Genomic DNA, 72,089 nt, shown 5'->3' on the forward strand with positions numbered 1-72,089 from the left:
ACGGAAGTACAATATTTTGGTCTCTGTCTGAGTAATTCTAAAGGAAACATTCCTATGATCCTCTCCAAAGGAAACACTCCTATGCTTATCTCGAAAGTATCCTTGGATCCCGTTCTAACCCATGTTTCCTATGGTTATCTCCAAAGGAATCAAAGGAAACATATGTATATCAGTTTCCTGTGTTTAGATCTCTTTCTTAGTCACATTTCACTGAACCGGACTTACACGGAGAGACCAAGCACCAGCACCGGCCGTGCCCGGAGACCCACACTTAAGCCCCCCCCCCCGTCCTGAGTGTTATCACCCATGGGCCTGGGTTAAAGAGCCTCGAGCTCTTGGTTCTCCATTCCACACTTAGTCAGATTTCGCTGACCCGGGCCACCAAGGAGATACCAAGCACCAGCACCGGCCGTGCCCGAGGACCCACACTTAAGCCCCCGTCCTGAGTGTTATCACCCATGGGCCTGGGTTAAAGAGCCTCGCGCTCTTGGTTATCCATTACACACTTAGTCAGATTTCGCTGACCCGGGCCTCCAAGGAGAGACCAAGCACCAGCACCGGCCGTGCCCGAGGACCCACACTTAAGCCCCCGTCCTGAGTGCTGAAAATGCCTAGAAATGTCTCACTCTTTGTGTTAGGGAAAGATACAATACTTGGGACACTTCTAGGCACTTTACATTATAGCAAAAATGTCTAGAAATGTCCCACAAGTTTTCATGGGGAAAAATACAAAACATGGGAGAAAAAACCTCCAGATATGGCTGAGCCCGGGGACCCACTCTAAAGCCCACACCATGAGTGCTGAAAATGCCTAGAAATGTTCCACTCTTTGTATCAGGTAAAAATATAATACATGGGACATTTGTAGGCACTTTACATTGCAGCAAAATGCCTAGAAATGTCCCATACTAGAGTTTACGGAAGTACAATATTTGGGTCTCTGTCTGAGTAATTCTAAAGGAAACATTCCTATGATCCTCTCCAAAGGAAACACTCCTATGCTTATCTCGAAAGTATCCTTGGATCCCGTTCTAACCCATGTTTCCTATGTTTATCTCCAAAGGAATCAAAGGAAACATATGTATATCAGTTTCCTGTGTTTAGATCTCTTTCTTAGTCACATTTCACTGAACCGGGCCACCAAGGAGAGACCAAGCACCAGCACCGGCCGTGCCCGGAGACCCACACTTAAGCCCCCGTCCTGAGTGTTATCACCCATGGGCCTGGGTTAAAGAGCCTCGCGCTCTTGGTTCTCCATTCCACAAATAGTCAGATTTCGCTGACCCGGGCCTCCAAGGAGAGACCAAGCACCAGCACCGGCCGTGCCCGAGGACCCACACTTAAGCCCCCGTCCTGAGTGCTGAAAATGCCTAGAAATGTCTCACTCTTTGTGTTAGGGAAAGATATAATACTTGGGACACTTCTAGGCACTTTACATTATAGCAAAAATGCCTAGAAATGTCCCACAAGTTTTCAAGGGAAAAAATACAAAACATGGGAGAAAAAACCTCCAGATATGGCTGAGCCCGGGGACCCACTCTAAAGCCCACACCATGAGTGCTGAAAATGCCTAGAGATGTTCCACTCTTTGTGTTAGGTAAAAATACAATACATGGGACATTTGTAGGCACTTTACATTGCAGCAAAATGCCTAGAAATGTCCCATACTAGAGTTTACGGAAGTACAATATTTTGGTCTCTGTCTGAGTAATTCTAAAGGAAACATTCCTATGATCCTCTCCAAAGGAAACACTCCTATGCTTATCTCGAAAGTATCCTTGGATCCCGTTCTAACCCATGTTTCCTATGGTTATCTCCAAAGGAATCAAAGGAAACATATGTATATCAGTTTCCTGTGTTTAGATCTCTTTCTTAGTCACATTTCACTGAACCGGACTTACACGGAGAGACCAAGCACCAGCACCGGCCGTGCCCGGAGACCCACACTTAAGCCCCCCCCCCGTCCTGAGTGTTATCACCCATGGGCCTGGGTTAAAGAGCCTCGAGCTCTTGGTTCTCCATTCCACACTTAGTCAGATTTCGCTGACCCGGGCCACCAAGGAGATACCAAGCACCAGCACCGGCCGTGCCCGGAGACCCACACTTAAGCCCCCGTCCTGAGTTTTATCACCCATGGGCCTGGGTTAAAGAGCCTCGCGCTCTTGGTTCTCCATTCCACACTTGGTCAGATTTCGCTGACCCTGGCCTCCAAGGAGAGACCAAGCACCAGCACCGGCCGTGCCCGAGGACCCACACTTAAGCCCCCGTCCTGAGTGCTGAAAATGCCTAGAAATGTCTCACTCTTTGTGTTAGGGAAAGATACAATACTTGGGACACTTCTAGGCACTTTACATTATAGCAAAAATGCCTAGAAATGTCCCACAAGTTTTCATGGGGAAAAATACAAAATATGGGAGAAAAAACCTCCAGATATTGCTGAGCCCGGGGACCCACTCTAAAGCCCACGCCCTGAGTGCTGAAAATGCCTAGAAATGTTCCACTCTTTGTGTTAGGTAAAAATACAATACATGGGACATTTGTAGGCACTTTACATTACAGCAAAATGCCTAGAAATGTCCCATACTAGGGTTTACGGAAGTACAATATTTGGGTCTCTGTCTGAGTAATTCTAAAGGAAACATTCCTATGATCCTCTCCAAAGGAAACACTCCTATGCTTATCTCGAAAGTATCCTTGGATCCCGTTCTAACCCATGTTTCCTGTGGGTGTCTCCAAAGGAATCAAAGGAAACATATGTATATCAGTTTCCTGTGTTTAGATCTCTTTCTTAGTCACATTTCACTGAACCGGGCCTACACGGAGAGACCAAGCACCAGCACCGGCCGTGCCCGGTGACCCACACTTAAGCCCCCCCCGTCCTGAGTATTATCACCCATGGGCCTGGGTTAAAGAGCCTCGAGCTCTTGGTTCTCCATTCCACAGTTAGTCAGATTTCGCTGACCCGGGCCACCAAGGACAGACCAAGCACCAGCACCGGCCGTGCCCGGAGACCCACACTTAAGCCCCCGTCCTGAGTGTTATCACCCATGGGCCTGGGTTAAAGAGCCTCGCGCTCTTGGTTATCCATTACACACTTAGTCAGATTTCGCTGACCCGGGCCTCCAAGGAGTGACCAAGCACCAGCACCGGCCGTGCCCGAGGACCCACACTTAAGCCCCCGTCCTGAGTGCTGAAAATGCCTAGAAATGTCTCACTCTTTGTGTTAGGGAAAGATACAATACTTGGGACACTTCTAGGCACTTTACATTATAGCAAAAATGCCTAGAAATGTCCCACAAGTTTTCATGAGGAAAAATACAAAACATGGGAGAAAAAACCTCCAGGTATGGCTGAGCCCGGGGACCCACTCTAAAGCCCACACCCTGAGTGCTGAAAATGCCTAGAAATGTTCCACTCTTTGTGTTAGGTAAAAATACAATACATGGGACATTTGTAGGCACTTTACATTACAGCAAAATGCCTAGAAATGTCCCATACTAGGGTTTACGGAAGTACAATATTTGGGTCTCTGTCTGAGTAATTCTAAAGGAAACATTCCTTTGATCCTCTCCAAAGGAAACACTCCTATGCTTATCTCGAAAGTATCCTTGGATCCCGTTCTAACCCATGTTTCCTATGGTTATCTCCAAAGGAATCAAAGGAAACATATGTATATCAGTTTCCTGTGTTTAGATCTCTTTCTTAGTCACATTTCACTGAACCGGGCCACCAAGGAGAGACCAAGCACCAGCACCGGCCGTGCCCGGAGACCCACACTTAAGCCCCCGTCCTGAGTGTTATCACCCATGGGCCTGGGTTAAAGAGCCTCGCGCTCTTGGTTATCCATTACACACTTAGTCAGATTTCGCTGACCCGGGCCACCAAGGAGAGACCAAGCACCAGCACCGGCCGTGCCCGGAGACCCACACTTAAGCCCCCGTCCTGAGTGTAATCACCCATGGGCCTGGGTTAAAGAGCCTCGCGCTCTTGGTTCTCCATTCCACACTTAGTCAGATTTCGCTGTCCCGGGCCTCCAAGGAGAGACCAAGCACCAGCACCGGCCGTGCCCGAGGAACAACACTTAAGCCCCCGTCCTGAGTGCTGAAAATGCCTCACTCTTTGTGTTAGGGAAAGATACAATACTTGGGACACTTCTAGGCACTTTACATTATAGCAAAAATGCCTAGAAATGTCCCACAAGTTTTCATGGGGAAAAATACAAAACATGGGAGAAAAAACCTCCAGATATGGCTGAGCCCGGGGACCCACTCTAAAGCCCACACCATGAGTGCTGAAAATGCCTAGAGATGTTCCACTCTTTGTGTTAGGTAAAAATACAATACATGGGACATTTGTAGGCACTTTACATTGCAGCAAAATGCCTAGAAATGTCCCATACTAGAGTTTACGGAAGTACAATATTTTGGTCTCTGTCTGAGTAATTCTAAAGGAAACATTCCTATGATCCTCTCCAAAGGAAACACTCCTATGCTTATCTCGAAAGTATCCTTGGATCCCGTTCTAACCCATGTTTCCTATGGTTATCTCCAAAGGAATCAAAGGAAACATATGTATATCAGTTTCCTGTGTTTAGATCTCTTTCTTAGTCACATTTCACTGAACCGGACTTACACGGAGAGACCAAGCACCAGCACCGGCCGTGCCCGGAGACCCACACTTAAGCCCCCCCCCCCGTCCTGAGTGTTATCACCCATGGGCCTGGGTTAAAGAGCCTCGAGCTCTTGGTTCTCCATTCCACACTTAGTCAGATTTCGCTGACCCGGGCCACCAAGGAGATACCAAGCACCAGCACCGGCCGTGCCCGAGGACCCACACTTAAGCCCCCGTCCTGAGTGTTATCACCCATGGGCCTGGGTTAAAGAGCCTCGCGCTCTTGGTTATCCATTACACACTTAGTCAGATTTCGCTGACCCGGGCCTCCAAGGAGAGACCAAGCACCAGCACCGGCCGTGCCCGAGGACCCACACTTAAGCCCCCGTCCTGAGTGCTGAAAATGCCTAGAAATGTCTCACTCTTTGTGTTAGGGAAAGATACAATACTTGGGACACTTCTAGGCACTTTACATTATAGCAAAAATGTCTAGAAATGTCCCACAAGTTTTCATGGGGAAAAATACAAAACATGGGAGAAAAAACCTCCAGATATGGCTGAGCCCGGGGACCCACTCTAAAGCCCACACCATGAGTGCTGAAAATGCCTAGAAATGTTCCACTCTTTGTATCAGGTAAAAATATAATACATGGGACATTTGTAGGCACTTTACATTGCAGCAAAATGCCTAGAAATGTCCCATACTAGAGTTTACGGAAGTACAATATTTGGGTCTCTGTCTGAGTAATTCTAAAGGAAACATTCCTATGATCCTCTCCAAAGGAAACACTCCTATGCTTATCTCGAAAGTATCCTTGGATCCCGTTCTAACCCATGTTTCCTATGTTTATCTCCAAAGGAATCAAAGGAAACATATGTATATCAGTTTCCTGTGTTTAGATCTCTTTCTTAGTCACATTTCACTGAACCGGGCCACCAAGGAGAGACCAAGCACCAGCACCGGCCGTGCCCGGAGACCCACACTTAAGCCCCCGTCCTGAGTGTTATCACCCATGGGCCTGGGTTAAAGAGCCTCGCGCTCTTGGTTCTCCATTCCACAAATAGTCAGATTTCGCTGACCCGGGCCTCCAAGGAGAGACCAAGCACCAGCACCGGCCGTGCCCGAGGACCCACACTTAAGCCCCCGTCCTGAGTGCTGAAAATGCCTAGAAATGTCTCACTCTTTGTGTTAGGGAAAGATATAATACTTGGGACACTTCTAGGCACTTTACATTATAGCAAAAATGCCTAGAAATGTCCCACAAGTTTTCAAGGGAAAAAATACAAAACATGGGAGAAAAAACCTCCAGATATGGCTGAGCCCGGGGACGCACTCTTAAGCCCACACCCTGAGTGCTGAAAATGCCTAGAAATGTTCCACTCTTTGTGTTAGGTAAAAATACAATACATGGGACATTTGTAGGAACTTTACATTACAGCAAAATTCCTAGAAATGTCCCATACTAGTGTTTACGGAAGTACAATATTTGGGTCTCTGTCTGAGTAATTCTAAAGGAAACATTCCTTTGATCCTCTCCAAAGGAAACACTCCTATGCTTATCTCGAAAGTATCCTTGGATCCCTTTCTAACCCATGTTTCCTATGGTTATGTCCAAAGTAATCAAAGGAAACATATGTATATCAGTTTCCTGTGTTTAGATCTCTTTCTAAGTCACATTTCACTGAACCGGGCCTACACGGAGAGACCAAGCACCAGCACCGGCCGTGCCCGGAGACCCACACTTAAGCCCCCCCGTCCTGAGTGTTATCACCCATGGGCCTGGGTTAAAGAGCATCGAGCTCTTGGTTCTCCATTCCACAAACAGTCAGATTTCGCTGACCCGGGCCACCAAGGAGAGACCAAGCACCAGCACCGGCCGTGCCCGGAGACCCACACTTAAGCCCCCGTCCTGAGTGTTATCACCCATGGGCATGGGTTAAAGAGCCTCGCGCTCTTGGTTATCCATTACACACTTAGTCAGATTTCGCTGACCCGGGCCTCCAAGGAGAGACCAAGCACCAGCACCGGCCGTGCCCGAGGACCCACACTTAAGCCCCCGTCCTGAGTGCTGAAAATGCCTAGAAATGTCTCACTCTTTGTGTTAGGGAAAGATACAATACTTGGGACACTTCTAGGCACTTTACATTATAGCAAAAATGCCTAGAAATGTCCCATACTAGGGTTTAAGGAAGTACAATATTTGTGTCTCTGTCTGAGTAATTCTAAAGGAAACATTCCTATGATCCTCTCCAAAGGAAACACTCCTATGCTTATCTCGAAAGTATCCTTGGATCCCGTTCTAACCCATGTTTCCTATGGTTATCTCCAAAGGAATCAAAGGAAACATATGTATATCAGTTTCCTGTGTTTAGATCTCTTTCTTAGTCACATTTCACTGAACCGGGCCACCAAGGAGAGACCAAGCACCAGCACCGGCCGTGCCCGGAGACCCACACTTAAGCCCCCGTCCTGAGTGTTATCACCCATGGGCCTGGGTTAAAGAGCCTCGCGCTCTTGGTTATCCATTACACACTTAGTCAGATTTCGCTGACCCGGGCCTCCAAGGAGAGACCAAGCACCAGCACCGGCCGTGCCCGAGGACCCACACTTAAGCCCCCGTCCTGAGTGCTGAAAATGCCTAGAAATGTCTCACTCTTTGTGTTAGGGAAAGATACAATACTTGGGACACTTCTAGGCACTTTACATTATAGCAAAAATGTCTAGAAATGTCCCATACTAGGGTTTAAGGAAGTACAATATTTGTGTCTCTGTCTGAGTAATTCTAAAGGAAACATTCCTATGATCCTCTCCAAAGGAAACACTCCTATGCTTATCTCGAAAGTATCCTTGGATCCCGTTCTAACCCATGTTTCCTATGGTTATCTCCAAAGGAATCAAAGGAAACATATGTATATCAGTTTCCTGTGTTTAGATCTCTTTCTTAGTCACATTTCACTGAACCGGGCCACCAAGGAGAGACCAAGCACCAGCACCGGCCGTGCCCGGAGACCCACACTTAAGCCCCCGTCCTGATTGTTATCACCCATGGGCCTGGGTTAAAGAGCCTCGCGCTCTTGGTTATCCATTACACACTTAGTCAGATTTCGCTGACCCGGGCCTCCAAGGAGAGACCAAGCACCAGCACCGGCCGTGCCCGGAGACCCACACTTAAGCCCCCGTCCTGAGTGTTATCACCCATGGGCATGGGTTAAAGAGCCTCGCGCTCTTGGTTATCCATTACACACTTAGTCAGATTTCGCTGACCCGGGCCTCCAAGGAGAGACCAAGCACCAGCACCGGCCGTGCCCGAGGACCCACACTTAAGCCCCCGTCCTGAGTGCTGAAAATGCCTAGAAATGTCTCACTCTTTGTGTTAGGGAAAGATACAATACTTGGGACACTTCTAGGCACTTTACATTATAGCAAAAATGCCTAGAAGTGTCCCACAAGTTTTCATGAGGAAAAATACAAAACATGGGAGAAAAAACCTCCAGATATGGCTGAGCCCGGGGACCCACTCTAAAGCCCACACCCTGAGTGCTGAAAATGCCTAGAAATGTTCCACTCTTTGTGTTAGGTAAAAATACAATACATGGGACATTTGTAGGCACTTTACATTACAGCAAAATGCCTAGAAATGTCCCATACTAGGGTTTACGGAAGTACAATATTTGGGTCTCTGTCTGAGTAATTCTAAAGGAAACATTCCTTTGATCCTCTCCAAAGGAAACACTCCTATGCTTATCTCGAAAGTATCCTTGGATCCCGTTCTAACCCATGTTTCCTATGGTTATCTCCAAAGGAATCAAAGGAAACATATGTATATCAGTTTCCTGTGTTTAGATCTCTTTCTTAGTCACATTTCACTGAACCGGGCCACCAAGGAGAGACCAAGCACCAGCACCGGCCGTGCCCGGACACCCACACTTAAGCCCCCGTCCTGAGTGTTATCACCCATGGGCCTGGGTTAAAGAGCCTCGCGCTCTTGGTTATCCATTACACACTTAGTCAGATTTCGCTGACCCGGGCCTCCAAGGAGAGACCAAGCACCAGCACCGGCCGTGCCCGAGGACCCACACTTAAGCCCCCGTCCTGAGTGCTGAAAATGCCTAGAAATGTCTCACTCTTTGTGTTAGGGAAAGATACAATACTTGGGACACTTCTAGGCACTTTACATTATAGCAAAAATGTCTAGAAATGTCCCACAAGTTTTCATGGGGAAAAATACAAAACATGGGAGAAAAAACCTCCAGATATGGCTGAGCCCGGGGACCCACTCTAAAGCCCACACCATGAGTGCTGAAAATGCCTAGAAATGTTCCACTCTTTGTATCAGGTAAAAATACAATACATGGGACATTTGTAGGCACTTTACATTGCAGCAAAATGCCTAGAAATGTCCCATACTAGAGTTTACGGAAGTACAATATTTGGGTCTCTGTCTGAGTAATTCTAAAGGAAACATTCCTATGATCCTCTCCAAAGGAAACACTCTTATGCTTATCTCGAAAGTATCCTTGGATCCCGTTCTAACCCATGTTTCCTATGGTTATCTCCAAAGGAATCAAAGGAAACATATGTATATCAGTTTCCTGTGTTTAGATCTCTTTCTTAGTCACATTTCACTGAACCGGGCCACCAAGGAGAGACCAAGCACCAGCACCGGCCGTGCCCGGAGACCCACACTTAAGCCCCCGTCCTGAGTGTTATCACCCATGGGCCTGGGTTAAAGAGCCTCGCGCTCTTGGTTCTCCATTCCACAAATAGTCAGATTTCGCTGACCCGGGCCACCAAGGAGAGACCAAGCACCAGCACCGGCCGTGCCCGGAGACCCACACTTAAGCCCCCGTCCTGAGTGTTATCACCCATGGGCATGGGTTAAAGAGCCTCGCGCTCTTGGTTATCCATTACACACTTAGTCAGATTTCGCTGACCCGGGCCTCCAAGGAGAGACCAAGCACCAGCACCGGCCGTGCCCGAGGACCCACACTTAAGCCCCCGTCCTGAGTGCTGAAAATGCCTAGAAATGTCTCACTCTTTGTGTTAGGGAAAGATACAATACTTGGGACACTTCTAGGCACTTTACATTATAGCAAAAATGCCTAGAAATGTCCCATACTAGGGTTTAAGGAAGTACAATATTTGTGTCTCTGTCTGAGTAATTCTAAAGGAAACATTCCTATGATCCTCTCCAAAGGAAACACTCCTATGCTTATCTCGAAAGTATCCTTGGATCCCGTTCTAACCCATGTTTCCTATGGTTATCTCCAAAGGAATCAAAGGAAACATATGTATATCAGTTTCCTGTGTTTAGATCTCTTTCTTAGTCACATTTCACTGAACCGGGCCACCAAGGAGAGACCAAGCACCAGCACCGGCCGTGCCCGGAGACCCACACTTAAGCCCCCGTCCTGAGTGTTATCACCCATGGGCCTGGGTTAAAGAGCCTCGCGCTCTTGGTTATCCATTACACACTTAGTCAGATTTCGCTGACCCGGGCCTCCAAGGAGAGACCAAGCACCAGCACCGGCCGTGCCCGAGGACCCACACTTAAGCCCCCGCCCTGAGTGCTGAAAATGCCTAGAAATGTCTCACTCTTTGTGTTAGGGAAAGATACAATACTTGGGACACTTCTAGGCACTTTACATTATAGCAAAAATGCCTAGAAATGTCCCACAAGTTTTCATGAGGAAAAATACAAAACATGGGAGAAAAAACCTCCAGATATGGCTGAGCCCGGGGACCCACTCTAAAGCCCACACCCTGAGTGCTGAAAATGCCTAGAAATGTTCCACTCTTTGTGTTAGGTAAAAATACAATACATGGGACATTTGTAGGCACTTTACATTACAGCAAAATGCCTAGAAATGTCCCATACTAGGGTTTATGGAAGTACAATATTTGGGTCTCTGTCTGAGTAATTCTAAAGGAAACATTCCTTTGATCCTCTCCAAAGGAAACACTCCTATGCTTATCTCGAAAGTATCCTTGGATCCCGTTCTAACCCATGTTGCCTATGGTTATCTCCAAAGGAATCAAAGGAAACATATGTATATCAGTTTCCTGTGTTCAGATCTCTTTCTTAGTCACATTTCACTGAACCGGGCCACCAAGGAGAGACCAAGCACCAGCACCGGCCGTGCCCGGAGACCCACACTTAAGCCCCCGTCCTGAGTGTTATCACCCATGGGCCTGGGTTAAAGAGCCTCGCGCTCTTGGTTCTCCATTCCACAAATAGTCAGATTTCGCTGACCCGGGCCTCCAAGGAGAGACCAAGCACCAGCACCGGCCGTGCCCGGAGACCCACACTTAAGCCCCCGTCCTGAGTGTTATCACCCATGGGCATGGGTTAAAGAGCCTCGCGCTCTTGGTTATCTATTACACACTTAGTCAGATTTCGCTGACCCGGGCCTCCAAGGAGAGACCAAGCACCAGCACCGGCCGTGCCCGAGGACCCACACTTAAGCCCCCGTCCTGAGTGCTGAAAATGCCTAGAAATGTCTCACTCTTTGTGTTAGGGAAAGATACAATACTTGGGACACTTCTAGGCACTTTACATTATAGCAAAAATGCCTAGAAATGTCCCATACTAGGGTTTAAGGAAGTACAATATTTGTGTCTCTGTCTGAGTAATTCTAAAGGAAACATTCCTATGATCCTCTCCAAAGGAAACACTCCTATGCTTATCTCGAAAGTATCCTTGGATCCCGTTCTAACCCATGTTTCCTATGGTTATCTCCAAAGGAATCAAAGGAAACATATGTATATCAGTTTCCTGTGTTTAGATCTCTTTCTTAGTCACATTTCACTGAACCGGGCCACCAAGGAGAGACCAAGCACCAGCACCGGCCGTGCCCGGAGACCCACACTTAAGCCCCCGTCCTGAGTGTTATCACCCATGGGCCTGGGTTAAAGAGCCTCGCGCTCTTGGTTATCCATTACACACTTAGTCAGATTTCGCTGACCCGGGCCTCCAAGGAGAGACCAAGCACCAGCACCGGCCGTGCCCGAGGACCCACACTTAAGCCCCCGTCCTGAGTGCTGAAAATGCCTAGAAATGTCTCACTCTTTGTGTTAGGGAAAGATACAATACTTGGGACACTTCTAGGCACTTTACATTATAGCAAAAATGCCTAGAAATGTCCCACAAGTTTTCATGAGGAAAAATACAAAACATGGGAGAAAAAACCTCCAGGTATGGCTGAGCCCGGGGACCCACTCTAAAGCCCACACCCTGAGTGCTGAAAATGCCTAGAAATGTTCCACTCTTTGTGTTAGGTAAAAATACAATACATGGGACATTTGTAGGCACTTTACATTACAGCAAAATGCCTAGAAATGTCCCATACTAGGGTTTACGGAAGTACAATATTTGGGTCTCTGTCTGAGTAATTCTAAAGGAAACATTCCTTTGATCCTCTCCAAAGGAAACACTCCTATGCTTATCTCGAAAGTATCCTTGGATCCCGTTCTAACCCATGTTTCCTATGGTTATCTCCAAAGGAATCAAAGGAAACATATGTATATCAGTTTCCTGTGTTTAGATCTCTTTCTTAGTCACATTTCACTGAACCGGGCCACCAAGGAGAGACCAAGCACCAGCACCGGCCGTGCCCGGAGACCCACACTTAAGCCCCCGTCCTGAGTGTTATCACCCATGGGCCTGGGTTAAAGAGCCTCGCGCTCTTGGTTATCCATTACACACTTAGTAAGATTTCGCTGACCCGGGCCACCAAGGAGAGACCAAGCACCAGCACCGGCCGTGCCCGGAGACCCACACTTAAGCCCCCGTCCTGAGTGTTATCACCCATGGGCCTGGGTTAAAGAGCCTCGCGCTCTTGGTTCTCCATTCCACACTTAGTCAGATTTCGCTGTCCCGGGCCTCCAAGGAGAGACCAAGCACCAGCACCGGCCGTGCCCGAGGAACAACACTTAAGCCCCCGTCCTGAGTGCTGAAAATGCCTCACTCTTTGTGTTAGGGAAAGATACAATACTTGGGACACTTCTAGGCACTTTACATTATAGCAAAAATGCCTAGAAATGTCCCACAAGTTTTCATGGGGAAAAATACAAAACATGGGAGAAAAAACCTCCAGATATGGCTGAGCCCGGGGACCCACTCTAAAGCCCACACCATGAGTGCTGAAAATGCCTAGAGATGTTCCACTCTTTGTGTTAGGTAAAAATACAATACATGGGACATTTGTAGGCACTTTACATTGCAGCAAAATGCCTAGAAATGTCCCATACTAGAGTTTACGGAAGTACAATATTTTGGTCTCTGTCTGAGTAATTCTAAAGGAAACATTCCTATGATCCTCTCCAAAGGAAACACTCCTATGCTTATCTCGAAAGTATCCTTGGATCCCGTTCTAACCCATGTTTCCTATGGTTATCTCCAAAGGAATCAAAGGAAACATATGTATATCAGTTTCCTGTGTTTAGATCTCTTTCTTAGTCACATTTCACTGAACCGGGCCACCAAGGAGAGACCAAGCACCAGCACCGGCCGTGCCCGGAGACCCACACTTAAGCCCCCGTCCTGAGTGTTATCACCCATGGGCCTGGGTTAAAGAGCCTCGCGCTCTTGGTTCTCCATTCCACAAATAGTCAGATTTCGCTGACCCGGGCCTCCAAGGAGAGACCAAGCACCAGCACCGGCCGTGCCCGAGGACCCACACTTAAGCCCCCGTCCTGAGTGCTGAAAATGCCTAGAAATGTCTCACTCTTTGTGTTAGGGAAAGATATAATACTTGGGACACTTCTAGGCACTTTACATTATAGCAAAAATGCCTAGAAATGTCCCACAAGTTTTCAAGGGAAAAAATACAAAACATGGGAGAAAAAACCTCCAGATATGGCTGAGCCCGGGGACCCACTCTAAAGCCCACACCATGAGTGCTGAAAATGCCTAGAGATGTTCCACTCTTTGTGTTAGGTAAAAATACAATACATGGGACATTTGTAGGCACTTTACATTGCAGCAAAATGCCTAGAAATGTCCCATACTAGAGTTTACGGAAGTACAATATTTTGGTCTCTGTCTGAGTAATTCTAAAGGAAACATTCCTATGATCCTCTCCAAAGGAAACACTCCTATGCTTATCTCGAAAGTATCCTTGGATCCCGTTCTAACCCATGTTTCCTATGGTTATCTCCAAAGGAATCAAAGGAAACATATGTATATCAGTTTCCTGTGTTTAGATCTCTTTCTTAGTCACATTTCACTGAACCGGACTTACACGGAGAGACCAAGCACCAGCACCGGCCGTGCCCGGAGACCCACACTTAAGCCCCCCCCCCGTCCTGAGTGTTATCACCCATGGGCCTGGGTTAAAGAGCCTCGAGCTCTTGGTTCTCCATTCCACACTTAGTCAGATTTCGCTGACCCGGGCCACCAAGGAGATACCAAGCACCAGCACCGGCCGTGCCCGGAGACCCACACTTAAGCCCCCGTCCTGAGTTTTATCACCCATGGGCCTGGGTTAAAGAGCCTCGCGCTCTTGGTTCTCCATTCCACACTTGGTCAGATTTCGCTGACCCTGGCCTCCAAGGAGAGACCAAGCACCAGCACCGGCCGTGCCCGAGGACCCACACTTAAGCCCCCGTCCTGAGTGCTGAAAATGCCTAGAAATGTCTCACTCTTTGTGTTAGGGAAAGATACAATACTTGGGACACTTCTAGGCACTTTACATTATAGCAAAAATGCCTAGAAATGTCCCACAAGTTTTCATGGGGAAAAATACAAAATATGGGAGAAAAAACCTCCAGATATTGCTGAGCCCGGGGACCCACTCTAAAGCCCACGCCCTGAGTGCTGAAAATGCCTAGAAATGTTCCACTCTTTGTGTTAGGTAAAAATACAATACATGGGACATTTGTAGGCACTTTACATTACAGCAAAATGCCTAGAAATGTCCCATACTAGGGTTTACGGAAGTACAATATTTGGGTCTCTGTCTGAGTAATTCTAAAGGAAACATTCCTATGATCCTCTCCAAAGGAAACACTCCTATGCTTATCTCGAAAGTATCCTTGGATCCCGTTCTAACCCATGTTTCCTGTGGGTGTCTCCAAAGGAATCAAAGGAAACATATGTATATCAGTTTCCTGTGTTTAGATCTCTTTCTTAGTCACATTTCACTGAACCGGGCCTACACGGAGAGACCAAGCACCAGCACCGGCCGTGCCCGGTGACCCACACTTAAGCCCCCCCCGTCCTGAGTATTATCACCCATGGGCCTGGGTTAAAGAGCCTCGAGCTCTTGGTTCTCCATTCCACAGTTAGTCAGATTTCGCTGACCCGGGCCACCAAGGACAGACCAAGCACCAGCACCGGCCGTGCCCGGAGACCCACACTTAAGCCCCCGTCCTGAGTGTTATCACCCATGGGCCTGGGTTAAAGAGCCTCGCGCTCTTGGTTATCCATTACACACTTAGTCAGATTTCGCTGACCCGGGCCTCCAAGGAGTGACCAAGCACCAGCACCGGCCGTGCCCGAGGACCCACACTTAAGCCCCCGTCCTGAGTGCTGAAAATGCCTAGAAATGTCTCACTCTTTGTGTTAGGGAAAGATACAATACTTGGGACACTTCTAGGCACTTTACATTATAGCAAAAATGCCTAGAAATGTCCCACAAGTTTTCATGAGGAAAAATACAAAACATGGGAGAAAAAACCTCCAGGTATGGCTGAGCCCGGGGACCCACTCTAAAGCCCACACCCTGAGTGCTGAAAATGCCTAGAAATGTTCCACTCTTTGTGTTAGGTAAAAATACAATACATGGGACATTTGTAGGCACTTTACATTACAGCAAAATGCCTAGAAATGTCCCATACTAGGGTTTACGGAAGTACAATATTTGGGTCTCTGTCTGAGTAATTCTAAAGGAAACATTCCTTTGATCCTCTCCAAAGGAAACACTCCTATGCTTATCTCGAAAGTATCCTTGGATCCCGTTCTAACCCATGTTTCCTATGGTTATCTCCAAAGGAATCAAAGGAAACATATGTATATCAGTTTCCTGTGTTTAGATCTCTTTCTTAGTCACATTTCACTGAACCGGGCCACCAAGGAGAGACCAAGCACCAGCACCGGCCGTGCCCGGAGACCCACACTTAAGCCCCCGTCCTGAGTGTTATCACCCATGGGCCTGGGTTAAAGAGCCTCGCGCTCTTGGTTATCCATTACACACTTAGTCAGATTTCGCTGACCCGGGCCACCAAGGAGAGACCAAGCACCAGCACCGGCCGTGCCCGGAGACCCACACTTAAGCCCCCGTCCTGAGTGTAATCACCCATGGGCCTGGGTTAAAGAGCCTCGCGCTCTTGGTTCTCCATTCCACACTTAGTCAGATTTCGCTGTCCCGGGCCTCCAAGGAGAGACCAAGCACCAGCACCGGCCGTGCCCGAGGAACAACACTTAAGCCCCCGTCCTGAGTGCTGAAAATGCCTCACTCTTTGTGTTAGGGAAAGATACAATACTTGGGACACTTCTAGGCACTTTACATTATAGCAAAAATGCCTAGAAATGTCCCACAAGTTTTCATGGGGAAAAATACAAAACATGGGAGAAAAAACCTCCAGATATGGCTGAGCCCGGGGACCCACTCTAAAGCCCACACCATGAGTGCTGAAAATGCCTAGAGATGTTCCACTCTTTGTGTTAGGTAAAAATACAATACATGGGACATTTGTAGGCACTTTACATTGCAGCAAAATGCCTAGAAATGTCCCATACTAGAGTTTACGGAAGTACAATATTTTGGTCTCTGTCTGAGTAATTCTAAAGGAAACATTCCTATGATCCTCTCCAAAGGAAACACTCCTATGCTTATCTCGAAAGTATCCTTGGATCCCGTTCTAACCCATGTTTCCTATGGTTATCTCCAAAGGAATCAAAGGAAACATATGTATATCAGTTTCCTGTGTTTAGATCTCTTTCTTAGTCACATTTCACTGAACCGGACTTACACGGAGAGACCAAGCACCAGCACCGGCCGTGCCCGGAGACCCACACTTAAGCCCCCCCCCCCGTCCTGAGTGTTATCACCCATGGGCCTGGGTTAAAGAGCCTCGAGCTCTTGGTTCTCCATTCCACACTTAGTCAGATTTCGCTGACCCGGGCCACCAAGGAGATACCAAGCACCAGCACCGGCCGTGCCCGAGGACCCACACTTAAGCCCCCGTCCTGAGTGTTATCACCCATGGGCCTGGGTTAAAGAGCCTCGCGCTCTTGGTTATCCATTACACACTTAGTCAGATTTCGCTGACCCGGGCCTCCAAGGAGAGACCAAGCACCAGCACCGGCCGTGCCCGAGGACCCACACTTAAGCCCCCGTCCTGAGTGCTGAAAATGCCTAGAAATGTCTCACTCTTTGTGTTAGGGAAAGATACAATACTTGGGACACTTCTAGGCACTTTACATTATAGCAAAAATGTCTAGAAATGTCCCACAAGTTTTCATGGGGAAAAATACAAAACATGGGAGAAAAAACCTCCAGATATGGCTGAGCCCGGGGACCCACTCTAAAGCCCACACCATGAGTGCTGAAAATGCCTAGAAATGTTCCACTCTTTGTATCAGGTAAAAATATAATACATGGGACATTTGTAGGCACTTTACATTGCAGCAAAATGCCTAGAAATGTCCCATACTAGAGTTTACGGAAGTACAATATTTGGGTCTCTGTCTGAGTAATTCTAAAGGAAACATTCCTATGATCCTCTCCAAAGGAAACACTCCTATGCTTATCTCGAAAGTATCCTTGGATCCCGTTCTAACCCATGTTTCCTATGTTTATCTCCAAAGGAATCAAAGGAAACATATGTATATCAGTTTCCTGTGTTTAGATCTCTTTCTTAGTCACATTTCACTGAACCGGGCCACCAAGGAGAGACCAAGCACCAGCACCGGCCGTGCCCGGAGACCCACACTTAAGCCCCCGTCCTGAGTGTTATCACCCATGGGCCTGGGTTAAAGAGCCTCGCGCTCTTGGTTCTCCATTCCACAAATAGTCAGATTTCGCTGACCCGGGCCTCCAAGGAGAGACCAAGCACCAGCACCGGCCGTGCCCGAGGACCCACACTTAAGCCCCCGTCCTGAGTGCTGAAAATGCCTAGAAATGTCTCACTCTTTGTGTTAGGGAAAGATATAATACTTGGGACACTTCTAGGCACTTTACATTATAGCAAAAATGCCTAGAAATGTCCCACAAGTTTTCAAGGGAAAAAATACAAAACATGGGAGAAAAAACCTCCAGATATGGCTGAGCCCGGGGACGCACTCTTAAGCCCACACCCTGAGTGCTGAAAATGCCTAGAAATGTTCCACTCTTTGTGTTAGGTAAAAATACAATACATGGGACATTTGTAGGAACTTTACATTGCAGCAAAATTCCTAGAAATGTCCCATACTAGAGTTTACGGAAGTACAATATTTGGGTCTCTGTCTGAGTAATTCTAAAGGAAACATTCCTATGATCCTCTCCAAAGGAAACACTCTTATGCTTATCTCGAAAGTATCCTTGGATCCCGTTCTAACCCATGTTTCCTATGGTTATCTCCAAAGGAATCAAAGGAAACATATGTATATCAGTTTCCTGTGTTTAGATCTCTTTCTTAGTCACATTTCACTGAACCGGGCCACCAAGGAGAGACCAAGCACCAGCACCGGCCGTGCCCGGAGACCCACACTTAAGCCCCCGTCCTGAGTGTTATCACCCATGGGCCTGGGTTAAAGAGCCTCGCGCTCTTGGTTCTCCATTCCACAAATAGTCAGATTTCGCTGACCCGGGCCACCAAGGAGAGACCAAGCACCAGCACCGGCCGTGCCCGGAGACCCACACTTAAGCCCCCGTCCTGAGTGTTATCACCCATGGGCATGGGTTAAAGAGCCTCGCGCTCTTGGTTATCCATTACACACTTAGTCAGATTTCGCTGACCCGGGCCTCCAAGGAGAGACCAAGCACCAGCACCGGCCGTGCCCGAGGACCCACACTTAAGCCCCCGTCCTGAGTGCTGAAAATGCCTAGAAATGTCTCACTCTTTGTGTTAGGGAAAGATACAATACTTGGGACACTTCTAGGCACTTTACATTATAGCAAAAATGCCTAGAAATGTCCCATACTAGGGTTTAAGGAAGTACAATATTTGTGTCTCTGTCTGAGTAATTCTAAAGGAAACATTCCTATGATCCTCTCCAAAGGAAACACTCCTATGCTTATCTCGAAAGTATCCTTGGATCCCGTTCTAACCCATGTTTCCTATGGTTATCTCCAAAGGAATCAAAGGAAACATATGTATATCAGTTTCCTGTGTTTAGATCTCTTTCTTAGTCACATTTCACTGAACCGGGCCACCAAGGAGAGACCAAGCACCAGCACCGGCCGTGCCCGGAGACCCACACTTAAGCCCCCGTCCTGAGTGTTATCACCCATGGGCCTGGGTTAAAGAGCCTCGCGCTCTTGGTTATCCATTACACACTTAGTCAGATTTCGCTGACCCGGGCCTCCAAGGAGAGACCAAGCACCAGCACCGGCCGTGCCCGAGGACCCACACTTAAGCCCCCGCCCTGAGTGCTGAAAATGCCTAGAAATGTCTCACTCTTTGTGTTAGGGAAAGATACAATACTTGGGACACTTCTAGGCACTTTACATTATAGCAAAAATGCCTAGAAATGTCCCACAAGTTTTCATGAGGAAAAATACAAAACATGGGAGAAAAAACCTCCAGATATGGCTGAGCCCGGGGACCCACTCTAAAGCCCACACCCTGAGTGCTGAAAATGCCTAGAAATGTTCCACTCTTTGTGTTAGGTAAAAATACAATACATGGGACATTTGTAGGCACTTTACATTACAGCAAAATGCCTAGAAATGTCCCATACTAGGGTTTATGGAAGTACAATATTTGGGTCTCTGTCTGAGTAATTCTAAAGGAAACATTCCTTTGATCCTCTCCAAAGGAAACACTCCTATGCTTATCTCGAAAGTATCCTTGGATCCCGTTCTAACCCATGTTGCCTATGGTTATCTCCAAAGGAATCAAAGGAAACATATGTATATCAGTTTCCTGTGTTCAGATCTCTTTCTTAGTCACATTTCACTGAACCGGGCCACCAAGGAGAGACCAAGCACCAGCACCGGCCGTGCCCGGAGACCCACACTTAAGCCCCCGTCCTGAGTGTTATCACCCATGGGCCTGGGTTAAAGAGCCTCGCGCTCTTGGTTCTCCATTCCACAAATAGTCAGATTTCGCTGACCCGGGCCTCCAAGGAGAGACCAAGCACCAGCACCGGCCGTGCCCGGAGACCCACACTTAAGCCCCCGTCCTGAGTGTTATCACCCATGGGCATGGGTTAAAGAGCCTCGCGCTCTTGGTTATCTATTACACACTTAGTCAGATTTCGCTGACCCGGGCCTCCAAGGAGAGACCAAGCACCAGCACCGGCCGTGCCCGAGGACCCACACTTAAGCCCCCGTCCTGAGTGCTGAAAATGCCTAGAAATGTCTCACTCTTTGTGTTAGGGAAAGATACAATACTTGGGACACTTCTAGGCACTTTACATTATAGCAAAAATGCCTAGAAATGTCCCATACTAGGGTTTAAGGAAGTACAATATTTGTGTCTCTGTCTGAGTAATTCTAAAGGAAACATTCCTATGATCCTCTCCAAAGGAAACACTCCTATGCTTATCTCGAAAGTATCCTTGGATCCCGTTCTAACCCATGTTTCCTATGGTTATCTCCAAAGGAATCAAAGGAAACATATGTATATCAGTTTCCTGTGTTTAGATCTCTTTCTTAGTCACATTTCACTGAACCGGGCCACCAAGGAGAGACCAAGCACCAGCACCGGCCGTGCCCGGAGACCCACACTTAAGCCCCCGTCCTGAGTGTTATCACCCATGGGCCTGGGTTAAAGAGCCTCGCGCTCTTGGTTATCCATTACACACTTAGTCAGATTTCGCTGACCCGGGCCTCCAAGGAGAGACCAAGCACCAGCACCGGCCGTGCCCGAGGACCCACACTTAAGCCCCCGTCCTGAGTGCTGAAAATGCCTAGAAATGTCTCACTCTTTGTGTTAGGGAAAGATACAATACTTGGGACACTTCTAGGCACTTTACATTATAGCAAAAATGCCTAGAAATGTCCCACAAGTTTTCATGAGGAAAAATACAAAACATGGGAGAAAAAACCTCCAGGTATGGCTGAGCCCGGGGACCCACTCTAAAGCCCACACCCTGAGTGCTGAAAATGCCTAGAAATGTTCCACTCTTTGTGTTAGGTAAAAATACAATACATGGGACATTTGTAGGCACTTTACATTACAGCAAAATGCCTAGAAATGTCCCATACTAGGGTTTACGGAAGTACAATATTTGGGTCTCTGTCTGAGTAATTCTAAAGGAAACATTCCTTTGATCCTCTCCAAAGGAAACACTCCTATGCTTATCTCGAAAGTATCCTTGGATCCCGTTCTAACCCATGTTTCCTATGGTTATCTCCAAAGGAATCAAAGGAAACATATGTATATCAGTTTCCTGTGTTTAGATCTCTTTCTTAGTCACATTTCACTGAACCGGGCCACCAAGGAGAGACCAAGCACCAGCACCGGCCGTGCCCGGAGACCCACACTTAAGCCCCCGTCCTGAGTGTTATCACCCATGGGCCTGGGTTAAAGAGCCTCGCGCTCTTGGTTATCCATTACACACTTAGTAAGATTTCGCTGACCCGGGCCACCAAGGAGAGACCAAGCACCAGCACCGGCCGTGCCCGGAGACCCACACTTAAGCCCCCGTCCTGAGTGTTATCACCCATGGGCCTGGGTTAAAGAGCCTCGCGCTCTTGGTTCTCCATTCCACACTTAGTCAGATTTCGCTGTCCCGGGCCTCCAAGGAGAGACCAAGCACCAGCACCGGCCGTGCCCGAGGAACAACACTTAAGCCCCCGTCCTGAGTGCTGAAAATGCCTCACTCTTTGTGTTAGGGAAAGATACAATACTTGGGACACTTCTAGGCACTTTACATTATAGCAAAAATGCCTAGAAATGTCCCACAAGTTTTCATGGGGAAAAATACAAAACATGGGAGAAAAAACCTCCAGATATGGCTGAGCCCGGGGACCCACTCTAAAGCCCACACCATGAGTGCTGAAAATGCCTAGAGATGTTCCACTCTTTGTGTTAGGTAAAAATACAATACATGGGACATTTGTAGGCACTTTACATTGCAGCAAAATGCCTAGAAATGTCCCATACTAGAGTTTACGGAAGTACAATATTTTGGTCTCTGTCTGAGTAATTCTAAAGGAAACATTCCTATGATCCTCTCCAAAGGAAACACTCCTATGCTTATCTCGAAAGTATCCTTGGATCCCGTTCTAACCCATGTTTCCTATGGTTATCTCCAAAGGAATCAAAGGAAACATATGTATATCAGTTTCCTGTGTTTAGATCTCTTTCTTAGTCACATTTCACTGAACCGGGCCACCAAGGAGAGACCAAGCACCAGCACCGGCCGTGCCCGGAGACCCACACTTAAGCCCCCGTCCTGAGTGTTATCACCCATGGGCCTGGGTTAAAGAGCCTCGCGCTCTTGGTTCTCCATTCCACAAATAGTCAGATTTCGCTGACCCGGGCCTCCAAGGAGAGACCAAGCACCAGCACCGGCCGTGCCCGAGGACCCACACTTAAGCCCCCGTCCTGAGTGCTGAAAATGCCTAGAAATGTCTCACTCTTTGTGTTAGGGAAAGATATAATACTTGGGACACTTCTAGGCACTTTACATTATAGCAAAAATGCCTAGAAATGTCCCACAAGTTTTCAAGGGAAAAAATACAAAACATGGGAGAAAAAACCTCCAGATATGGCTGAGCCCGGGGACCCACTCTAAAGCCCACACCATGAGTGCTGAAAATGCCTAGAGATGTTCCACTCTTTGTGTTAGGTAAAAATACAATACATGGGACATTTGTAGGCACTTTACATTGCAGCAAAATGCCTAGAAATGTCCCATACTAGAGTTTACGGAAGTACAATATTTTGGTCTCTGTCTGAGTAATTCTAAAGGAAACATTCCTATGATCCTCTCCAAAGGAAACACTCCTATGCTTATCTCGAAAGTATCCTTGGATCCCGTTCTAACCCATGTTTCCTATGGTTATCTCCAAAGGAATCAAAGGAAACATATGTATATCAGTTTCCTGTGTTTAGATCTCTTTCTTAGTCACATTTCACTGAACCGGACTTACACGGAGAGACCAAGCACCAGCACCGGCCGTGCCCGGAGACCCACACTTAAGCCCCCCCCCCGTCCTGAGTGTTATCACCCATGGGCCTGGGTTAAAGAGCCTCGAGCTCTTGGTTCTCCATTCCACACTTAGTCAGATTTCGCTGACCCGGGCCACCAAGGAGATACCAAGCACCAGCACCGGCCGTGCCCGGAGACCCACACTTAAGCCCCCGTCCTGAGTTTTATCACCCATGGGCCTGGGTTAAAGAGCCTCGCGCTCTTGGTTCTCCATTCCACACTTGGTCAGATTTCGCTGACCCTGGCCTCCAAGGAGAGACCAAGCACCAGCACCGGCCGTGCCCGAGGACCCACACTTAAGCCCCCGTCCTGAGTGCTGAAAATGCCTAGAAATGTCTCACTCTTTGTGTTAGGGAAAGATACAATACTTGGGACACTTCTAGGCACTTTACATTATAGCAAAAATGCCTAGAAATGTCCCACAAGTTTTCATGGGGAAAAATACAAAATATGGGAGAAAAAACCTCCAGATATTGCTGAGCCCGGGGACCCACTCTAAAGCCCACGCCCTGAGTGCTGAAAATGCCTAGAAATGTTCCACTCTTTGTGTTAGGTAAAAATACAATACATGGGACATTTGTAGGCACTTTACATTACAGCAAAATGCCTAGAAATGTCCCATACTAGGGTTTACGGAAGTACAATATTTGGGTCTCTGTCTGAGTAATTCTAAAGGAAACATTCCTATGATCCTCTCCAAAGGAAACACTCCTATGCTTATCTCGAAAGTATCCTTGGATCCCGTTCTAACCCATGTTTCCTGTGGGTGTCTCCAAAGGAATCAAAGGAAACATATGTATATCAGTTTCCTGTGTTTAGATCTCTTTCTTAGTCACATTTCACTGAACCGGGCCTACACGGAGAGACCAAGCACCAGCACCGGCCGTGCCCGGTGACCCACACTTAAGCCCCCCCCGTCCTGAGTATTATCACCCATGGGCCTGGGTTAAAGAGCCTCGAGCTCTTGGTTCTCCATTCCACAGTTAGTCAGATTTCGCTGACCCGGGCCACCAAGGACAGACCAAGCACCAGCACCGGCCGTGCCCGGAGACCCACACTTAAGCCCCCGTCCTGAGTGTTATCACCCATGGGCCTGGGTTAAAGAGCCTCGCGCTCTTGGTTATCCATTACACACTTAGTCAGATTTCGCTGACCCGGGCCTCCAAGGAGTGACCAAGCACCAGCACCGGCCGTGCCCGAGGACCCACACTTAAGCCCCCGTCCTGAGTGCTGAAAATGCCTAGAAATGTCTCACTCTTTGTGTTAGGGAAAGATACAATACTTGGGACACTTCTAGGCACTTTACATTATAGCAAAAATGCCTAGAAATGTCCCACAAGTTTTCATGAGGAAAAATACAAAACATGGGAGAAAAAACCTCCAGGTATGGCTGAGCCCGGGGACCCACTCTAAAGCCCACACCCTGAGTGCTGAAAATGCCTAGAAATGTTCCACTCTTTGTGTTAGGTAAAAATACAATACATGGGACATTTGTAGGCACTTTACATTACAGCAAAATGCCTAGAAATGTCCCATACTAGGGTTTACGGAAGTACAATATTTGGGTCTCTGTCTGAGTAATTCTAAAGGAAACATTCCTTTGATCCTCTCCAAAGGAAACACTCCTATGCTTATCTCGAAAGTATCCTTGGATCCCGTTCTAACCCATGTTTCCTATGGTTATCTCCAAAGGAATCAAAGGAAACATATGTATATCAGTTTCCTGTGTTTAGATCTCTTTCTTAGTCACATTTCACTGAACCGGGCCACCAAGGAGAGACCAAGCACCAGCACCGGCCGTGCCCGGAGACCCACACTTAAGCCCCCGTCCTGAGTGTTATCACCCATGGGCCTGGGTTAAAGAGCCTCGCGCTCTTGGTTATCCATTACACACTTAGTCAGATTTCGCTGACCCGGGCCACCAAGGAGAGACCAAGCACCAGCACCGGCCGTGCCCGGAGACCCACACTTAAGCCCCCGTCCTGAGTGTAATCACCCATGGGCCTGGGTTAAAGAGCCTCGCGCTCTTGGTTCTCCATTCCACACTTAGTCAGATTTCGCTGTCCCGGGCCTCCAAGGAGAGACCAAGCACCAGCACCGGCCGTGCCCGAGGAACAACACTTAAGCCCCCGTCCTGAGTGCTGAAAATGCCTCACTCTTTGTGTTAGGGAAAGATACAATACTTGGGACACTTCTAGGCACTTTACATTATAGCAAAAATGCCTAGAAATGTCCCACAAGTTTTCATGGGGAAAAATACAAAACATGGGAGAAAAAACCTCCAGATATGGCTGAGCCCGGGGACCCACTCTAAAGCCCACACCATGAGTGCTGAAAATGCCTAGAGATGTTCCACTCTTTGTGTTAGGTAAAAATACAATACATGGGACATTTGTAGGCACTTTACATTGCAGCAAAATGCCTAGAAATGTCCCATACTAGAGTTTACGGAAGTACAATATTTTGGTCTCTGTCTGAGTAATTCTAAAGGAAACATTCCTATGATCCTCTCCAAAGGAAACACTCCTATGCTTATCTCGAAAGTATCCTTGGATCCCGTTCTAACCCATGTTTCCTATGGTTATCTCCAAAGGAATCAAAGGAAACATATGTATATCAGTTTCCTGTGTTTAGATCTCTTTCTTAGTCACATTTCACTGAACCGGACTTACACGGAGAGACCAAGCACCAGCACCGGCCGTGCCCGGAGACCCACACTTAAGCCCCCCCCCCCGTCCTGAGTGTTATCACCCATGGGCCTGGGTTAAAGAGCCTCGAGCTCTTGGTTCTCCATTCCACACTTAGTCAGATTTCGCTGACCCGGGCCACCAAGGAGATACCAAGCACCAGCACCGGCCGTGCCCGAGGACCCACACTTAAGCCCCCGTCCTGAGTGTTATCACCCATGGGCCTGGGTTAAAGAGCCTCGCGCTCTTGGTTATCCATTACACACTTAGTCAGATTTCGCTGACCCGGGCCTCCAAGGAGAGACCAAGCACCAGCACCGGCCGTGCCCGAGGACCCACACTTAAGCCCCCGTCCTGAGTGCTGAAAATGCCTAGAAATGTCTCACTCTTTGTGTTAGGGAAAGATACAATACTTGGGACACTTCTAGGCACTTTACATTATAGCAAAAATGTCTAGAAATGTCCCACAAGTTTTCATGGGGAAAAATACAAAACATGGGAGAAAAAACCTCCAGATATGGCTGAGCCCGGGGACCCACTCTAAAGCCCACACCATGAGTGCTGAAAATGCCTAGAAATGTTCCACTCTTTGTATCAGGTAAAAATATAATACATGGGACATTTGTAGGCACTTTACATTGCAGCAAAATGCCTAGAAATGTCCCATACTAGAGTTTACGGAAGTACAATATTTGGGTCTCTGTCTGAGTAATTCTAAAGGAAACATTCCTATGATCCTCTCCAAAGGAAACACTCCTATGCTTATCTCGAAAGTATCCTTGGATCCCGTTCTAACCCATGTTTCCTATGTTTATCTCCAAAGGAATCAAAGGAAACATATGTATATCAGTTTCCTGTGTTTAGATCTCTTTCTTAGTCACATTTCACTGAACCGGGCCACCAAGGAGAGACCAAGCACCAGCACCGGCCGTGCCCGGAGACCCACACTTAAGCCCCCGTCCTGAGTGTTATCACCCATGGGCCTGGGTTAAAGAGCCTCGCGCTCTTGGTTCTCCATTCCACAAATAGTCAGATTTCGCTGACCCGGGCCTCCAAGGAGAGACCAAGCACCAGCACCGGCCGTGCCCGAGGACCCACACTTAAGCCCCCGTCCTGAGTGCTGAAAATGCCTAGAAATGTCTCACTCTTTGTGTTAGGGAAAGATATAATACTTGGGACACTTCTAGGCACTTTACATTATAGCAAAAATGCCTAGAAATGTCCCACAAGTTTTCAAGGGAAAAAATACAAAACATGGGAGAAAAAACCTCCAGATATGGCTGAGCCCGGGGACGCACTCTTAAGCCCACACCCTGAGTGCTGAAAATGCCTAGAAATGTTCCACTCTTTGTGTTAGGTAAAAATACAATACATGGGACATTTGTAGGAACTTTACATTACAGCAAAATTCCTAGAAATGTCCCATACTAGTGTTTACGGAAGTACAATATTTGGGTCTCTGTCTGAGTAATTCTAAAGGAAACATTCCTTTGATCCTCTCCAAAGGAAACACTCCTATGCTTATCTCGAAAGTATCCTTGGATCCCTTTCTAACCCATGTTTCCTATGGTTATGTCCAAAGTAATCAAAGGAAACATATGTATATCAGTTTCCTGTGTTTAGATCTCTTTCTAAGTCACATTTCACTGAACCGGGCCTACACGGAGAGACCAAGCACCAGCACCGGCCGTGCCCGGAGACCCACACTTAAGCCCCCCCGTCCTGAGTGTTATCACCCATGGGCCTGGGTTAAAGAGCATCGAGCTCTTGGTTCTCCATTCCACAAACAGTCAGATTTCGCTGACCCGGGCCACCAAGGAGAGACCAAGCACCAGCACCGGCCGTGCCCGGAGACCCACACTTAAGCCCCCGTCCTGAGTGTTATCACCCATGGGCATGGGTTAAAGAGCCTCGCGCTCTTGGTTATCCATTACACACTTAGTCAGATTTCGCTGACCCGGGCCTCCAAGGAGAGACCAAGCACCAGCACCGGCCGTGCCCGAGGACCCACACTTAAGCCCCCGTCCTGAGTGCTGAAAATGCCTAGAAATGTCTCACTCTTTGTGTTAGGGAAAGATACAATACTTGGGACACTTCTAGGCACTTTACATTATAGCAAAAATGCCTAGAAATGTCCCATACTAGGGTTTAAGGAAGTACAATATTTGTGTCTCTGTCTGAGTAATTCTAAAGGAAACATTCCTATGATCCTCTCCAAAGGAAACACTCCTATGCTTATCTCGAAAGTATCCTTGGATCCCGTTCTAACCCATGTTTCCTATGGTTATCTCCAAAGGAATCAAAGGAAACATATGTATATCAGTTTCCTGTGTTTAGATCTCTTTCTTAGTCACATTTCACTGAACCGGGCCACCAAGGAGAGACCAAGCACCAGCACCGGCCGTGCCCGGAGACCCACACTTAAGCCCCCGTCCTGAGTGTTATCACCCATGGGCCTGGGTTAAAGAGCCTCGCGCTCTTGGTTATCCATTACACACTTAGTCAGATTTCGCTGACCCGGGCCTCCAAGGAGAGACCAAGCACCAGCACCGGCCGTGCCCGAGGACCCACACTTAAGCCCCCGTCCTGAGTGCTGAAAATGCCTAGAAATGTCTCACTCTTTGTGTTAGGGAAAGATACAATACTTGGGACACTTCTAGGCACTTTACATTATAGCAAAAATGTCTAGAAATGTCCCATACTAGGGTTTAAGGAAGTACAATATTTGTGTCTCTGTCTGAGTAATTCTAAAGGAAACATTCCTATGATCCTCTCCAAAGGAAACACTCCTATGCTTATCTCGAAAGTATCCTTGGATCCCGTTCTAACCCATGTTTCCTATGGTTATCTCCAAAGGAATCAAAGGAAACATATGTATATCAGTTTCCTGTGTTTAGATCTCTTTCTTAGTCACATTTCACTGAACCGGGCCACCAAGGAGAGACCAAGCACCAGCACCGGCCGTGCCCGGAGACCCACACTTAAGCCCCCGTCCTGATTGTTATCACCCATGGGCCTGGGTTAAAGAGCCTCGCGCTCTTGGTTATCCATTACACACTTAGTCAGATTTCGCTGACCCGGGCCTCCAAGGAGAGACCAAGCACCAGCACCGGCCGTGCCCGGAGACCCACACTTAAGCCCCCGTCCTGAGTGTTATCACCCATGGGCATGGGTTAAAGAGCCTCGCGCTCTTGGTTATCCATTACACACTTAGTCAGATTTCGCTGACCCGGGCCTCCAAGGAGAGACCAAGCACCAGCACCGGCCGTGCCCGAGGACCCACACTTAAGCCCCCGTCCTGAGTGCTGAAAATGCCTAGAAATGTCTCACTCTTTGTGTTAGGGAAAGATACAATACTTGGGACACTTCTAGGCACTTTACATTATAGCAAAAATGCCTAGAAGTGTCCCACAAGTTTTCATGAGGAAAAATACAAAACATGGGAGAAAAAACCTCCAGATATGGCTGAGCCCGGGGACCCACTCTAAAGCCCACACCCTGAGTGCTGAAAATGCCTAGAAATGTTCCACTCTTTGTGTTAGGTAAAAATACAATACATGGGACATTTGTAGGCACTTTACATTACAGCAAAATGCCTAGAAATGTCCCATACTAGGGTTTACGGAAGTACAATATTTGGGTCTCTGTCTGAGTAATTCTAAAGGAAACATTCCTTTGATCCTCTCCAAAGGAAACACTCCTATGCTTATCTCGAAAGTATCCTTGGATCCCGTTCTAACCCATGTTTCCTATGGTTATCTCCAAAGGAATCAAAGGAAACATATGTATATCAGTTTCCTGTGTTTAGATCTCTTTCTTAGTCACATTTCACTGAACCGGGCCACCAAGGAGAGACCAAGCACCAGCACCGGCCGTGCCCGGACACCCACACTTAAGCCCCCGTCCTGAGTGTTATCACCCATGGGCCTGGGTTAAAGAGCCTCGCGCTCTTGGTTATCCATTACACACTTAGTCAGATTTCGCTGACCCGGGCCTCCAAGGAGAGACCAAGCACCAGCACCGGCCGTGCCCGAGGACCCACACTTAAGCCCCCGTCCTGAGTGCTGAAAATGCCTAGAAATGTCTCACTCTTTGTGTTAGGGAAAGATACAATACTTGGGACACTTCTAGGCACTTTACATTATAGCAAAAATGTCTAGAAATGTCCCACAAGTTTTCATGGGGAAAAATACAAAACATGGGAGAAAAAACCTCCAGATATGGCTGAGCCCGGGGACCCACTCTAAAGCCCACACCATGAGTGCTGAAAATGCCTAGAAATGTTCCACTCTTTGTATCAGGTAAAAATACAATACATGGGACATTTGTAGGCACTTTACATTGCAGCAAAATGCCTAGAAATGTCCCATACTAGAGTTTACGGAAGTACAATATTTGGGTCTCTGTCTGAGTAATTCTAAAGGAAACATTCCTATGATCCTCTCCAAAGGAAACACTCTTATGCTTATCTCGAAAGTATCCTTGGATCCCGTTCTAACCCATGTTTCCTATGGTTATCTCCAAAGGAATCAAAGGAAACATATGTATATCAGTTTCCTGTGTTTAGATCTCTTTCTTAGTCACATTTCACTGAACCGGGCCACCAAGGAGAGACCAAGCACCAGCACCGGCCGTGCCCGGAGACCCACACTTAAGCCCCCGTCCTGAGTGTTATCACCCATGGGCCTGGGTTAAAGAGCCTCGCGCTCTTGGTTCTCCATTCCACAAATAGTCAGATTTCGCTGACCCGGGCCACCAAGGAGAGACCAAGCACCAGCACCGGCCGTGCCCGGAGACCCACACTTAAGCCCCCGTCCTGAGTGTTATCACCCATGGGCATGGGTTAAAGAGCCTCGCGCTCTTGGTTATCCATTACACACTTAGTCAGATTTCGCTGACCCGGGCCTCCAAGGAGAGACCAAGCACCAGCACCGGCCGTGCCCGAGGACCCACACTTAAGCCCCCGTCCTGAGTGCTGAAAATGCCTAGAAATGTCTCACTCTTTGTGTTAGGGAAAGATACAATACTTGGGACACTTCTAGGCACTTTACATTATAGCAAAAATGCCTAGAAATGTCCCATACTAGGGTTTAAGGAAGTACAATATTTGTGTCTCTGTCTGAGTAATTCTAAAGGAAACATTCCTATGATCCTCTCCAAAGGAAACACTCCTATGCTTATCTCGAAAGTATCCTTGGATCCCGTTCTAACCCATGTTTCCTATGGTTATCTCCAAAGGAATCAAAGGAAACATATGTATATCAGTTTCCTGTGTTTAGATCTCTTTCTTAGTCACATTTCACTGAACCGGGCCACCAAGGAGAGACCAAGCACCAGCACCGGCCGTGCCCGGAGACCCACACTTAAGCCCCCGTCCTGAGTGTTATCACCCATGGGCCTGGGTTAAAGAGCCTCGCGCTCTTGGTTATCCATTACACACTTAGTCAGATTTCGCTGACCCGGGCCTCCAAGGAGAGACCAAGCACCAGCACCGGCCGTGCCCGAGGACCCACACTTAAGCCCCCGCCCTGAGTGCTGAAAATGCCTAGAAATGTCTCACTCTTTGTGTTAGGGAAAGATACAATACTTGGGACACTTCTAGGCACTTTACATTATAGCAAAAATGCCTAGAAATGTCCCACAAGTTTTCATGAGGAAAAATACAAAACATGGGAGAAAAAACCTCCAGATATGGCTGAGCCCGGGGACCCACTCTAAAGCCCACACCCTGAGTGCTGAAAATGCCTAGAAATGTTCCACTCTTTGTGTTAGGTAAAAATACAATACATGGGACATTTGTAGGCACTTTACATTACAGCAAAATGCCTAGAAATGTCCCATACTAGGGTTTATGGAAGTACAATATTTGGGTCTCTGTCTGAGTAATTCTAAAGGAAACATTCCTTTGATCCTCTCCAAAGGAAACACTCCTATGCTTATCTCGAAAGTATCCTTGGATCCCGTTCTAACCCATGTTGCCTATGGTTATCTCCAAAGGAATCAAAGGAAACATATGTATATCAGTTTCCTGTGTTCAGATCTCTTTCTTAGTCACATTTCACTGAACCGGGCCACCAAGGAGAGACCAAGCACCAGCACCGGCCGTGCCCGGAGACCCACACTTAAGCCCCCGTCCTGAGTGTTATCACCCATGGGCCTGGGTTAAAGAGCCTCGCGCTCTTGGTTCTCCATTCCACAAATAGTCAGATTTCGCTGACCCGGGCCTCCAAGGAGAGACCAAGCACCAGCACCGGCCGTGCCCGGAGACCCACACTTAAGCCCCCGTCCTGAGTGTTATCACCCATGGGCATGGGTTAAAGAGCCTCGCGCTCTTGGTTATCTATTACACACTTAGTCAGATTTCGCTGACCCGGGCCTCCAAGGAGAGACCAAGCACCAGCACCGGCCGTGCCCGAGGACCCACACTTAAGCCCCCGTCCTGAGTGCTGAAAATGCCTAGAAATGTCTCACTCTTTGTGTTAGGGAAAGATACAATACTTGGGACACTTCTAGGCACTTTACATTATAGCAAAAATGCCTAGAAATGTCCCATACTAGGGTTTAAGGAAGTACAATATTTGTGTCTCTGTCTGAGTAATTCTAAAGGAAACATTCCTATGATCCTCTCCAAAGGAAACACTCCTATGCTTATCTCGAAAGTATCCTTGGATCCCGTTCTAACCCATGTTTCCTATGGTTATCTCCAAAGGAATCAAAGGAAACATATGTATATCAGTTTCCTGTGTTTAGATCTCTTTCTTAGTCACATTTCACTGAACCGGGCCACCAAGGAGAGACCAAGCACCAGCACCGGCCGTGCCCGGAGACCCACACTTAAGCCCCCGTCCTGAGTGTTATCACCCATGGGCCTGGGTTAAAGAGCCTCGCGCTCTTGGTTATCCATTACACACTTAGTCAGATTTCGCTGACCCGGGCCTCCAAGGAGAGACCAAGCACCAGCACCGGCCGTGCCCGAGGACCCACACTTAAGCCCCCGTCCTGAGTGCTGAAAATGCCTAGAAATGTCTCACTCTTTGTGTTAGGGAAAGATACAATACTTGGGACACTTCTAGGCACTTTACATTATAGCAAAAATGCCTAGAAATGTCCCACAAGTTTTCATGAGGAAAAATACAAAACATGGGAGAAAAAACCTCCAGGTATGGCTGAGCCCGGGGACCCACTCTAAAGCCCACACCCTGAGTGCTGAAAATGCCTAGAAATGTTCCACTCTTTGTGTTAGGTAAAAATACAATACATGGGACATTTGTAGGCACTTTACATTACAGCAAAATGCCTAGAAATGTCCCATACTAGGGTTTACGGAAGTACAATATTTGGGTCTCTGTCTGAGTAATTCTAAAGGAAACATTCCTTTGATCCTCTCCAAAGGAAACACTCCTATGCTTATCTCGAAAGTATCCTTGGATCCCGTTCTAACCCATGTTTCCTATGGTTATCTCCAAAGGAATCAAAGGAAACATATGTATATCAGTTTCCTGTGTTTAGATCTCTTTCTTAGTCACATTTCACTGAACCGGGCCACCAAGGAGAGACCAAGCACCAGCACCGGCCGTGCCCGGAGACCCACACTTAAGCCCCCGTCCTGAGTGTTATCACCCATGGGCCTGGGTTAAAGAGCCTCGCGCTCTTGGTTATCCATTACACACTTAGTAAGATTTCGCTGACCCGGGCCACCAAGGAGAGACCAAGCACCAGCACCGGCCGTGCCCGGAGACCCACACTTAAGCCCCCGTCCTGAGTGTTATCACCCATGGGCCTGGGTTAAAGAGCCTCGCGCTCTTGGTTCTCCATTCCACACTTAGTCAGATTTCGCTGTCCCGGGCCTCCAAGGAGAGACCAAGCACCAGCACCGGCCGTGCCCGAGGAACAACACTTAAGCCCCCGTCCTGAGTGCTGAAAATGCCTCACTCTTTGTGTTAGGGAAAGATACAATACTTGGGACACTTCTAGGCACTTTACATTATAGCAAAAATGCCTAGAAATGTCCCACAAGTTTTCATGGGGAAAAATACAAAACATGGGAGAAAAAACCTCCAGATATGGCTGAGCCCGGGGACCCACTCTAAAGCCCACACCATGAGTGCTGAAAATGCCTAGAGATGTTCCACTCTTTGTGTTAGGTAAAAATACAATACATGGGACATTTGTAGGCACTTTACATTGCAGCAAAATGCCTAGAAATGTCCCATACTAGAGTTTACGGAAGTACAATATTTTGGTCTCTGTCTGAGTAATTCTAAAGGAAACATTCCTATGATCCTCTCCAAAGGAAACACTCCTATGCTTATCTCGAAAGTATCCTTGGATCCCGTTCTAACCCATGTTTCCTATGGTTATCTCCAAAGGAATCAAAGGAAACATATGTATATCAGTTTCCTGTGTTTAGATCTCTTTCTTAGTCACATTTCACTGAACCGGACTTACACGGAGAGACCAAGCACCAGCACCGGCCGTGCCCGGAGACCCACACTTAAGCCCCCCCCCCGTCCTGAGTGTTATCACCCATGGGCCTGGGTTAAAGAGCCTCGAGCTCTTGGTTCTCCATTCCACACTTAGTCAGATTTCGCTGACCCGGGCCACCAAGGAGATACCAAGCACCAGCACCGGCCGTGCCCGAGGACCCACACTTAAGCCCCCGTCCTGAGTGCTGAAAATGCCTAGAAATGTCTCACTCTTTGTGTTAGGGAAAGATACAATACTTGGGACACTTCTAGGCACTTTACATTATAGCAAAAATGCCTAGAAATGTCCCACAAGTTTTCATGAGGAAAAATACAAAACATGGGAGAAAAAACCTCCAGATATGGCTGAGCCCGGGGACCCACTCTAAAGCCCACACCCTGAGTGCTGAAAATGCCTAGAAATGTTCCACTCTTTGTATTAGGTAAAAATACAATACATGGGACATTTGTAGGCACTTTACATTACAGCAAAATGCCTAGAAATGTCCCATACTAGGGTTTACGGAAGTACAATATTTGGGTCTCTGTCTGAGTAATTCTAAAGGAAACATTCCTTTGATCCTCTCCAAAGGAAACACTCCTATGCTTATCTCGAAAGTATCCTTGGATCCCGTTCTAACCCATGTTTCCTATGGTTATCTCCAAAGGAATCAAAGGAAACATATGTATATCAGTTTCCTGTGTTTAGATCTCTTTCTTAGTCACATTTCGCTGACCCGGGCCTCCAAGGAGAGACCAAGCAGCAGCACCGGCCGTGCCCGAGGACCCACACTTAAGCCCCCGTCCTGAGTGCTGAAAATGCCTAGAAATGTCTCACTCTTTGTGTTAGGGAAAGATACAACACTTGGGACACTTCTAGGCACTTTACATTATAGCAAAAATGTCTAGAAATGTCCCACAAGTTTTCATGGGGAAAAATACAAAACATGGGAGAAAAAACCTCCAGATATGGCTGAGCCCGGGGACCCACTCTAAAGCCCACACCATGAGTGCTGAAAATGCCTAGAAATGTTCCACTCTTTGTATCAGGTAAAAATACAATACATGGGACATTTGTAGGCACTTTACATTGCAGCAAAATGCCTAGAAATGTCCCATACTAGAGTTTACGGAAGTACAATATTTGGGTCTCTGTCTGAGTAATTCTAAAGGAAACATTCCTATGATCCTCTCCAAAGGAAACACTCCTATGCTTATCTCGAAAGTATCCTTGGATCCCGTTCTAACCCATGTTTCCTATGGTTATCTCCAAAGGAATCAAAGGAAACATATGTATATCAGTTTCCTGTGTTTAGATCTCTTTCTTAGTCACATTTCACTGAACCGGGCCACCAAGGAGAGACCAAGCACCAGCACCGGCCGTGCCCGGAGACCCACACTTAAGCCCCCGTCCTGAGTGTTATCACCCATGGGCCTGGGTTAAAGAGCCTCGCGCTCTTGGTTCTCCATTCCACAAATAGTCAGATTTCGCTGACCCGGGCCTCCAAGGAGAGACCAAGCACCAGCACCGGCCGTGCCCGAGGACCCACACTTAAGCCCCCGTCCTGAGTGCTGAAAATGCCTAGAAATGTCTCACTCTTTGTGTTAGGGAAAGATATAATACTTGGGACACTTCTAGGCACTTTACATTATAGCAAAAATGCCTAGAAATGTCCCACAAGTTTTCAAGGGAAAAAATACAAAACATGGGAGAAAAAACCTCCAGATATGGCTGAGCCCGGGGACGCACTCTTAAGCCCACACCCTGAGTGCTGAAAATGCCTAGAAATGTTCCACTCTTTGTGTTAGGTAAAAATACAATACATGGGACATTTGTAGGAACTTTACATTACAGCAAAATTCCTAGAAATGTCCCATACTAGTGTTTACGGAAGCACAATATTTGGGTCTCTGTCTGAGTAATTCTAAAGGAAACATTCCTATGATCCTCTCCAAAGGAAACACTCCTATACTTATCTCGAAAGTATCCTTGGATCCCTTCTAACCCATGTTTCCTATGGTTATCTCCAAAGGAATCAAAGGAAACATATGTATATCAGTTTCCTGTGTTTAGATCTCTTTCTTAGTCACATTTCACTGAACCGGGCCACCAAGGAGAGACCAAGCACCAGCACCGGCCGTGCCCGGAGACCCACACTTAAGCCCCCGTCCTGAGTGTTATCACCCATGGGCCTGGGTTAAAGAGCCTCGCGCTCTTGGTTATCCATTACACACTTAGTCAGATTTCGCTGACCCGGGCCTCCAAGGAGAGACCAAGCACCAGCACCGGCCGTGCCCGAGGACCCACACTTAAGCCCCCGTCCTGAGTGCTGAAAATGCCTAGAAATGTCTCACTCTTTGTGTTAGGGAAAGATACAATACTTGGGACACTTCTAGGCACTTTACATTATAGCAAAAATGTCTAGAAATGTCCCACAAGTTTTCATGGGGAAAAATACAAAACATGGGAGAAAAAACCTCCAGATATGGCTGAGCCCGGGGACCCACTCTAAAGCCCACACCATGAGTGCTGAAAATGCCTAGAAATGTTCCACTCTTTGTATCAGGTAAAAATACAATACATGGGACATTTGTAGGCACTTTACATTGCAGCAAAATGCCTAGAAATGTCCCATACTAGAGTTTACGGAAGTACAATATTTGGGTCTCTGTCTGAGCAATTCTAAAGGAAACATTCCTATGATCCTCTCCAAAGGAAACACTCCTATGCTTATCTCGAAAGTATCCTTGGATCCCGTTCTAACCCATGTTTCCTATGGTTATCTCCAAAGGAATCAAAGGAAACATATGTATATCAGTTTCCTGTGTTTAGATCTCTTTCTTAGTCACATTTCCCTGAACCGGGCCACCAAGGAGAGACCAAGCACCAGCACCGGCCGTGCCCGGAGACCCACACTTAAGCCCCCGTCCTGAGTGTTATCACCCATGGGCCTGGGTTAAAGAGCCTCGCGCTCTTGGTTCTCCATTCCACAAATAGTCAGATTTCGCTGACCCGGGCCTCCAAGGAGAGACCAAGCACCAGCACCGGCCGTGCCCGAGGACCCACACTTAAGCCCCCGTCCTGAGTGCTGAAAATGCCTAGAAATGTCTCACTCTTTGTGTTAGGGAAAGATATAATACTTGGGACACTTCTAGGCACTTTACATTATAGCAAAAATGCCTAGAAATGTCCCACAAGTTTTCAAGGGAAAAAATACAAAACATGGGAGAAAAAACCTCCAGATATGGCTGAGCCCGGGGACGCACTCTTAAGCCCACACCCTGAGTGCTGAAAATGCCTAGAAATGTTCCACTCTTTGTGTTAGGTAAAAATACAATACATGGGACATTTGTAGGAACTTTACATTATAGCAAAATTCCTAGAAATGTCCCATACTAGTGTTTACGGAAGTACAATATTTGGGTCTCTGTCTGAGTAATTCTAAAGGAAACATTCCTATGATCCTCTCCAAAGGAAACACTCCTATGCTTATCTCGAAAGTATCCTTGGATCCCGTTCTAACCCATGTTTCCTATGGTTATCTCCAAAGGAATCAAAGGAAACATATGTATATCAGTTTCCTGTGTTTAGATCTCTTTCTTAGTCACATTTCACTGAACCGGGCCTACACGGAGAGACCAAGCACCAGCACCGGCCGTGCCCGGAGACCCACACTTAAGCCCCCCCGTCCTGAGTGTTATCACCCATGGGCCTGGGTTAAAGAGCCTCGCGCTCTTGGTTATCCATTACACACTTAGTCAGATTTCGCTGACCCGGGCCTCCAAGGAGAGACCAAGCACCAGCACCGGCCGTGCCCGAGGACCCACACTTAAGCCCCCGTCCTGAGTGCTGAAAATGCCTAGAAATGTCTCACTCTTTGTGTTAGGGAAAGATACAATACTTGGGACACTTCTAGGCACTTTACATTATAGCAAAAATGCCTAGAAATGTCCCACAAGTTTTCATGAGGAAAAATACAAAACATGGGAGAAAAAACCTCCAGATATGGCTGAGCCCGGGGACCCACTCTAAAGCCCACACCCTGAGTGCTGAAAATGCCTAGAAATGTTCCACTCTTTGTGTTAGGTAAAAATACAAGACATGGGACATTTGTAGGCACTTTACATTACAGCAAAATGCCTAGAAATGTCCCATACTAGGGTTTACGGAAGTACAATATTTGGGTCTCTGTCTGAGTAATTCTAAAGGAAACATTCCTTTGATCCTCTCCAAAGGAAACACTCCTATGCTTATCTCGAAAGTATCCTTGGATCCCGTTCTAACCCATGTTTCCTATGGTTATCTCCAAAGGAATCAAAGGAAACATATGTATATCAGTTTCCTGTGTTTAGATCTCTTTCTTAGTCACATTTCGCTGACCCGGGCCTCCAAGGAGAGACCAAGCACCAGCACCGGCCGTGCCCGAGGACCCACACTTAAGCCCCCGTCCTGAGTGCTGAAAATGCCTAGAAATGTCTCACTCTTTGTGTTAGGGAAAGATACAATACTTGGGACACTTCTAGGCACTTTACATTATAGCAAAAATGCCTAGAAATGTCCCATACTAGGGTTTAAGGAAGTACAATATTTGTGTCTCTGTCTGAGTAATTCTAAAGGAAACATTCCTATGATCCTCTCCAAAGGAAACACTCCTATGCTTATCTCGAAAGTATCCTTGGATCCCGTTCTAACCCATGTTTCCTATGGTTATCTCCAAAGGAATCAAAGGAAACATATGTATATCAGTTTCCTGTGTTTAGATCTCTTTCTTAGTCACATTTCACTGAACCGGGCCACCAAGGAGAGACCAAGCACCAGCACCGGCCGTGCCCGGAGACCCACACTTAAGCCCCCGTCCTGAGTGTTATCACCCATGGGCCTGGGTTAAAGAGCCTCGCGCTCTTGGTTATCCATTACACACTTAGTCAGATTTCGCTGACCCGGGCCTCCAAGGAGAGACCAAGCACCAGCACCGGCCGTGCCCGAGGACCCACACTTAAGCCCCCGTCCTGAGTGCTGAAAATGCCTAGAAATGTCTCACTCTTTGTGTTAGGGAAAGATACAATACTTGGGACACTTCTAGGCACTTTACATTATAGCAAAAATGTCTAGAAATGTCCCACAAGTTTTCATGGGGAAAAATACAAAACATGGGAGAAAAAACCTCCAGATATGGCTGAGCCCGGGGACCCACTCTAAAGCCCACACCCTGAGTGCTGAAAATGCCTAGAAATGTTCCACTCTTTGTGTTAGGTAAAAATACAATACATGGGACATTTGTAGGCACTTTACATTACAGCAAAATGCCTAGAAATGTCCCATACTAGGGTTTACGGAAGTACAATATTTGGGTCTCTGTCTGAGTAATTCTAAAGGAAACATTCCTTTGATCCTCTCCAAAGGAAACACTCATATGCTTATCTCGAAAGTATCCTTGGATCCCGTTCTAACCCATGTTTCCTATGGTTATCTCCAAAGGAATCAAAGGAAACATATGTATATCAGTTTCCTGTGTTTAGATCTCTTTCTTAGTCACATTTCACTGAACCGGGCCACCAAGGAGAGACCAAGCACCAGCACCGGCCGTGCCCGGAGACCCACACTTAAGCCCCCGTCCTGAGTGTTATCACCCATGGGCCTGGGTTAAAGAGCCTCGCGCTCTTGGTTATCCATTACACACTTAGTCAGATTTCGCTGACCCGGGCCACCAAGGAGAGACCAAGCACCAGCACCGGCCGTGCCCGGAGACCCACACTTAAGCCCCCGTCCTGAGTGTTATCACCCATGGGCCTGGGTTAAAGAGCCTCGCGCTCTTGGTTCTCCATTCCACACTTAGTCAGATTTCGCTGTCCCGGGCCTCCAAGGAGAGACCAAGCACCAGCACCGGCCGTGCCCGAGGAACAACACTTAAGCCCCCGTCCTGAGTGCTGAAAATGCCTCACTCTTTGTGTTAGGGAAAGATACAATACTTGGGACACTTCTAGGCACTTTACATTATAGCAAAAATGCCTAGAAATGTCCCACAAGTTTTCATGGGGAAAAATACAAAACATGGGAGAAAAAACCTCCAGATATGGCTGAGCCCGGGGACCCACTCTAAAGCCCACACCATGAGTGCTGAAAATGCCTAGAGATGTTCCACTCTTTGTGTTAGGTAAAAATACAATACATGGGACATTTGTAGGCACTTTACATTGCAGCAAAATGCCTAGAAATGTCCCATACTAGAGTTTACGGAAGTACAATATTTTGGTCTCTGTCTGAGTAATTCTAAAGGAAACATTCCTATGATCCTCTCCAAAGGAAACACTCCTATGCTTATCTCGAAAGTATCCTTGGATCCCGTTCTAACCCATGTTTCCTATGGTTATCTCCAAAGGAATCAAAGGAAACATATGTATATCAGTTTCCTGTGTTTAGATCTCTTTCTTAGTCACATTTCACTGAACCGGACTTACACGGAGAGACCAAGCACCAGCACCGGCCGTGCCCGGAGACCCACACTTAAGCCCCCCCCCCGTCCTGAGTGTTATCACCCATGGGCCTGGGTTAAAGAGCCTCGAGCTCTTGGTTCTCCATTCCACACTTAGTCAGATTTCGCTGACCCGGGCCACCAAGGAGATACCAAGCACCAGCACCGGCCGTGCCCGGAGACCCACACTTAAGCCCCCGTCCTGAGTTTTATCACCCATGGGCCTGGGTTAAAGAGCCTCGCGCTCTTGGTTCTCCATTCCACACTTGGTCAGATTTCGCTGACCCTGGCCTCCAAGGAGAGACCAAGCACCAGCACCGGCCGTGCCCGAGGACCCACACTTAAGCCCCCGTCCTGAGTGCTGAAAATGCCTAGAAATGTCTCACTCTTTGTGTTAGGGAAAGATACAATACTTGGGACACTTCTAGGCACTTTACATTATAGCAAAAATGCCTAGAAATGTCCCACAAGTTTTCATGGGGAAAAATACAAAATATGGGAGAAAAAACCTCCAGATATTGCTGAGCCCGGGGACCCACTCTAAAGCCCACGCCCTGAGTGCTGAAAATGCCTAGAAATGTTCCACTCTTTGTGTTAGGTAAAAATACAATACATGGGACATTTGTAGGCACTTTACATTACAGCAAAATGCCTAGAAATGTCCCATACTAGGGTTTACGGAAGTACAATATTTGGGTCTCTGTCTGAGTAATTCTAAAGGAAACATTCCTATGATCCTCTCCAAAGGAAACACTCCTATGCTTATCTCGAAAGTATCCTTGGATCCCGTTCTAACCCATGTTTCCTGTGGGTGTCTCCAAAGGAATCAAAGGAAACATATGTATATCAGTTTCCTGTGTTTAGATCTCTTTCTTAGTCACATTTCACTGAACCGGGCCTACACGGAGAGACCAAGCACCAGCACCGGCCGTGCCCGGTGACCCACACTTAAGCCCCCCCCGTCCTGAGTATTATCACCCATGGGCCTGGGTTAAAGAGCCTCGAGCTCTTGGTTCTCCATTCCACAGTTAGTCAGATTTCGCTGACCCGGGCCACCAAGGACAGACCAAGCACCAGCACCGGCCGTGCCCGGAGACCCACACTTAAGCCCCCGTCCTGAGTGTTATCACCCATGGGCCTGGGTTAAAGAGCCTCGCGCTCTTGGTTATCCATTACACACTTAGTCAGATTTCGCTGACCCGGGCCTCCAAGGAGAGACCAAGCACCAGCACCGGCCGTGCCCGAGGACCCACACTTAAGCCCCCGTCCTGAGTGCTGAAAATGCCTAGAAATGTCTCACTCTTTGTGTTAGGGAAAGATACAATACTTGGGACACTTCTAGGCACTTTACATTATAGCAAAAATGCCTAGAAATGTCCCACAAGTTTTCATGAGGAAAAATACAAAACATGGGAGAAAAAACCTCCAGGTATGGCTGAGCCCGGGGACCCACTCTAAAGCCCACACCCTGAGTGCTGAAAATGCCTAGAAATGTTCCACTCTTTGTGTTAGGTAAAAATACAATACATGGGACATTTGTAGGCACTTTACATTACAGCAAAATGCCTAGAAATGTCCCATACTAGGGTTTACGGAAGTACAATATTTGGGTCTCTGTCTGAGTAATTCTAAAGGAAACATTCCTTTGATCCTCTCCAAAGGAAACACTCCTATGCTTATCTCGAAAGTATCCTTGGATCCCGTTCTAACCCATGTTTCCTATGGTTATCTCCAAAGGAATCAAAGGAAACATATGTATATCAGTTTCCTGTGTTTAGATCTCTTTCTTAGTCACATTTCACTGAACCGGGCCACCAAGGAGAGACCAAGCACCAGCACCGGCCGTGCCCGGAGACCCACACTTAAGCCCCCGTCCTGAGTGTTATCACCCATGGGCCTGGGTTAAAGAGCCTCGCGCTCTTGGTTATCCATTACACACTTAGTCAGATTTCGCTGACCCGGGCCACCAAGGAGAGACCAAGCACCAGCACCGGCCGTGCCCGGAGACCCACACTTAAGCCCCCGTCCTGAGTGTTATCACCCATGGGCCTGGGTTAAAGAGCCTCGCGCTCTTGGTTCTCCATTCCACACTTAGTCAGATTTCGCTGTCCCGGGCCTCCAAGGAGAGACCAAGCACCAGCACCGGCCGTGCCCGAGGAACAACACTTAAGCCCCCGTCCTGAGTGCTGAAAATGCCTCACTCTTTGTGTTAGGGAAAGATACAATACTTGGGACACTTCTAGGCACTTTACATTATAGCAAAAATGCCTAGAAATGTCCCACAAGTTTTCATGGGGAAAAATACAAAACATGGGAGAAAAAACCTCCAGATATGGCTGAGCCCGGGGACCCACTCTAAAGCCCACACCATGAGTGCTGAAAATGCCTAGAGATGTTCCACTCTTTGTGTTAGGTAAAAATACAATACATGGGACATTTGTAGGCACTTTACATTGCAGCAAAATGCCTAGAAATGTCCCATACTAGAGTTTACGGAAGTACAATATTTTGGTCTCTGTCTGAGTAATTCTAAAGGAAACATTCCTATGATCCTCTCCAAAGGAAACACTCCTATGCTTATCTCGAAAGTATCCTTGGATCCCGTTCTAACCCATGTTTCCTATGGTTATCTCCAAAGGAATCAAAGGAAACATATGTATATCAGTTTCCTGTGTTAAGATCTCTTTCTTAGTCACATTTCACTGAACCGGACTTACACGGAGAGACCAAGCACCAGCACCGGCCGTGCCCGGAGACCCACACTTAAGCCCCCCCCCCCGTCCTGAGTGTTATCACCCATGGGCCTGGGTTAAAGAGCCTCGAGCTCTTGGTTCTCCATTCCACACTTAGTCAGATTTCGCTGACCCGGGCCAACAAGGAGATACCAAGCAGCAGCACCGGCCGTGCCCGAGGACCCACACTTAAGCCCCCGTCCTGAGTGCTGAAAATGCCTAGAAATGTCTCACTCTTTGTGTTAGGGAAAGATACAATACTTGGGACACTTCTAGGCACTTTACATTATAGCAAAAATGTCTAGAAATGTCCCACAAGTTTTCATGGGGAAAAATACAAAACATGGGAGAAAAAACCTCCAGATATGGCTGAGCCCGGGGACCCACTCTAAAGCCCACACCATGAGTGCTGAAAATGCCTAGAAATGTTCCACTTTTTGTATCAGGTAAAAATACAATACATGGGACATTTGTAGGCACTTTACATTGCAGCAAAATGCCTAGAAATGTCCCATACTAGAGTTTACGGAAGTACAATATTTGGGTCTCTGTCTGAGTAATTCTAAAGGAAACATTCCTATGATCCTCTCCAAAGGAAACACTCCTATGCTTATCTCGAAAGTATCCTTGGATCCCGTTCTAACCCATGTTTCCTATGGTTATCTCCAAAGGAATCAAAGGAAACATATGTATATCAGTTTCCTGTGTTTAGATCTCTTTCTTAGTCACATTTCACTGAACCGGGCCACCAAGGAGAGACCAAGCACCAGCACCGGCCGTGCCCGGAGACCCACACTTAAGCCCCCGTCCTGAGTGTTATCACCCATGGGCCTGGGTTAAAGAGCCTCGCGCTCTTGGTTCTCCATTCCACAAATAGTCAGATTTCGCTGACCCGGGCCTCCAAGGAGAGACCAAGCACCAGCACCGGCCGTGCCCGAGGACCCACACTTAAGCCCCCGTCCTGAGTGCTGAAAATGCCTAGAAATGTCTCACTCTTTGTGTTAGGGAAAGATATAATACTTGGGACACTTCTAGGCACTTTACATTATAGCAAAAATGCCTAGAAATGTCCCACAAGTTTTCAAGGGAAAAAATACAAAACATGGGAGAAAAAACCTCCAGATATGGCTGAGCCCGGGGACGCACTCTTAAGCCCACACCCTGAGTGCTGAAAATGCCTAGAAATGTTCCACTCTTTGTGTTAGGTAAAAATACAATACATGGGACATTTGTAGGAACTTTACATTACAGCAAAATTCCTAGAAATGTCCCATACTAGTGTTTACGGAAGCACAATATTTGGGTCTCTGTCTGAGTAATTCTAAAGGAAACATTCCTATGATCCTCTCCAAAGGAAACACTCCTATGCTTATCTCGAAAGTATCCTTGGATCCCTTCTAACCCATGTTTCCTATGGTTATCTCCAAAGGAATCAAAGGAAACATATGTATATCAGTTTCCTGTGTTTAGATCTCTTTCTTAGTCACATTTCACTGAACCGGGCCACCAAGGAGAGACCAAGCACCAGCACCGGCCGTGCCCGGAGACCCACACTTAAGCCCCCGTCCTGAGTGTTATCACCCATGGGCCTGGGTTAAAGAGCCTCGCGCTCTTGGTTATCCATTACACACTTAGTCAGATTTCGCTGACCCGGGCCTCCAAGGAGAGACCAAGCACCAGCACCGGCCGTGCCCGACGACCCACACTTAAGCCCCCGTCCTGAGTGCTGAAAATGCCTAGAAATGTCTCACTCTTTGTGTTAGGGAAAGATACAATACTTGGGACACTTCTAGGCACTTTACATTATAGCAAAAATGCCTAGAAATGTCCCACAAGTTTTCATGGGGAAAAATACAAAATATGGGAGAAAAAACCTCCAGATATTGCTGAGCCCGGGGACCCACTCTAAAGCCCACGCCCTGAGTGCTGAAAATGCCTAGAAATGTTCCACTCTTTGTGTTAGGTAAAAATACAATACATGGGACATTTGTAGGCACTTTACATTACAGCAAAATGCCTAGAAATGTCCCATACTAGGGTTTACGGAAGTACAATATTTGGGTCTCTGTCTGAGTAATTCTAAAGGAAACATTCCTTTGATCCTCTCCAAAGGAAACACTCCTATGCTTATCTCGAAAGTATCCTTGGATCCCGTTCTAACCCATGTTTCCTATGGTTATCTCCAAAGGAATCAAAGGAAACATATGTATATCAGTTTCCTGTGTTTAGATCTCTTTCTTAGTCACATTTCGCTGACCCGGGCCTCCAAGGAGAGACCAAGCAGCAGCACCGGCCGTGCCCGAGGACCCACACTTAAGCCCCCGTCCTGAGTGCTGAAAATGCCTAGAAATGTCTCACTCTTTGTGTTAGGGAAAGATACAACACTTGGGACACTTCTAGGCACTTTACATTATAGCAAAAATGTCTAGAAATGTCCCACAAGTTTTCATGGGGAAAAATACAAAACATGGGAGAAAAAACCTCCAGATATGGCTGAGCCCGGGGACCCACTCTAAAGCCCACACCATGAGTGCTGAAAATGCCTAGAAATGTTCCACTCTTTGTATCAGGTAAAAATACAATACATGGGACATTTGTAGGCACTTTACATTGCAGCAAAATGCCTAGAAATGTCCCATACTAGAGTTTACGGAAGTACAATATTTGGGTCTCTGTCTGAGTAATTCTAAAGGAAACATTCCTATGATCCTCTCCAAAGGAAACACTCCTATGCTTATCTCGAAAGTATCCTTGGATCCCGTTCTAACCCATGTTTCCTATGGTTATCTCCAAAGGAATCAAAGGAAACATATGTATATCAGTTTCCTGTGTTTAGATCTCTTTCTTAGTCACATTTCACTGAACCGGGCCACCAAGGAGAGACCAAGCACCAGCACCGGCCGTGCCCGGAGACCCACACTTAAGCCCCCGTCCTGAGTGTTATCACCCATGGGCCTGGGTTAAAGAGCCTCGCGCTCTTGGTTCTCCATTCCACAAATAGTCAGATTTCGCTGACCCGGGCCTCCAAGGAGAGACCAAGCACCAGCACCGGCCGTGCCCGAGGACCCACACTTAAGCCCCCGTCCTGAGTGCTGAAAATGCCTAGAAATGTCTCACTCTTTGTGTTAGGGAAAGATATAATACTTGGGACACTTCTAGGCACTTTACATTATAGCAAAAATGCCTAGAAATGTCCCACAAGTTTTCAAGGGAAAAAATACAAAACATGGGAGAAAAAACCTCCAGATATGGCTGAGCCCGGGGACGCACTCTTAAGCCCACACCCTGAGTGCTGAAAATGCCTAGAAATGTTCCACTCTTTGTGTTAGGTAAAAATACAATACATGGGACATTTGTAGGAACTTTACATTACAGCAAAATTCCTAGAAATGTCCCATACTAGTGTTTACGGAAGCACAATATTTGGGTCTCTGTCTGAGTAATTCTAAAGGAAACATTCCTATGATCCTCTCCAAAGGAAACACTCCTATACTTATCTCGAAAGTATCCTTGGATCCCTTCTAACCCATGTTTCCTATGGTTATCTCCAAAGGAATCAAAGGAAACATATGTATATCAGTTTCCTGTGTTTAGATCTCTTTCTTAGTCACATTTCACTGAACCGGGCCACCAAGGAGAGACCAAGCACCAGCACCGGCCGTGCCCGGAGACCCACACTTAAGCCCCCGTCCTGAGTGTTATCACCCATGGGCCTGGGTTAAAGAGCCTCGCGCTCTTGGTTATCCATTACACACTTAGTCAGATTTCGCTGACCCGGGCCTCCAAGGAGAGACCAAGCACCAGCACCGGCCGTGCCCGAGGACCCACACTTAAGCCCCCGTCCTGAGTGCTGAAAATGCCTAGAAATGTCTCACTCTTTGTGTTAGGGAAAGATACAATACTTGGGACACTTCTAGGCACTTTACATTATAGCAAAAATGTCTAGAAATGTCCCACAAGTTTTCATGGGGAAAAATACAAAACATGGGAGAAAAAACCTCCAGATATGGCTGAGCCCGGGGACCCACTCTAAAGCCCACACCATGAGTGCTGAAAATGCCTAGAAATGTTCCACTCTTTGTATCAGGTAAAAATACAATACATGGGACATTTGTAGGCACTTTACATTGCAGCAAAATGCCTAGAAATGTCCCATACTAGAGTTTACGGAAGTACAATATTTGGGTCTCTGTCTGAGCAATTCTAAAGGAAACATTCCTATGATCCTCTCCAAAGGAAACACTCCTATGCTTATCTCGAAAGTATCCTTGGATCCCGTTCTAACCCATGTTTCCTATGGTTATCTCCAAAGGAATCAAAGGAAACATATGTATATCAGTTTCCTGTGTTTAGATCTCTTTCTTAGTCACATTTCCCTGAACCGGGCCACCAAGGAGAGACCAAGCACCAGCACCGGCCGTGCCCGGAGACCCACACTTAAGCCCCCGTCCTGAGTGTTATCACCCATGGGCCTGGGTTAAAGAGCCTCGCGCTCTTGGTTCTCCATTCCACAAATAGTCAGATTTCGCTGACCCGGGCCTCCAAGGAGAGACCAAGCACCAGCACCGGCCGTGCCCGAGGACCCACACTTAAGCCCCCGTCCTGAGTGCTGAAAATGCCTAGAAATGTCTCACTCTTTGTGTTAGGGAAAGATATAATACTTGGGACACTTCTAGGCACTTTACATTATAGCAAAAATGCCTAGAAATGTCCCACAAGTTTTCAAGGGAAAAAATACAAAACATGGGAGAAAAAACCTCCAGATATGGCTGAGCCCGGGGGAGCACTCTTAAGCCCACACCCTGAGTGCTGAAAATGCCTAGAAATGTTCCACTCTTTCTGTTAGGTAAAAATACAATACATGGGACATTTGTAGGAACTTTACATTATAGCAAAATTCCTAGAAATGTCCCATACTAGTGTTTACGGAAGTACAATATTTGGGTCTCTGTCTGAGTAATTCTAAAGGAAACATTCCTATGATCCTCTCCAAAGGAAACACTCCTATGCTTATCTCGAAAGTATCCTTGGATCCCGTTCTAACCCATGTTTCCTATGGTTATCTCCAAAGGAATCAAAGGAAACATATGTATATCAGTTTCCTGTGTTTAGATCTCTTTCTTAGTCACATTTCACTGAACCGGGCCTACACGGAGAGACCAAGCACCAGCACCGGCCGTGCCCGGAGACCCACACTTAAGCCCCCCCGTCCTGAGTGTTATCACCCATGGGCCTGGGTTAAAGAGCCTCGCGCTCTTGGTTATCCATTACACACTTAGTCAGATTTCGCTGACCCGGGCCTCCAAGGAGAGACCAAGCACCAGCACCGGCCGTGCCCGAGGACCCACACTTAAGCCCCCGTCCTGAGTGCTGAAAATGCCTAGAAATGTCTCACTCTTTGTGTTAGGGAAAGATACAATACTTGGGACACTTCTAGGCACTTTACATTATAGCAAAAATGCCTAGAAATGTCCCACAAGTTTTCATGAGGAAAAATACAAAACATGGGAGAAAAAACCTCCAGATATGGCTGAGCCCGGGGACCCACTCTAAAGCCCACACCCTGAGTGCTGAAAATGCCTAGAAATGTTCCACTCTTTGTGTTAGGTAAAAATACAAGACATGGGACATTTGTAGGCACTTTACATTACAGCAAAATGCCTAGAAATGTCCCATACTAGGGTTTACGGAAGTACAATATTTGGGTCTCTGTCTGAGTAATTCTAAAGGAAACATTCCTTTGATCCTCTCCAAAGGAAACACTCCTATGCTTATCTCGAAAGTATCCTTGGATCCCGTTCTAACCCATGTTTCCTATGGTTATCTCCAAAGGAATCAAAGGAAACATATGTATATCAGTTTCCTGTGTTTAGATCTCTTTCTTAGTCACATTTCGCTGACCCGGGCCTCCAAGGAGAGACCAAGCACCAGCACCGGCCGTGCCCGAGGACCCACACTTAAGCCCCCGTCCTGAGTGCTGAAAATGCCTAGAAATGTCTCACTCTTTGTGTTAGGGAAAGATACAATACTTGGGACACTTCTAGGCACTTTACATTATAGCAAAAATGCCTAGAAATGTCCCATACTAGGGTTTAAGGAAGTACAATATTTGTGTCTCTGTCTGAGTAATTCTAAAGGAAACATTCCTATGATCCTCTCCAAAGGAAACACTCCTATGCTTATCTCGAAAGTATCCTTGGATCCCGTTCTAACCCATGTTTCCTATGGTTATCTCCAAAGGAATCAAAGGAAACATATGTATATCAGTTTCCTGTGTTTAGATCTCTTTCTTAGTCACATTTCACTGAACCGGGCCACCAAGGAGAGACCAAGCACCAGCACCGGCCGTGCCCGGAGACCCACACTTAAGCCCCCGTCCTGAGTGTTATCACCCATGGGCCTGGGTTAAAGAGCCTCGCGCTCTTGGTTATCCATTACACACTTAGTCAGATTTCGCTGACCCGGGCCTCCAAGGAGAGACCAAGCACCAGCACCGGCCGTGCCCGAGGACCCACACTTAAGCCCCCGTCCTGAGTGCTGAAAATGCCTAGAAATGTCTCACTCTTTGTGTTAGGGAAAGATACAATACTTGGGACACTTCTAGGCACTTTACATTATAGCAAAAATGTCTAGAAATGTCCCACAAGTTTTCATGGGGAAAAATACAAAACATGGGAGAAAAAACCTCCAGATATGGCTGAGCCCGGGGACCCACTCTAAAGCCCACACCCTGAGTGCTGAAAATGCCTAGAAATGTTCCACTCTTTGTGTTAGGTAAAAATACAATACATGGGACATTTGTAGGCACTTTACATTACAGCAAAATGCCTAGAAATGTCCCATACTAGGGTTTACGGAAGTACAATATTTGGGTCTCTGTCTGAGTAATTCTAAAGGAAACATTCCTTTGATCCTCTCCAAAGGAAACACTCATATGCTTATCTCGAAAGTATCCTTGGATCCCGTTCTAACCCATGTTTCCTATGGTTATCTCCAAAGGAATCAAAGGAAACATATGTATATCAGTTTCCTGTGTTTAGATCTCTTTCTTAGTCACATTTCACTGAACCGGGCCACCAAGGAGAGACCAAGCACCAGCACCGGCCGTGCCCGGAGACCCACACTTAAGCCCCCGTCCTGAGTGTTATCACCCATGGGCCTGGGTTAAAGAGCCTCGCGCTCTTGGTTATCCATTACACACTTAGTCAGATTTCGCTGACCCGGGCCACCAAGGAGAGACCAAGCACCAGCACCGGCCGTGCCCGGAGACCCACACTTAAGCCCCCGTCCTGAGTGTTATCACCCATGGGCCTGGGTTAAAGAGCCTCGCGCTCTTGGTTCTCCATTCCACACTTAGTCAGATTTCGCTGTCCCGGGCCTCCAAGGAGAGACCAAGCACCAGCACCGGCCGTGCCCGAGGAACAACACTTAAGCCCCCGTCCTGAGTGCTGAAAATGCCTCACTCTTTGTGTTAGGGAAAGATACAATACTTGGGACACTTCTAGGCACTTTACATTATAGCAAAAATGCCTAGAAATGTCCCACAAGTTTTCATGGGGAAAAATACAAAACATGGGAGAAAAAACCTCCAGATATGGCTGAGCCCGGGGACCCACTCTAAAGCCCACACCATGAGTGCTGAAAATGCCTAGAGATGTTCCACTCTTTGTGTTAGGTAAAAATACAATACATGGGACATTTGTAGGCACTTTACATTGCAGCAAAATGCCTAGAAATGTCCCATACTAGAGTTTACGGAAGTACAATATTTTGGTCTCTGTCTGAGTAATTCTAAAGGAAACATTCCTATGATCCTCTCCAAAGGAAACACTCCTATGCTTATCTCGAAAGTATCCTTGGATCCCGTTCTAACCCATGTTTCCTATGGTTATCTCCAAAGGAATCAAAGGAAACATATGTATATCAGTTTCCTGTGTTTAGATCTCTTTCTTAGTCACATTTCACTGAACCGGACTTACACGGAGAGACCAAGCACCAGCACCGGCCGTGCCCGGAGACCCACACTTAAGCCCCCCCCCCGTCCTGAGTGTTATCACCCATGGGCCTGGGTTAAAGAGCCTCGAGCTCTTGGTTCTCCATTCCACACTTAGTCAGATTTCGCTGACCCGGGCCACCAAGGAGATACCAAGCACCAGCACCGGCCGTGCCCGGAGACCCACACTTAAGCCCCCGTCCTGAGTTTTATCACCCATGGGCCTGGGTTAAAGAGCCTCGCGCTCTTGGTTCTCCATTCCACACTTGGTCAGATTTCGCTGACCCTGGCCTCCAAGGAGAGACCAAGCACCAGCACCGGCCGTGCCCGAGGACCCACACTTAAGCCCCCGTCCTGAGTGCTGAAAATGCCTAGAAATGTCTCACTCTTTGTGTTAGGGAAAGATACAATACTTGGGACACTTCTAGGCACTTTACATTATAGCAAAAATGCCTAGAAATGTCCCACAAGTTTTCATGGGGAAAAATACAAAATATGGGAGAAAAAACCTCCAGATATTGCTGAGCCCGGGGACCCACTCTAAAGCCCACGCCCTGAGTGCTGAAAATGCCTAGAAATGTTCCACTCTTTGTGTTAGGTAAAAATACAATACATGGGACATTTGTAGGCACTTTACATTACAGCAAAATGCCTAGAAATGTCCCATACTAGGGTTTACGGAAGTACAATATTTGGGTCTCTGTCTGAGTAATTCTAAAGGAAACATTCCTATGATCCTCTCCAAAGGAAACACTCCTATGCTTATCTCGAAAGTATCCTTGGATCCCGTTCTAACCCATGTTTCCTGTGGGTGTCTCCAAAGGAATCAAAGGAAACATATGTATATCAGTTTCCTGTGTTTAGATCTCTTTCTTAGTCACATTTCACTGAACCGGGCCTACACGGAGAGACCAAGCACCAGCACCGGCCGTGCCCGGTGACCCACACTTAAGCCCCCCCCGTCCTGAGTATTATCACCCATGGGCCTGGGTTAAAGAGCCTCGAGCTCTTGGTTCTCCATTCCACAGTTAGTCAGATTTCGCTGACCCGGGCCACCAAGGACAGACCAAGCACCAGCACCGGCCGTGCCCGGAGACCCACACTTAAGCCCCCGTCCTGAGTGTTATCACCCATGGGCCTGGGTTAAAGAGCCTCGCGCTCTTGGTTATCCATTACACACTTAGTCAGATTTCGCTGACCCGGGCCTCCAAGGAGAGACCAAGCACCAGCACCGGCCGTGCCCGAGGACCCACACTTAAGCCCCCGTCCTGAGTGCTGAAAATGCCTAGAAATGTCTCACTCTTTGTGTTAGGGAAAGATACAATACTTGGGACACTTCTAGGCACTTTACATTATAGCAAAAATGCCTAGAAATGTCCCACAAGTTTTCATGAGGAAAAATACAAAACATGGGAGAAAAAACCTCCAGGTATGGCTGAGCCCGGGGACCCACTCTAAAGCCCACACCCTGAGTGCTGAAAATGCCTAGAAATGTTCCACTCTTTGTGTTAGGTAAAAATACAATACATGGGACATTTGTAGGCACTTTACATTACAGCAAAATGCCTAGAAATGTCCCATACTAGGGTTTACGGAAGTACAATATTTGGGTCTCTGTCTGAGTAATTCTAAAGGAAACATTCCTTTGATCCTCTCCAAAGGAAACACTCCTATGCTTATCTCGAAAGTATCCTTGGATCCCGTTCTAACCCATGTTTCCTATGGTTATCTCCAAAGGAATCAAAGGAAACATATGTATATCAGTTTCCTGTGTTTAGATCTCTTTCTTAGTCACATTTCACTGAACCGGGCCACCAAGGAGAGACCAAGCACCAGCACCGGCCGTGCCCGGAGACCCACACTTAAGCCCCCGTCCTGAGTGTTATCACCCATGGGCCTGGGTTAAAGAGCCTCGCGCTCTTGGTTATCCATTACACACTTAGTCAGATTTCGCTGACCCGGGCCACCAAGGAGAGACCAAGCACCAGCACCGGCCGTGCCCGGAGACCCACACTTAAGCCCCCGTCCTGAGTGTTATCACCCATGGGCCTGGGTTAAAGAGCCTCGCGCTCTTGGTTCTCCATTCCACACTTAGTCAGATTTCGCTGTCCCGGGCCTCCAAGGAGAGACCAAGCACCAGCACCGGCCGTGCCCGAGGAACAACACTTAAGCCCCCGTCCTGAGTGCTGAAAATGCCTCACTCTTTGTGTTAGGGAAAGATACAATACTTGGGACACTTCTAGGCACTTTACATTATAGCAAAAATGCCTAGAAATGTCCCACAAGTTTTCATGGGGAAAAATACAAAACATGGGAGAAAAAACCTCCAGATATGGCTGAGCCCGGGGACCCACTCTAAAGCCCACACCATGAGTGCTGAAAATGCCTAGAGATGTTCCACTCTTTGTGTTAGGTAAAAATACAATACATGGGACATTTGTAGGCACTTTACATTGCAGCAAAATGCCTAGAAATGTCCCATACTAGAGTTTACGGAAGTACAATATTTTGGTCTCTGTCTGAGTAATTCTAAAGGAAACATTCCTATGATCCTCTCCAAAGGAAACACTCCTATGCTTATCTCGAAAGTATCCTTGGATCCCGTTCTAACCCATGTTTCCTATGGTTATCTCCAAAGGAATCAAAGGAAACATATGTATATCAGTTTCCTGTGTTAAGATCTCTTTCTTAGTCACATTTCACTGAACCGGACTTACACGGAGAGACCAAGCACCAGCACCGGCCGTGCCCGGAGACCCACACTTAAGCCCCCCCCCCCGTCCTGAGTGTTATCACCCATGGGCCTGGGTTAAAGAGCCTCGAGCTCTTGGTTCTCCATTCCACACTTAGTCAGATTTCGCTGACCCGGGCCAACAAGGAGATACCAAGCAGCAGCACCGGCCGTGCCCGAGGACCCACACTTAAGCCCCCGTCCTGAGTGCTGAAAATGCCTAGAAATGTCTCACTCTTTGTGTTAGGGAAAGATACAATACTTGGGACACTTCTAGGCACTTTACATTATAGCAAAAATGTCTAGAAATGTCCCACAAGTTTTCATGGGGAAAAATACAAAACATGGGAGAAAAAACCTCCAGATATGGCTGAGCCCGGGGACCCACTCTAAAGCCCACACCATGAGTGCTGAAAATGCCTAGAAATGTTCCACTTTTTGTATCAGGTAAAAATACAATACATGGGACATTTGTAGGCACTTTACATTGCAGCAAAATGCCTAGAAATGTCCCATACTAGAGTTTACGGAAGTACAATATTTGGGTCTCTGTCTGAGTAATTCTAAAGGAAACATTCCTATGATCCTCTCCAAAGGAAACACTCCTATGCTTATCTCGAAAGTATCCTTGGATCCCGTTCTAACCCATGTTTCCTATGGTTATCTCCAAAGGAATCAAAGGAAACATATGTATATCAGTTTCCTGTGTTTAGATCTCTTTCTTAGTCACATTTCACTGAACCGGGCCACCAAGGAGAGACCAAGCACCAGCACCGGCCGTGCCCGGAGACCCACACTTAAGCCCCCGTCCTGAGTGTTATCACCCATGGGCCTGGGTTAAAGAGCCTCGCGCTCTTGGTTCTCCATTCCACAAATAGTCAGATTTCGCTGACCCGGGCCTCCAAGGAGAGACCAAGCACCAGCACCGGCCGTGCCCGAGGACCCACACTTAAGCCCCCGTCCTGAGTGCTGAAAATGCCTAGAAATGTCTCACTCTTTGTGTTAGGGAAAGATATAATACTTGGGACACTTCTAGGCACTTTACATTATAGCAAAAATGCCTAGAAATGTCCCACAAGTTTTCAAGGGAAAAAATACAAAACATGGGAGAAAAAACCTCCAGATATGGCTGAGCCCGGGGACGCACTCTTAAGCCCACACCCTGAGTGCTGAAAATGCCTAGAAATGTTCCACTCTTTGTGTTAGGTAAAAATACAATACATGGGACATTTGTAGGAACTTTACATTACAGCAAAATTCCTAGAAATGTCCCATACTAGTGTTTACGGAAGCACAATATTTGGGTCTCTGTCTGAGTAATTCTAAAGGAAACATTCCTATGATCCTCTCCAAAGGAAACACTCCTATGCTTATCTCGAAAGTATCCTTGGATCCCTTCTAACCCATGTTTCCTATGGTTATCTCCAAAGGAATCAAAGGAAACATATGTATATCAGTTTCCTGTGTTTAGATCTCTTTCTTAGTCACATTTCACTGAACCGGGCCACCAAGGAGAGACCAAGCACCAGCACCGGCCGTGCCCGGAGACCCACACTTAAGCCCCCGTCCTGAGTGTTATCACCCATGGGCCTGGGTTAAAGAGCCTCGCGCTCTTGGTTATCCATTACACACTTAGTCAGATTTCGCTGACCCGGGCCTCCAAGGAGAGACCAAGCACCAGCACCGGCCGTGCCCGACGACCCACACTTAAGCCCCCGTCCTGAGTGCTGAAAATGCCTAGAAATGTCTCACTCTTTGTGTTAGGGAAAGATACAATACTTGGGACACTTCTAGGCACTTTACATTATAGCAAAAATGTCTAGAAATGTCCCACAAGTTTTCATGGGGAAAAATACAAAACATGGGAGAAAAAACCTCCAGATATGGCTGAGCCCGGGGACCCACTCTAAAGCCCACACCATGAGTGCTGAAAATGCCTAGAAATGTTCCACTCTTTGTATCAGGTAAAAATACAATACATGGGACATTTGTAGGCACTTTACATTGCAGCAAAATGCCTAGAAATGTCCCATACTAGAGTTTACGGAAGTACAATATTTTGGTCTCTGTCTGAGTAATTCTAAAGGAAACATTCCTATGATCCTCTCCAAAGGAAACACTCCTATGCTTATCTCGAAAGTATCCTTGGATCCCGTTCTAACCCATGTTTCCTATGGTTATCTCCAAAGGAATCAAAGGAAACATATGTATATCAGTTTCCTGTGTTTAGATCTCTTTCTTAGTCACATTTCACTGAACCGGACTTACACGGAGAGACCAAGCACCAGCACCGGCCGTGCCCGGAGACCCACACTTAAGCCCCCCCCCCGTCCTGAGTGTTATCACCCATGGGCCTGGGTTAAAGAGCCTCGAGCTCTTGGTTCTCCATTCCACACTTAGTCAGATTTCGCTGACCCGGGCCACCAAGGAGATACCAAGCACCAGCACCGGCCGTGCCCGGAGACCCACACTTAAGCCCCCGTCCTGAGTTTTATCACCCATGGGCCTGGGTTAAAGAGCCTCGCGCTCTTGGTTCTCCATTCCACACTTGGTCAGATTTCGCTGACCCTGGCCTCCAAGGAGAGACCAAGCACCAGCACCGGCCGTGCCCGAGGACCCACACTTAAGCCCCCGTCCTGAGTGCTGAAAATGCCTAGAAATGTCTCACTCTTTGTGTTAGGGAAAGATACAATACTTGGGACACTTCTAGGCACTTTACATTATAGCAAAAATGCCTAGAAATGTCCCACAAGTTTTCATGGGGAAAAATACAAAATATGGGAGAAAAAACCTCCAGATATTGCTGAGCCCGGGGACCCACTCTAAAGCCCACGCCCTGAGTGCTGAAAATGCCTAGAAATGTTCCACTCTTTGTGTTAGGTAAAAATACAATACATGGGACATTTGTAGGCACTTTACATTACAGCAAAATGCCTAGAAATGTCCCATACTAGGGTTTACGGAAGTACAATATTTGGGTCTCTGTCTGAGTAATTCTAAAGGAAACATTCCTATGATCCTCTCCAAAGGAAACACTCCTATGCTTATCTCGAAAGTATCCTTGGATCCCGTTCTAACCCATGTTTCCTGTGGGTGTCTCCAAAGGAATCAAAGGAAACATATGTATATCAGTTTCCTGTGTTTAGATCTCTTTCTTAGTCACATTTCACTGAACCGGGCCTACACGGAGAGACCAAGCACCAGCACCGGCCGTGCCCGGTGACCCACACTTAAGCCCCCCCCGTCCTGAGTATTATCACCCATGGGCCTGGGTTAAAGAGCCTCGAGCTCTTGGTTCTCCATTCCACAGTTAGTCAGATTTCGCTGACCCGGGCCACCAAGGACAGACCAAGCACCAGCACCGGCCGTGCCCGGAGACCCACACTTAAGCCCCCGTCCTGAGTGTTATCACCCATGGGCCTGGGTTAAAGAGCCTCGCGCTCTTGGTTATCCATTACACACTTAGTCAGATTTCGCTGACCCGGGCCTCCAAGGAGAGACCAAGCACCAGCACCGGCCGTGCCCGAGGACCCACACTTAAGCCCCCGTCCTGAGTGCTGAAAATGCCTAGAAATGTCTCACTCTTTGTGTTAGGGAAAGATACAATACTTGGGACACTTCTAGGCACTTTACATTATAGCAAAAATGCCTAGAAATGTCCCACAAGTTTTCATGAGGAAAAATACAAAACATGGGAGAAAAAACCTCCAGGTATGGCTGAGCCCGGGGACCCACTCTAAAGCCCACACCCTGAGTGCTGAAAATGCCTAGAAATGTTCCACTCTTTGTGTTAGGTAAAAATACAATACATGGGACATTTGTAGGCACTTTACATTACAGCAAAATGCCTAGAAATGTCCCATACTAGGGTTTACGGAAGTACAATATTTGGGTCTCTGTCTGAGTAATTCTAAAGGAAACATTCCTTTGATCCTCTCCAAAGGAAACACTCCTATGCTTATCTCGAAAGTATCCTTGGATCCCGTTCTAACCCATGTTTCCTATGGTTATCTCCAAAGGAATCAAAGGAAACATATGTATATCAGTTTCCTGTGTTTAGATCTCTTTCTTAGTCACATTTCACTGAACCGGGCCACCAAGGAGAGACCAAGCACCAGCACCGGCCGTGCCCGGAGACCCACACTTAAGCCCCCGTCCTGAGTGTTATCACCCATGGGCCTGGGTTAAAGAGCCTCGCGCTCTTGGTTATCCATTACACACTTAGTCAGATTTCGCTGACCCGGGCCACCAAGGAGAGACCAAGCACCAGCACCGGCCGTGCCCGGAGACCCACACTTAAGCCCCCGTCCTGAGTGTTATCACCCATGGGCCTGGGTTAAAGAGCCTCGCGCTCTTGGTTCTCCATTCCACACTTAGTCAGATTTCGCTGTCCCGGGCCTCCAAGGAGAGACCAAGCACCAGCACCGGCCGTGCCCGAGGAACAACACTTAAGCCCCCGTCCTGAGTGCTGAAAATGCCTCACTCTTTGTGTTAGGGAAAGATACAATACTTGGGACACTTCTAGGCACTTTACATTATAGCAAAAATGCCTAGAAATGTCCCACAAGTTTTCATGGGGAAAAATACAAAACATGGGAGAAAAAACCTCCAGATATGGCTGAGCCCGGGGACCCACTCTAAAGCCCACACCATGAGTGCTGAAAATGCCTAGAGATGTTCCACTCTTTGTGTTAGGTAAAAATACAATACATGGGACATTTGTAGGCACTTTACATTGCAGCAAAATGCCTAGAAATGTCCCATACTAGAGTTTACGGAAGTACAATATTTTGGTCTCTGTCTGAGTAATTCTAAAGGAAACATTCCTATGATCCTCTCCAAAGGAAACACTCCTATGCTTATCTCGAAAGTATCCTTGGATCCCGTTCTAACCCATGTTTCCTATGGTTATCTCCAAAAGAATCAAAGGAAACATATGTATATCAGTTTCCTGTGTTAAGATCTCTTTCTTAGTCACATTTCACTGAACCGGACTTACACGGAGAGACCAAGCACCAGCACCGGCCGTGCCCGGAGACCCACACTTAAGCCCCCCCCCCCGTCCTGAGTGTTATCACCCATGGGCCTGGGTTAAAGAGCCTCGAGCTCTTGGTTCTCCATTCCACACTTAGTCAGATTTCGCTGACCCGGGCCAACAAGGAGATACCAAGCACCAGCACCGGCCGTGCCCGAGGACCCACACTTAAGCCCCCGTCCTGAGTGCTGAAAATGCCTAGAAATGTCTCACTCTTTGTGTTAGGGAAAGATACAATACTTGGGACACTTCTAGGCACTTTACATTATAGCAAAAATGCCTAGAAATGTCCCACAAGTTTTCATGAGGAAAAATACAAAACATGGGAGAAAAAACCTCCAGATATGGCTGAGCCCGGGGACCCACTCTAAAGCCCACACCCTGAGTGCTGAAAATGCCTAGAAATGTTCCACTCTTTGTGTTAGGTAAAAATACAATACATGGGACATTTGTAGGCACTTTACATTACAGCAAAATGCCTAGAAATGTCCCATACTAGGGTTTACGGAAGTACAATATTTGGGTCTCTGTCTGAGTAATTCTAAAGGAAACATTCCTTTGATCCTCTCCAAAGGAAACACTCCTATGCTTATCTCGAAAGTATCCTTGGATCCCGTTCTAACCCATGTTTCCTATGGTTATCTCCAAAGGAATCAAAGGAAACATATGTATATCAGTTTCCTGTGTTTAGATCTCTTTCTTAGTCACATTTCGCTGACCCGGGCCTCCAAGGAGAGACCAAGCAGCAGCACCGGCCGTGCCCGAGGACCCACACTTAAGCCCCCGTCCTGAGTGCTGAAAATGCCTAGAAATGTCTCACTCTTTGTGTTAGGGAAAGATACAATACTTGGGACACTTCTAGGCACTTTACATTATAGCAAAAATGTCTAGAAATGTCCCACAAGTTTTCATGGGGAAAAATACAAAACATGGGAGAAAAAACCTCCAGATATGGCTGAGCCCGGGGACCCACTCTAAAGCCCACACCATGAGTGCTGAAAATGCCTAGAAATGTTCCACTTTTTGTATCAGGTAAAAATACAATACATGGGACATTTGTAGGCACTTTACATTGCAGCAAAATGCCTAGAAATGTCCCATACTAGAGTTTACGGAAGTACAATATTTGGGTCTCTGTCTGAGCAATTCTAAAGGAAACATTCCTATGATCCTCTCCAAAGGAAACACTCCTATGCTTATCTCGAAAGTATCCTTGGATCCCGTTCTAACCCATGTTTCCTATGGTTATCTCCAAAGGAATCAAAGGAAACATATGTATATCAGTTTCCTGTGTTTAGATCTCTTTCTTAGTCACATTTCACTGAACCGGGCCACCAAGGAGAGACCAAGCACCAGCACCGGCCGTGCCCGGAGACCCACACTTAAGCCCCCGTCCTGAGTGTTATCACCCATGGGCCTGGGTTAAAGAGCCTCGCGCTCTTGGTTCTCCATTCCATAAATAGTCAGATTTCGCTGACCCGGGCCTCCAAGGAGAGACCAAGCACCAGCACCGGCCGTGCCCGAGGACCCACACTTAAGCCCCCGTCCTGAGTGCTGAAAATGCCTAGAAATGTCTCACTCTTTGTGTTAGGGAAAGATATAATACTTGGGACACTTCTAGGCACTTTACATTATAGCAAAAATGCCTAGAAATGTCCCACAAGTTTTCAAGGGAAAAAATACAAAACATGGGAGAAAAAACCTCCAGATATGGCTGAGCCCGGGGACGCACTCTTAAGCCCACACCCTGAGTGCTGAAAATGCCTAGAAATGTTCCACTCTTTGTGTTAGGTAAAAATACAATACATGGGACATTTGTAGGAACTTTACATTACAGCAAAATTCCTAGAAATGTCCCATACTAGTGTTTACGGAAGCACAATATTTGGGTCTCTGTCTGAGTAATTCTAAAGGAAACATTCCTATGATCCTCTCCAAAGGAAACACTCCTATGCTTATCTCGAAAGTATCCTTGGATCCCTTCTAACCCATGTTTCCTATGGTTATCTCCAAAGGAATCAAAGGAAACATATGTATATCAGTTTCCTGTGTTTAGATCTCTTTCTTAGTCACATTTCACTGAACCGGGCCACCAAGGAGAGACCAAGCACCAGCACCGGCCGTGCCCGGAGACCCACACTTAAGCCCCCGTCCTGAGTGTTATCACCCATGGGCCTGGGTTAAAGAGCCTCGCGCTCTTGGTTATCCATTACACACTTAGTCAGATTTCGCTGACCCGGGCCTCCAAGGAGAGACCAAGCACCAGCACCGGCCGTGCCCGAGGACCCACACTTAAGCCCCCGTCCTGAGTGCTGAAAATGCCTAGAAATGTCTCACTCTTTGTGTTAGGGAAAGATACAATACTTGGGACACTTCTAGGCACTTTACATTATAGCAAAAATGTCTAGAAATGTCCCACAAGTTTTCATGGGGAAAAATACAAAACATGGGAGAAAAAACCTCCAGATATGGCTGAGCCCGGGGACCCACTCTAAAGCCCACACCATGAGTGCTGAAAATGCCTAGAAATGTTCCACTCTTTGTATCAGGTAAAAATACAATACATGGGACATTTGTAGGCACTTTACATTGCAGCAAAATGCCTAGAAATGTCCCATACTAGAGTTTACGGAAGTACAATATTTGGGTCTCTGTCTGAGCAATTCTAAAGGAAACATTCCTATGATCCTCTCCAAAGGAAACACTCCTATGCTTATCTCGAAAGTATCCTTGGATCCCGTTCTAACCCATGTTTCCTATGGTTATCTCCAAAGGAATCAAAGGAAACATATGTATATCAGTTTCCTGTGTTTAGATCTCTTTCTTAGTCACATTTCCCTGAACCGGGCCACCAAGGAGAGACCAAGCACCAGCACCGGCCGTGCCCGGAGACCCACACTTAAGCCCCCGTCCTGAGTGTTATCACCCATGGGCCTGGGTTAAAGAGCCTCGCGCTCTTGGTTCTCCATTCCACAAATAGTCAGATTTCGCTGACCCGGGCCTCCAAGGAGAGACCAAGCACCAGCACCGGCCGTGCCCAAGGACCCACACTTAAGCCCCCGTCCTGAGTGCTGAAAATGCCTAGAAATGTCTCACTCTTTGTGTTAGGGAAAGATATAATACTTGGGACACTTCTAGGCACTTTACATTATAGCAAAAATGCCTAGAAATGTCCCACAAGTTTTCAAGGGAAAAAATACAAAACATGGGAGAAAAAACCTCCAGATATGGCTGAGCCCGGGGACGCACTCTTAAGCCCACACCCTGAGTGCTGAAAATGCCTAGAAATGTTCCACTCTTTGTGTTAGGTAAAAATACAATACATGGGACATTTGTAGGAACTTTACATTATAGCAAAATTCCTAGAAATGTCCCATACTAGTGTTTACGGAAGTACAATATTTGGGTCTCTGTCTGAGTAATTCTAAAGGAAACATTCCTATGATCCTCTCCAAAGGAAACACTCCTATGCTTATCTCGAAAGTATCCTTGGATCCCGTTCTAACCCATGTTTCCTATGGTTATCTCCAAAGGAATCAAAGGAAACATATGTATATCAGTTTCCTGTGTTTAGATCTCTTTCTTAGTCACATTTCACTGAACCGGGCCTACACGGAGAGACCAAGCACCAGCACCGGCCGTGCCCGGAGACCCACACTTAAGCCCCCCCGTCCTGAGTGTTATCACCCATGGGCCTGGGTTAAAGAGCCTCGCGCTCTTGGTTATCCATTACACACTTAGTCAGATTTCGCTGACCCGGGCCTCCAAGGAGAGACCAAGCACCAGCACCGGCCGTGCCCGAGGACCCACACTTAAGCCCCCGTCCTGAGTGCTGAAAATGCCTAGAAATGTCTCACTCTTTGTGTTAGGGAAAGATACAATACTTGGGACACTTCTAGGCACTTTACATTATAGCAAAAATGCCTAGAAATGTCCCACAAGTTTTCATGAGGAAAAATACAAAACATGGGAGAAAAAACCTCCAGATATGGCTGAGCCCGGGGACCCACTCTAAAGCCCACACCCTGAGTGCTGAAAATGCCTAGAAATGTTCCACTCTTTGTGTTAGGTAAAAATACAAGACATGGGACATTTGTAGGCACTTTACATTACAGCAAAATGCCTAGAAATGTCCCATACTAGGGTTTACGGAAGTACAATATTTGGGTCTCTGTCTGAGTAATTCTAAAGGAAACATTCCTTTGATCCTCTCCAAAGGAAACACTCCTATGCTTATCTCGAAAGTATCCTTGGATCCCGTTCTAACCCATGTTTCCTATGGTTATCTCCAAAGGAATCAAAGGAAACATATGTATATCAGTTTCCTGTGTTTAGATCTCTTTCTTAGTCACATTTCGCTGACCCGGGCCTCCAAGGAGAGACCAAGCACCAGCACCGGCCGTGCCCGAGGACCCACACTTAAGCCCCCGTCCTGAGTGCTGAAAATGCCTAGAAATGTCTCACTCTTTGTGTTAGGGAAAGATACAATACTTGGGACACTTCTAGGCACTTTACATTATAGCAAAAATGCCTAGAAATGTCCCATACTAGGGTTTAAGGAAGTACAATATTTGTGTCTCTGTCTGAGTAATTCTAAAGGAAACATTCCTATGATCCTCTCCAAAGGAAACACTCCTATGCTTATCTCGAAAGTATCCTTGGATCCCGTTCTAACCCATGTTTCCTATGGTTATCTCCAAAGGAATCAAAGGAAACATATGTATATCAGTTTCCTGTGTTTAGATCTCTTTCTTAGTCACATTTCACTGAACCGGGCCACCAAGGAGAGACCAAGCACCAGCACCGGCCGTGCCCGGAGACCCACACTTAAGCCCCCGTCCTGAGTGTTATCACCCATGGGCCTGGGTTAAAGAGCCTCGCGCTCTTGGTTATCCATTACACACTTAGTCAGATTTCGCTGACCCGGGCCTCCAAGGAGAGACCAAGCACCAGCACCGGCCGTGCCCGAGGACCCACACTTAAGCCCCCGTCCTGAGTGCTGAAAATGCCTAGAAATGTCTCACTCTTTGTGTTAGGGAAAGATACAATACTTGGGACACTTCTAGGCACTTTACATTATAGCAAAAATGTCTAGAAATGTCCCACAAGTTTTCATGGGGAAAAATACAAAACATGGGAGAAAAAACCTCCAGATATGGCTGAGCCCGGGGACCCACTCTAAAGCCCACACCCTGAGTGCTGAAAATGCCTAGAAATGTTCCACTCTTTGTGTTAGGTAAAAATACAATACATGGGACATTTGTAGGCACTTTACATTACAGCAAAATGCCTAGAAATGTCCCATACTAGGGTTTACGGAAGTACAATATTTGGGTCTCTGTCTGAGGAATTCTAAAGGAAACATTCCTTTGATCCTCTCCAAAGGAAACACTCCTATGCTTATCTCGAAAGTATCCTTGGATCCCGTTCTAACCCATGTTTCCTATGGTTATCTCCAAAGGAATCAAAGGAAACATATGTATATCAGTTTCCTGTGTTTAGATCTCTTTCTTAGTCACATTTCACTGAACCGGGCCACCAAGGAGAGACCAAGCACCAGCACCGGCCGTGCCCGGAGACCCACACTTAAGCCCCCGTCCTGAGTGTTATCACCCATGGGCCTGGGTTAAAGAGCCTCGCGCTCTTGGTTATCCATTACACACTTAGTCAGATTTCGCTGACCCGGGCCACCAAGGAGAGACCAAGCACCAGCACCGGCCGTGCCCGGAGACCCACACTTAAGCCCCCGTCCTGAGTGTTATCACCCATGGGCCTGGGTTAAAGAGCCTCGCGCTCTTGGTTCTCCATTCCACACTTAGTCAGATTTCGCTGTCCCGGGCCTCCAAGGAGAGACCAAGCACCAGCACCGGCCGTGCCCGAGGAACAACACTTAAGCCCCCGTCCTGAGTGCTGAAAATGCCTCACTCTTTGTGTTAGGGAAAGATACAATACTTGGGACACTTCTAGGCACTTTACATTATAGCAAAAATGCCTAGAAATGTCCCACAAGTTTTCATGGGGAAAAATACAAAACATGGGAGAAAAAACCTCCAGATATGGCTGAGCCCGGGGACCCACTCTAAAGCCCACACCATGAGTGCTGAAAATGCCTAGAGATGTTCCACTCTTTGTGTTAGGTAAAAATACAATACATGGGACATTTGTAGGCACTTTACATTGCAGCAAAATGCCTAGAAATGTCCCATACTAGAGTTTACGGAAGTACAATATTTTGGTCTCTGTCTGAGTAATTCTAAAGGAAACATTCCTATGATCCTCTCCAAAGGAAACACTCCTATGCTTATCTCGAAAGTATCCTTGGATCCCGTTCTAACCCATGTTTCCTATGGTTATCTCCAAAGGAATCAAAGGAAACATATGTATATCAGTTTCCTGTGTTTAGATCTCTTTCTTAGTCACATTTCACTGAACCGGACTTACACGGAGAGACCAAGCACCAGCACCGGCCGTGCCCGGAGACCCACACTTAAGCCCCCCCCCCGTCCTGAGTGTTATCACCCATGGGCCTGGGTTAAAGAGCCTCGAGCTCTTGGTTCTCCATTCCACACTTAGTCAGATTTCGCTGACCCGGGCCACCAAGGAGATACCAAGCACCAGCACCGGCCGTGCCCGGAGACCCACACTTAAGCCCCCGTCCTGAGTTTTATCACCCATGGGCCTGGGTTAAAGAGCCTCGCGCTCTTGGTTCTCCATTCCACACTTGGTCAGATTTCGCTGACCCTGGCCTCCAAGGAGAGACCAAGCACCAGCACCGGCCGTGCCCGAGGACCCACACTTAAGCCCCCGTCCTGAGTGCTGAAAATGCCTAGAAATGTCTCACTCTTTGTGTTAGGGAAAGATACAATACTTGGGACACTTCTAGGCACTTTACATTATAGCAAAAATGCCTAGAAATGTCCCACAAGTTTTCATGGGGAAAAATACAAAATATGGGAGAAAAAACCTCCAGATATTGCTGAGCCCGGGGACCCACTCTAAAGCCCACGCCCTGAGTGCTGAAAATGCCTAGAAATGTTCCACTCTTTGTGTTAGGTAAAAATACAATACATGGGACATTTGTAGGCACTTTACATTACAGCAAAATGCCTAGAAATGTCCCATACTAGGGTTTACGGAAGTACAATATTTGGGTCTCTGTCTGAGTAATTCTAAAGGAAACATTCCTATGATCCTCTCCAAAGGAAACACTCCTATGCTTATCTCGAAAGTATCCTTGGATCCCGTTCTAACCCATGTTTCCTGTGGGTGTCTCCAAAGGAATCAAAGGAAACATATGTATATCAGTTTCCTGTGTTTAGATCTCTTTCTTAGTCACATTTCACTGAACCGGGCCACCAAGGAGAGACCAAGCACCAGCACCGGCCGTGCCCGGAGACCCACACTTAAGCCCCCGTCCTGAGTGTTATCACCCATGGGCCTGGGTTAAAGAGCCTCGCGCTCTTGGTTATCCATTACACACTTAGTCAGATTTCGCTGACCCGGGCCTCCAAGGAGAGACCAAGCACCAGCACCGGCCGTGCCCGAGGACCCACACTTAAGCCCCCGTCCTGAGTGCTGAAAATGCCTAGAAATGTCTCACTCTTTGTGTTAGGGAAAGATACAATACTTGGGACACTTCTAGGCACTTTACATTATAGCAAAAATGTCTAGAAATGTCCCACAAGTTTTCATGGGGAAAAATACAAAACATGGGAGAAAAAACCTCCAGATATGGCTGAGCCCGGGGACCCACTCTAAAGCCCACACCATGAGTGCTGAAAATGCCTAGAAATGTTCCACTCTTTGTATCAGGTAAAAATACAATACATGGGACATTTGTAGGCACTTTACATTGCAGCAAAATGCCTAGAAATGTCCCATACTAGAGTTTACGGAAGTACAATATTTGGGTCTCTGTCTGAGCAATTCTAAAGGAAACATTCCTATGATCCTCTCCAAAGGAAACACTCCTATGCTTATCTCGAAAGTATCCTTGGATCCCGTTCTAACCCATGTTTCCTATGGTTATCTCCAAAGGAATCAAAGGAAACATATGTATATCAGTTTCCTGTGTTTAGATCTCTTTCTTAGTCACATTTCCCTGAACCGGGCCACCAAGGAGAGACCAAGCACCAGCACCGGCCGTGCCCGGAGACCCACACTTAAGCCCCCGTCCTGAGTGTTATCACCCATGGGCCTGGGTTAAAGAGCCTCGCGCTCTTGGTTCTCCATTCCACAAATAGTCAGATTTCGCTGACCCGGGCCTCCAAGGAGAGACCAAGCACCAGCACCGGCCGTGCCCGAGGACCCACACTTAAGCCCCCGTCCTGAGTGCTGAAAATGCCTAGAAATGTCTCACTCTTTGTGTTAGGGAAAGATATAATACTTGGGACACTTCTAGGCACTTTACATTATAGCAAAAATGCCTAGAAATGTCCCACAAGTTTTCAAGGGAAAAAATACAAAACATGGGAGAAAAAACCTCCAGATATGGCTGAGCCCGGGGACGCACTCTTAAGCCCACACCCTGAGTGCTGAAAATGCCTAGAAATGTTCCACTCTTTGTGTTAGGTAAAAATACAATACATGGGACATTTGTAGGAACTTTACATTATAGCAAAATTCCTAGAAATGTCCCATACTAGTGTTTACGGAAGTACAATATTTGGGTCTCTGTCTGAGTAATTCTAAAGGAAACATTCCTATGATCCTCTCCAAAGGAAACACTCCTATGCTTATCTCGAAAGTATCCTTGGATCCCGTTCTAACCCATGTTTCCTATGGTTATCTCCAAAGGAATCAAAGGAAACATATGTATATCAGTTTCCTGTGTTTAGATCTCTTTCTTAGTCACATTTCACTGAACCGGGCCTACACGGAGAGACCAAGCACCAGCACCGGCCGTGCCCGGAGACCCACACTTAAGCCCCCCCGTCCTCAGTGTTATCACCCATGGGCCTGGGTTAAAGAGCCTCGCGCTCTTGGTTATCCATTACACACTTAGTCAGATTTCGCTGACCCGGGCCTCCAAGGAGAGACCAAGCACCAGCACCGGCCGTGCCCGAGGACCCACACTTAAGCCCCCGTCCTGAGTGCTGAAAATGCCTAGAAATGTCTCACTCTTTGTGTTAGGGAAAGATACAATACTTGGGACACTTCTAGGCACTTTACATTATAGCAAAAATGCCTAGAAATGTCCCACAAGTTTTCATGAGGAAAAATACAAAACATGGGAGAAAAAACCTCCAGATATGGCTGAGCCCGGGGACCCACTCTAAAGCCCACACCCTGAGTGCTGAAAATGCCTAGAAATGTTCCACTCTTTGTGTTAGGTAAAAATACAAGACATGGGACATTTGTAGGCACTTTACATTACAGCAAAATGCCTAGAAATGTCCCATACTAGGGTTTACGGAAGTACAATATTTGGGTCTCTGTCTGAGTAATTCTAAAGGAAACATTCCTTTGATCCTCTCCAAAGGAAACACTCCTATGCTTATCTCGAAAGTATCCTTGGATCCCGTTCTAACCCATGTTTCCTATGGTTATCTCCAAAGGAATCAAAGGAAACATATGTATATCAGTTTCCTGTGTTTAGATCTCTTTCTTAGTCACATTTCGCTGACCCGGGCCTCCAAGGAGAGACCAAGCACCAGCACCGGCCGTGCCCGAGGACCCACACTTAAGCCCCCGTCCTGAGTGCTGAAAATGCCTAGAAATGTCTCACTCTTTGTGTTAGGGAAAGATACAATACTTGGGACACTTCTAGGCACTTTACATTATAGCAAAAATGCCTAGAAATGTCCCATACTAGGGTTTAAGGAAGTACAATATTTGTGTCTCTGTCTGAGTAATTCTAAAGGAAACATTCCTATGATCCTCTCCAAAGGAAACACTCCTATGCTTATCTCGAAAGTATCCTTGGATCCCGTTCTAACCCATGTTTCCTATGGTTATCTCCAAAGGAATCAAAGGAAACATATGTATATCAGTTTCCTGTGTTTAGATCTCTTTCTTAGTCACATTTCACTGAACCGGGCCACCAAGGAGAGACCAAGCACCAGCACCGGCCGTGCCCGGAGACCCACACTTAAGCCCCCGTCCTGAGTGTTATCACCCATGGGCCTGGGTTAAAGAGCCTCGCGCTCTTGGTTATCCATTACACACTTAGTCAGATTTCGCTGACCCGGGCCTCCAAGGAGAGACCAAGCACCAGCACCGGCCGTGCCCGGAGACCCACACTTAAGCCCCCGTCCTGAGTTTTATCACCCATGGGCCTGGGTTAAAGAGCCTCGCGCTCTTGGTTCTCCATTCCACACTTGGTCAGATTTCGCTGACCCTGGCCTCCAAGGAGAGACCAAGCACCAGCACCGGCCGTGCCCGAGGACCCACACTTAAGCCCCCGTCCTGAGTGCTGAAAATGCCTAGAAATGTCTCACTCTTTGTGTTAGGGAAAGATATAATACTTGGGACACTTCTAGGCACTTTACATTATAGCAAAAATGCCTAGAAATGTCCCACAAGTTTTCAAGGGAAAAAATACAAAACATGGGAGAAAAAACCTCCAGATATGGCTGAGCCCGGGGACGCACTCTTAAGCCCACACCCTGAGTGCTGAAAATGCCTAGAAATGTTCCACTCTTTGTGTTAGGTAAAAATACAATACATGGGACATTTGTAGGAACTTTACATTATAGCAAAATTCCTAGAAATGTCCCATACTAGTGTTTACGGAAGTACAATATTTGGGTCTCTGTCTGAGTAATTCTAAAGGAAACATTCCTATGATCCTCTCCAAAGGAAACACTCCTATGCTTATCTCGAAAGTATCCTTGGATCCCGTTCTAACCCATGTTTCCTATGGTTATCTCCAAAGGAATCAAAGGAAACATATGTATATCAGTTTCCTGTGTTTAGATCTCTTTCTTAGTCACATTTCACTGAACCGGGCCTACACGGAGAGACCAAGCACCAGCACCGGCCGTGCCCGGAGACCCACACTTAAGCCCCCCCGTCCTCAGTGTTATCACCCATGGGCCTGGGTTAAAGAGCCTCGCGCTCTTGGTTATCCATTACACACTTAGTCAGATTTCGCTGACCCGGGCCTCCAAGGAGAGACCAAGCACCAGCACCGGCCGTGCCCGAGGACCCACACTTAAGCCCCCGTCCTGAGTGCTGAAAATGCCTAGAAATGTCTCACTCTTTGTGTTAGGGAAAGATACAATACTTGGGACACTTCTAGGCACTTTACATTATAGCAAAAATGCCTAGAAATGTCCCACAAGTTTTCATGAGGAAAAATACAAAACATGGGAGAAAAAACCTCCAGATATGGCTGAGCCCGGGGACCCACTCTAAAGCCCACACCCTGAGTGCTGAAAATGCCTAGAAATGTTCCACTCTTTGTGTTAGGTAAAAATACAAGACATGGGACATTTGTAGGCACTTTACATTACAGCAAAATGCCTAGAAATGTCCCATACTAGGGTTTACGGAAGTACAATATTTGGGTCTCTGTCTGAGTAATTCTAAAGGAAACATTCCTTTGATCCTCTCCAAAGGAAACACTCCTATGCTTATCTCGAAAGTATCCTTGGATCCCGTTCTAACCCATGTTTCCTATGGTTATCTCCAAAGGAATCAAAGGAAACATATGTATATCAGTTTCCTGTGTTTAGATCTCTTTCTTAGTCACATTTCGCTGACCCGGGCCTCCAAGGAGAGACCAAGCACCAGCACCGGCCGTGCCCGAGGACCCACACTTAAGCCCCCGTCCTGAGTGCTGAAAATGCCTAGAAATGTCTCACTCTTTGTGTTAGGGAAAGATACAATACTTGGGACACTTCTAGGCACTTTACATTATAGCAAAAATGCCTAGAAATGTCCCATACTAGGGTTTAAGGAAGTACAATATTTGTGTCTCTGTCTGAGTAATTCTAAAGGAAACATTCCTATGATCCTCTCCAAAGGAAACACTCCTATGCTTATCTCGAAAGTATCCTTGGATCCCGTTCTAACCCATGTTTCCTATGGTTATCTCCAAAGGAATCAAAGGAAACATATGTATATCAGTTTCCTGTGTTTAGATCTCTTTCTTAGTCACATTTCACTGAACCGGGCCACCAAGGAGAGACCAAGCACCAGCACCGGCCGTGCCCGGAGACCCACACTTAAGCCCCCGTCCTGAGTGTTATCACCCATGGGCCTGGGTTAAAGAGCCTCGCGCTCTTGGTTATCCATTACACACTTAGTCAGATTTCGCTGACCCGGGCCTCCAAGGAGAGACCAAGCACCAGCACCGGCCGTGCCCGGAGACCCACACTTAAGCCCCCGTCCTGAGTTTTATCACCCATGGGCCTGGGTTAAAGAGCCTCGCGCTCTTGGTTCTCCATTCCACACTTGGTCAGATTTCGCTGACCCTGGCCTCCAAGGAGAGACCAAGCACCAGCACCGGCCGTGCCCGAGGACCCACACTTAAGCCCCCGTCCTGAGTGCTGAAAATGCCTAGAAATGTCTCACTCTTTGTGTTAGGGAAAGATACAATACTTGGGACACTTCTAGGCACTTTACATTATAGCAAAAATGCCTAGAAATGTCCCACAAGTTTTCATGGGGAAAAATACAAAATATGGGAGAAAAAACCTCCAGATATTGCTGAGCCCGGGGACCCACTCTAAAGCCCACGCCCTGAGTGCTGAAAATGCCTAGAAATGTTCCACTCTTTGTGTTAGGTAAAAATACAATACATGGGACATTTGTAGGCACTTTACATTACAGCAAAATGCCTAGAAATGTCCCATACTAGGGTTTACGGAAGTACAATATTTGGGTCTCTGTCTGAGTAATTCTAAAGGAAACATTCCTATGATCCTCTCCAAAGGAAACACTCCTATGCTTATCTCGAAAGTATCCTTGGATCCCGTTCTAACCCATGTTTCCTGTGGGTGTCTCCAAAGGAATCAAAGGAAACATATGTATATCAGTTTCCTGTGTTTAGATCTCTTTCTTAGTCACATTTCACTGAACCGGGCCACCAAGGAGAGACCAAGCA

The sequence above is a fragment of the Pleuronectes platessa genome, chromosome 12, assembly GCF_947347685.1.
Source record: "Pleuronectes platessa chromosome 12, fPlePla1.1, whole genome shotgun sequence".
In the NCBI taxonomy this organism is placed as follows: Eukaryota; Metazoa; Chordata; class Actinopteri; order Pleuronectiformes; family Pleuronectidae; genus Pleuronectes; species Pleuronectes platessa.